Source organism: Argopecten irradians, chromosome 3 (assembly GCF_041381155.1).
Source record: "Argopecten irradians isolate NY chromosome 3, Ai_NY, whole genome shotgun sequence".
Lineage (NCBI taxonomy): Eukaryota > Metazoa > Mollusca > Bivalvia > Pectinida > Pectinidae > Argopecten > Argopecten irradians.
Window position 1 is genome coordinate 37,514,150 of NC_091136.1, and position 67,207 is coordinate 37,581,356.

Sequence of the window (67,207 nt, forward strand, 5' to 3'; positions counted from 1 at the left end):
TATTCACATGATTAAACGAAGAATTAACTTCGACGAGAAAACTATCATTATTTTCGTATCAAGAAAATTTTCCAATCACTCCGGTTTGTATTATACAGGGTTTCTCGTATAAGTGAACAAAGAGACAATTGATCTACAAGCACTTCCTTGTTGCATGTGTGAGATAACCAATATTTTGTTCATGCTACTTTTGGATGATCCATATGTGCTACCTACCACCCAGTATTGTGATAGTGTCACGTTGAGGTATGGAGTTGATGTTGTCAATGATACTACGACATTTCTAACTCAACCCTTTTTCCACTCTGTGACAAAAAAATACGTTTTACGTTAAACCTTTTTTAGAAGCGTAATTGGTTTTTCCTGTGGTATAACAGGCCTTTGATGTTGTAACGATAACACTGGTTACGTGTCACTGACTCATAAAGGAGTGGCAACATTCATCAATTGGTGTTGGAGAACCATATCAGATTGTCAGAAGGAGTAATGGAGGGTCATCTAATCTACACAAACATCTTTACGAAATATCTAAACCGTCGATTCCATGATCATAAATTACAAGTTAACTAATGTGGGCTTCTGTCTTTTTTGTTGTTGCCGATCATTTCTTTATTAGGCCGATAGGACGGTACAGATGTAACCTATTTACCTTTCATTAGAACACCCGGGGTTCGATTCCGCAAGTGGAAACGATAAAATACAGGTACTTTGGATCTTTCCGTCGCGCACTACTTTTGGACAGCAAGCGTTGTTCATTAAATTTTATAACCGATTTCGTAATTACCACGATAATATAAAAATAGTGTAGTCTACTTAACTTGTTTTTCTATCCCATATATTTATATTTGTATGCATTATGGTGTTGAACAACGAACAAATATTTTTGAACGAAAGTTTAGCTTTACTGGTGTCTTTCTTTTCTTTTTATTGGACAGAAATACCGACGCTTCTGGTGAGTCCCGGCCAGGGAAACACAGCCTGTATGCATACGCTTAGAATAATTACATGACATCACGACAACAATACCATGAGGTCAGGACATTACTGTATTGACGTCACGATCAAGACATTTCAATGCATCACTTCCACGTTATCATTTATTTATCAAATTTCAACAGTAAAGTAAAGGAACAATAGTAATTCTTTCCCTTGGAAGTGAAAAAGGGGTTGATTTAAATCCCCTTGGTTAGAGTCTTAACCTTTCAAACAAGCGAGAAAGCGATAAACAATTTTATTAATTTCTTGGTACATGAAATAATATAATATCACAATAGTATCGGAACATTTTTCATACTAGTAATGAAAGGCATGGGCTAAATTAAGATTGCAGGCATGTTTTAAATCATAGTCCTTTGAAATTACTTAGAACTGAATAAAAGAGACCAAAATGGTAACAAAAAGCAGAAAAAAATAGTTTAAGTATAACATCGCCTACATCATTGTTCAACCCACTGACAGATACAGATCGCAATATCATTTTCCTTAAAAAACAACATTAAGATACATTAAGTAAACCTGGTCGCAAGAGCAGAAACAAAATGAATGTGGCACCACCAACCATGTTGCATAAAAATCGATAGGTACGTACTGTACGGAATTGTATTTTTGTCTCTAAGAAAGGTGAAAACATTCCAAGGTAACAAAGAGAGTTGGCCTGTGATCTAACTCGGTCCATTATTGATACAGAAGTGCGATAACGTTATTTATGTTCTTTAACAAAAAGACACACACCTATTGACCACATGTTATCTTGTGGCCTTCACTGAGCCTATATACCCCGGGGATGTCTCCCCTCTCATGGCCCTGACACGCTCCACTGCGCCCAGTGTGTACGACCGCATTTGTTTTGGTCAGATTCATTTGGATAATGGAATATCTCTTATAAGTTTACATCTGTCATATTTCCTTAAAATATTAATAATTTGGAGAAAAAAAAATGTGGTTTTGAATGCTGGTGATCAATCATGGACAAATTCTAGAAAACGTAGTTTATGTGTAGCATTAAATATTGATAGTATAACCACTCCATGTTATGTTGATTAAGCTGGGTATTCCGTTTCGACTCATGCTTTAAAAGTCGACATGCAAATTAAGTATTGTTGTCTTGAATTGTGAAATGCTTATTGCTTTTTTCTATAATTGGTTAGGGACAGAAACTACAGAGAAGCATACCGATCCCATCAGCTGTCGTGTTATCTATTACCTTAACTCATTCACCCCTGAAATTTCGTAATGGACTGATCTAGTCTTTGATTTAGAAGAACCTTAATGTGTCCGCAGGGTCGAATGAATTAAACTATCGATGAAACCCAAGGCTGTTCGATTTTACGGTAAAATGTGTGTTAATTGCCGATTAGCAAACATAGATATCTTGTTAGCGTATGGAGCCCGATGCATTAGCCGTATGGATATTTTAAGATATTTAGCATACCAGGACAGGAAACCTTAAGGTCATTCCAAAATGGCCTTCACACTAAATGAAGCTTAATTAAAGTACATAATGCATTTTGGTTACAATTATGATTTTCCACCAACCAAACGTAATTGCATAACAAAATTAAATAAACAAATGTAATTGATGCATATGCACACTGAATCTTATATAAATATTCAATTATTGGTTAGAAAAGTCACTTTCGAAGTGACAAAATATAAAAAAAAAACCAACAGCAGCCGCTTGTTTGATGTTGTATTTTCAGTTTTTCATATTTTTTTTAACAATGCAATTTCTTTTTCTAATGAGAGCGATGTCAATGTTACAGTTACAAGGTTACAATGTTACTTAGGATTTCGGAAATTTGAAAGTGATGTTTGTATGCTTTTTGGTTTGTTACACGAGGCGCATATGATTAGTAGTGAATTAAAATGTGTTATTCCTGAAAGTTAAGATCAAACGCTTCAATGTAGTAAGCGTCTTTTGCTTCCTTTTCCTTCATTATAAAGTCCTTCTTAGAAAGTGCTAATACTGCAAGTATGTTTAGGTCCTGGTTTCTTAATTCAACTAAACTAGGACAAAGGTATAGTCATTTCATGTTGATTATTTCGATTAGCTTTGTTTATCATTTTATTTTCATCGATTTATTTTTAATGTGACCATTTTGTGAAAGCCATAGCGATATGTTTTGTATTGTCTTGCTTGGAAATGTTTTGCTTTAATTATGAATCTTTTATCGTCGTTTCCCCGTCTTGAGTTCTATTTTTGAGTACACGGAAACAAATGTGTGATTAAGTATATCGAGGAGTTCTGCTTTATCTGTAAAACAAAGTGTGTATTTCATAATATATTTTCCCTGTATATAAGAGCCTTATTTCATTACGTGACACTGTAGATGTCACCTTATATTGATTTCGCCACATTCACTCAATGATAACCGAGTGCAGTCGGCTTAGAATTGCTAAGGTGTGTTCAAAATAGAGACATCTGTCACGTATCGTTACGTTTAGTAATAAAGACTTTTTACCACATAGGGTGCGGAAATCGACTCCATATAATAATACGACAGCTTTTTTATCACTAGATCTCATTGACTTATTCATTTGTTACCGACAAATCCTCTGGGTCGTGTGCTGCTGCTGTCACTAGAACATTGTCAATGAAGCATGCGGATAGCCTACAGAGTATGATGTAAAGGTCCTGTAAGACTCTGGGCATTATCGGCCTATATATATGATGTGTTAGCAGGTACTTTATATATAATGGATAATCATATTAACTACCCCGGATAAGGTATCAGCAGTAGCGTTAGATCATGTACTTTTCAGATGCACTCTGGAGAATAAAAGAACAGCATACATTAAATAAAACTTGAGATTCGATTTATTGATAATTGAAATTAGTTTTGTGTACGGTTAAGAACAAGTAGTACATTACACGAACTATAATTGGCTTTTGTGGTTCTGTGTCTCTTAGTTAAAATACGTAATGGACTGTCATAACACCTGTTTGTGGTGAACCAAGGCAGATGTTGATTTACTCTTCTTTAACAATAATTAATGATGCGTAGCAAATAACAATACAAAGCGGGAAATATCATCCATGATACGATGTACTACTTTTCATTATATAAATGATACAGTAAACATAATTATTTGTTACAAACAACATACAAACACGTTGCATATTTAAGCACAATCGTCGTGAGAATCGCTTGAGGAATTTCAAATAGCAATAACTATTAAACAAAGCGTGTTTTATCAAATTTGATCATCACTTTTCATTATTGGTGCCTGAATAAATTCTCTCTATGGGGCAAGTTTACTGGTAGCAAAAGTCGCCTCTCGCTTTTACTTTATTTGGCTTATTAAAAAAACAAGTTTACCTCTAAATAATGATGATAATTTTGTGTGTGTTTTTCTTTTTCTTATTTGTATATTTTTGGCTGAAGTTGGTCAGAAAGTGTTGTTGTTGTGAGTAAATAATATCCACCACGCATGCTTCGTTTGTCGAGTTCATTGAACTTAGGGGAAAGTCGCTTACGTAAATGTATCTTTTGTTAAACCGTAACAGTTGGACCTCACAGCCGGTGGATATCTAAGGGGTTTAAGATCATTGAATAAATCGGATAATCTCACACATTCCTAATTATTTGTCTATTACAAAACAACCGACATTTCATTGGATATTTTCATTTTTTTCCCTGTTGATAAGTCATTTTTGTCCTCCCCTTTATTGCCAAGTCTAAAACATTGTTTACTTGATACAGTTTATTTTAAGAGGACTAAGCACTATACATGGTTTGGGTCCTTTTTGGCTCGAAAAATTAATCATTTTTAAAATAGGTATAAGGGAATATAGTTGCTATATTTAAAATAATGTACATCACTTTGATCAATTATTATGACTTTTTTATACTTTGTAACACTTGTTGTCATGGTAACTATCCAAAATTAAGCTAATTTGAAAATATCGTCATTTTGGTTTATTTTTTAAAAATTATCATAAATAATAGAACGCAATATTAAGCAAACTTTACTACCGATATGTAGTCATGCAAGATACATCTTCAGGAGAAATACATTATTTGTTAAATGATCAACTCTAACTGCGATGATACGATTAACTATCATACCATTTGTATCACAATATTTGAAATGTAACAATTATACGTGTCTCTTGTATAATCCTACCATGCTAGAAATAAATATCAAACCTTATAATTAGTTCATCATTAAAATATAATTTTTGTTTATTTTTAATTACGCCTTATCTTTTTAAGGAATTTTATAGTTTCCTAAGCAAAAATATCGACCTTGGGTCAACACTTGATAGACATAAGCGTTTTACTCTCAGCACAGTTGTATGGCTCAGTAACAGCACAGTCACAAGACAGCCAATGTATTCGTATGATGTTTATTACATTGTTTAGTACAAGGGTGTTAACGTTGTAGATAAAGCCATCTCGTTCTATATCTGTTACGTTATCATGTTTGTGGTTATATATACACAGTCTACTTTAGTAGAATTCCACGTAACGTCCAAGGTCGACATTCCATCATTATTCAGTAAAAGTAAGGTACGCCTGAACCTTTGATGAATAACACAGGTGCATAACACACACATACGAACCTTCATACCAAGTAGTACATCATGTATATGTAAAATTGATAAAATGCATATTTTGAAGCTAGCATTATCAATTAAACTACTGTAAACGTTCTATATCTATTCGATCACACTGTATTTGCACAGTTCAGAAAAAATCTTATTCTCATTAAAAAAATCTGTTTATATCATTTAACCTTGACCAGTAGTTCATTTACAATTCGAATGATTTAAGGTGTTCAAATGTATAATTACCTTTTGAAGTTAATTAGTTAATGCGACAAGAACGCATGTAAAAAAAAAAGATTTTTGGACGAGGACAAAATAAAAAAAAGAAAGAAAGAAAGCTAAAATCCACCAAATTCGTATAGAAATCTATTACCTATATAAACCGCAATGTAGTATACCAATAATACCAACTGCCATTAACAAATGGAAAAAAAAGAATTATTTTTGAGTGTATTTCAACAAATAACATTTCGGATGCACAATATTCCTGATTGGTGTATTGGCAATTGATGTTGTGTAGTCTTACCTTTTACTCTGTTACTGCATACGTTGACAGTACTAGGTTAGTAGGTAGATATTACTTATGTTGGGTAACCTTGGTTACGACTCTGATATACACCACATACTTTGCCAGTACTAGGTTAGTCGGTAGATATTATTCGTGAGTGCGCTAGGTGTTGTGTAACTGTGGTTACTACTGCAGACTTTGACAGTACTAGGTTAGTAGGTAGATATTACTTATGTTGGGTTACGACTCTGTTATACACCACATACTTTGCCAGTACTAGGTTAGTCGGTAGATATTATTCGTGAGTGCGCTAGGTGTTGTGTAACTGTGGTTACTACTGCAGACTTTGACAGTACTAGGTTAGTCGGTAGATATTATTCGTGAGTGCGCTAGGTGTTGTGTAACTGTGGTTACTACTGCAGACTTTGATAGTACTAGGTTAGTCGGTAGATATTTTATTCGTGAGTGCAGTAGCTGTTGTGTAACTGTGGTTACTACTGCAGACTTTGATAGTACTAGGTTAGTCGGTAGATATTATTCGTGAGTGCAGTAGGTGTTGTGTAACTGTGGTTACTACTGCAGACTTTGATAGTACTAGGTTAGTCGGTAGATATTATTCGTGAGTACGCTAGGTGTTGTGTAACTGTGGTTACTACTGCAGACTTTGCCAGTACTAGGTTAGTCGGTAGATGGTGTTGATGCTCTGTTGTGTAACCTAGCTATGATGTACTCTAGACATTAGCACATTCAGATAAACTGACTACCGTGTGTATCCTTACAATACAGTACAACTCTTGATAATAATAAAACACCTACACAACAGCACATCCATCTACACTCCAGAGCGCACCATGCAGGACTGTGCAGGACCGCACCACACAATACAGAGCCATCACTGTGTCACTACCATGTCACACGACACCACAAAGCATCACATTGAACACGCCAAAAGTATAATACTCTCTCTCCTCGAGTATCTACTAAATAGGGACTTGAAAATTCAATCAATACCAGAAATTCTAATATTGCTTTGCAAGTTGTACAGTTTGTCTCTAAGGATATTGCACCTATGAACATAAATCTGGTTTACATTCAATAATAACATTATTAATAGTACACATGTTTGTTTTTAATATTTTCAAACCACAAGTAAATTAGAGTTAATTTTGATAATATAAGTTTTTGACAAAGACTCTCTAAGAATCCGAAAGAGCGTACGATCAACTGCTATAAGGAGAAATTAAAAAAAAGGTAATAAACATAACCAATATAATGGTCGTGTATAATTTTGTGTGACCATTGAGGATTGTGGCAATTACACTGTGATGTAATCGGTATGGTTTACATGCTTAGAATCCCTTTTTATTGTTTTATATCAACTAATACTTGTTACTGAAATGATCAGATGATAAAGACAATAATATCGAAAAATAAAAAGGCATTCAGTTCGACAATCATTTCGACCAAAAACAATCGAGGGCTATTGTTATCGCAACCTTTTATTAAACTAATTGATCTAAGTGTTTATCAGTAGTGAACATCTGAGCACCATGCCTATAGCTATTGACTATACCCATAGTCTAAAATCTTAATACTAATTGTGCAAGATGTAATAAATCCCAAACTAGGTTTACCATACCATGAACACATTCAATCGTTTATCTTCTTATGTTAGGTAATCTAACCTTCTGTAAATCATTATGAAATTAGAAATCATTATCCTTATGATTTACACAACATATTTTACTCTATGCTCTTTGTCATGACAATGAGACATCTGGTGTATTGGCGCATTGTTGGTTTTTATCACGGTCAAAAAGTTCAAATAACTCAGGTATTTCCTATTGATTATGCAGCATATTTTTTTGTATTACAAAATTTGTTGGTGCGATATTTATTCCAGATAAGGCTAATGGAAAAGATGTTTTTTTAGTAGGAATAATAAGATCACGTATATTGAATGGATTAATATTTATGTCATATTATTGATGTTTAAGTGCCCCACCTGAATGCTTATAATACAATTATTACCTTCCCTAGAGGTATCGACAAATGATGCATGTCTGATTTACCTCCATTATCGTTTCATGATGTCACGCGCTAACTACAATCACGAAACGTTCACAAAATATTTCTATTATAATACATCATGCACGTGAATATTGTAATTTGTTTCTTTTCTTTTACGTCACGTGTGCATACATAATTGAAGAAAAACATGCCGCAATCATAAACATGACGTGAACACTAGAAACAATTACGTAATGTTATATTCTGCTTTGACAAAACAAAATATAATTGACTTTTTTACGTCAATATTTCCGCAAATGCTGTAATGCATATTTCATTTGCTTTCCTACTTTATTATAAATCACTAGTATATAAGTATTATGTTTGTTCAGGCGCCATGCATACCGAAGTTCTGTAGCATTGTAAATGAGCAGCAAACAAATCAATATATACACGACCATGCTAATATTAGATAATGCTGTCTTGTAATCATATGTAATAGAAAACGGTAAATGTATTCTATCAAAACCAAAATAGCACTTCCATCAATTAAAAATTAATTTTATTGGTTTTCATACTAAATCCGACTTTTTGATTGGCAGATTCTTTTTCCATACTACTATAAAGAAAAAATCCAAGAAAGGCGCAAAAATGCAGATTAACACAACTTGCAAACAAAATTTCTTTCATATCCCGATGAAGTTAAAAAAACATAACGATGTCAATGCTGAAATAAATTCAAATAAAATATCAATATTAAAATATATATATATATATATATCGGAAAACCAAGAGCAGTAACAAGAATAGCTTGTATATCAAAACCAAAAGTCAGAGAAATAAGGTTGATGTGTTTGGAAAATTTAAAAATACTGACGAACTAAGGATTGGAGGCAACAAAACCGAATGTTGTAATATATTATAAAGGCATATCCTAAGTAGATATATACAAAAACACCACGTGATCTGGGTATAGCCAACATTGGTTAAAGAGAACTACAGCGATCTAGAGGTGCGATTTCGTTTAACGCATTAACCAATGGTTAACAAGAAATATCTTTTAAAAGAAAAACATATAGGAAATTTTGTATATTAATACGTGTAAAAACAACAATAAAATAAGAATCGGGATCTAAGGGGACAGAACCTGATGAATTAACACGTATAGTTTTCAATATTGGAATGCAGTGTAGCTGAACCAAACTGTATTGTCAGTAGTCTTGAAAGGAAATATTATTTACTATGGACTCATTATGATACCGAATTGGCTTTTCGATTTTTACTTGTTTTGGGGAAATAGGTTCATTAGTAAATCATATGCCGTAGCCATTTGTTCTTTGAATAGGTTCATGATTATCGGTCACACTGAATATCTGTATCGACCTTATTTTATGATAAATATGTTGGATTTTGATAAGCATCATAGGACAATATGACGTCAAATTGCATAACTACAGCAAATTCAAAGTGTAAAATATACTTATGCGATTTTTTAACTGTTGTGAAAACACTTTTAGAAAAACATGTTAAAATCTCATATTCCTTTCAATAAAGTTAACAATAATTAATTACTTTAACGGTAAAGTCACTAAATGAATTAAAAATATAAACGGGAACAAATAAATAAAAATGATAATAAATCATATTATAATAACATGACGACATCATCAAATGTGGGTCAAAAGTAGTACATAAATGTAATCGGAATAGCAGAGAACAAAAAAAACTATAATCAAGCTTGTGAAAACGAAGAGTCAAATGAGACTGAAACTTCCTGTAACAGTTCTATTTAACGAACGTTTTTTTCGAACGACATCAAATTAACGTTAAGATTAATGTAATACAAATGTCTTTAATTCATTTTATTGTTTTAATTTGATATTATATCATATTTTGATTTATTATAATATCATCCACATTTCGAAATGTAATACACTAGTAACATTGTGAACGGTCACACAAGGTAATATACATTATACCTGGTTCAACTCCCACTACTAATTTCAAGTTTATTGTAACTAAATCATTTGCCAGCATCCCTTCTACACAAAGGTATTTGTATACTATCCTTATTGGTGTCATTATTGCGATCATGAACAAACATGTTATTAGAGAGGCTAGCTGACACGAAGATAATGCGCTGTATTATTTATTATTTTCCGTTATCGCTGTGATCTCACAATGTATTATCCATTATTTGTCCTCTCTGGAATTTCTCGTACGCAATCAACAGGGATGGACACGTAAGGTCGCCAAGGGGCAAAAGAATTGATCTCTCGTTGTAATGACTTTGTTCATACATCATTGCGTTTTCTAATGACGTATTTATGAAATATTCATCCCCTAGCATGACGCAAAATTGAAAGATCGTCTCTATGATGTATTTTCAATGATATATATAAGATTTTCCCATTAAATGTGTATTTCTGTAGGATTTCGACATCGATTTTGTTTTATTGGGGCTTTGACGCCATCATTACATTTGTTTCTATTAATAATAATGTCAGTTTCGCCCTAAGTATTCCCTTATTTTACTTTCTTGTAGTTTAAGTCTTAAAATCGGACAATAAATTCCTTTGTTGCCGCATTTCATCTTTATGAATATCATATTCCCTTCGATGTACTTTGATCTCGACCTGTCATTGTGATGTCTTCAGTAAAGCGGTGATCGCTTTCTCCCTCGGAACTCCTGATCCTATTCTTCTAGTCCTGTTTTCTCCCATTTTAAACTATGGTTTCTTTATTTGCAGACTTTCGTTGTTGCGAATGTGTCTTCAGTAAACCGGAGAAAGCTTTCTCTCCCGGATCTACTGGTCTTTTTCTCTTAGTTCTTTTATCGTCTGAGTTTGAACCTAGAAAGAAGAGAGACCGATCGTTGTTCAACCGACGACATCTTCTGTCAAATCATAATCCCGAATGAGAGGTCAAAACCTAAACAACATGGAATAGTAAGAAACGCCGAAAACGTCAGACCTCTGATTTCCAATGAAATCATAATATCCCTAAAACGGCATCAATCTTCATCAGTAGCAATTCCCGGGATCCCAGTATTGTTACTTACCATATTTGTTTCGTTAAAAAACGTATCATGCGATTATATCGCATATGAGGTAATCAATTTCCCCTGGTTGCACCATTACACAATGGGGAAAGTTGATGATCTTCTCCTAATATGTCTCTTTCCAATTCATTTTCATGACATATATGCTCAAATTCTTCGTGTCGCCTATCATGTGAAACATTGCCAAATATGATTTGATTTTTATGATAGTTGTTGTTTTTCTCTCTTAATGTATTTTATTATGCGCAAACAGCATTTGATTAATCTTTTTTTCAGTAATAATAATGTTATCAAACAGAAAAAGCTCACCGTTGAACACTGTGACATAAATATTTCGGAACCCCTTGAAAGGATATAAACGAGAACAGATGCTTATTTTACTTTATTATAGTTTAAGTCTGAAAATCAGGGTGTTGATTCCTTTGTTGCCGCATTTCACCTTTATACTCTATGTTTGACCTCACCCTGTCATTGTGATGTCTTCAGTAAAGCGGAGATCGCTTTCTCGCTCGGAACTCCTGATCCTATTCTCCTAGTCCTGTTTTCTCCTTATTTTAAACTATGGTTTCGCTATTTCCAGGCTTTGATTGTTGTAAATGTATCTTCAATACACCGGAGATATACGGCTAAGGAGCTAAGTAGACAGGTTTCACACAAGGGAACTATTTTCCGGATTAGACCTGGATTGTTGCTGAAATGGAATTAGGAAAAGAATATACAAAATATACAACAAACGTTGGTGAACTAAACGAGTGCTCTTCAGTAAGTTACTAAGCAGTGCCCTACAAAGGTGTAATGACTATAGTTTTATAGTGGTATTATTGTGACCCATGTTCGTTGTGACACATAATTTATGTAAGACATATGTTATAAAGAGTGATGGATATTGTGATCGGATGGTCATTTTTCCAACACACTGCTCATCACCTTTATGCTAGTGTACCTAAGCCGCCTTCATCCTCTTTTATTTAGATATATATATACACACACATCAATCTAACTCGACTATTACATCCGAACATACAAACATCATACATCAGCTCTCTAAACATGTCAACTCTTACGATGTCCATTACCACATACGGCCTTGACCCGCTACTCTGGCCATCTTAATGTCACGTCTTCAGCACAATATGTGTTTTATTGATTAGTTTAGCCTGGATGTGGTGTAACCGTCAGTTTACACTTCTCAGTGGCTATTACATGTATATATATATATAAACCGTGTACAAGGCGATGTGCGCCACCGCTTTCGAGGCTATTTTCTTGTTCTGTTGATGATGAGGCTTTTGTTGTGAAACATACAACGTGTTTGCCCCGACACGCATGGTATGCCATCGTATTTTTAATTAATTTCCCATTACCCCGAATAGGTATTACATGCAAAATAAACGTATTTCTTGCTGTTTGAATTTATGTTGTTTTTATATTAATATAAAGCGAGACTGTTTCTGTAAAAGGAGGGGTCATTTTGAGGTCATCTCCGGACTAGTAACCTTTTTACAGGGTTCATTAAAGAGTGGTCAGTTACAAGCTCAACTAGAGGTCAAGCTTAGACCTGTTAACTTAGGCTAATCATCACAGCTGCCTTACCATTCATTTTCGAGTTGACAGTAATTTCTTTCAAATATTATATTAATGTACCGCGAAGCCGTACAGCGTCATAGGTTAGGATTAGCGCAGCGTCCATGCTGAAAGAGCATGTACCAAGTGCTTCAATTTTAATTTGTATTATTCTTCATTTTATTTTATTTTTTTTATCTAAAAAAATATTCATCTGAATCATAAAATATAGATTCTACCAAAATATTTTAATGCTGATAGTGATAAAGTTTAAGTCAACATATTGCGTAAGAAGTCGACCTTGTTTCACAAACTAGCCGACTTTGAGATGCACCGAGATTACATTTTTAGTACAATACGTTTGAAAATCAAAACTGTTTTATGAGTAAAGCAATTATGTTGTGCTTCTTGCTCAAGCTGTTGGTATGCATACACCTTTTTAACTGATCTATGATAACATCACATATTTTACAAAATGTAAATGCTGTGTGATTATTTCTTTTAAATTGTCGTTTTGCTATCGTATGTGTACATGGACAGGAATTTGCCGACTTTGACCAAAAACTAAAGCTGAATTAAAAATTTTAGTTATTTATTTTAAAAACAAAAGGAAATGTCGTAAAAAAACCAGCAAAACAGTCTTATGAATGTATTTAGATAGAATGCATCTATTCATGAAATTCATGAAAATGCAGCATATTTATTTGTAAATGGTGTATTTATGTAAAAGTCCGTCATTATGTAATATTTCCCCCCATATCTAGGCCTAGTACACGTTAGGTGAGTCGGACGGTGTGACGAAAAGGTCAGGCATTTTTTACAGGTACGATCCGTATCGACACCAAACAGACCTGGCGGGCTTTAATTTTATCTTACAATTCCAACTACCGGTCAACTTAGATAAAAAGCAATATAAAATCGGCTGGGTTCTTTCTTCATCGCTGTTTTCATTTAACTCTGACCATTAGCGGGTCAATGAGCGGTCAAACGTTTATAGCTGACCGTAAATAAACTCTCCGCCAACTTAATATTTTTTAACACCGCCCCATAATGAAGTTTGCAAGAAATTTGAGTTTGACCTGTCATAGCAGAGTCGATGAAATAATGACATTGGTAGAAATGGTCGGAGCTGCCGAGCAGCGCGGCCTAACACGACGGCCTTAGTGTCTAAATAGGCAGGGCGACTGACCCTAGTGTGCCCTCTAGCCCGTGGCATACTGGTTTGCACACTCAATAGTAATCGTCTATTTTCAGTCCGCTGCAAATGCCAAATGCTTTGTTTCTGGTGTTATGCACACTACTCCCCCTCCCGAACAAGCAGCTGTTCCACTTATCAAACCGAGGAAGGACAAAATTGCCTGTGCAATTCGTTAAAAAGGTCTTTAGCCATTCTTAGGAAGGTATTTGATGGTGGGGTTTCATTACTGTGTAGGTATTACTGACCAACGTTATAGAGGGATAGTTTGACCATTTGTCTGTGGTAACTGGAGAATTGTGGACTTTTAACTACACATATAGTTTATATAGACTCAAAAACTGCCCATGCCAACTGATAACTGACCAAGAGGTAATAGAGCACGCACAACGAACGCGCGCACGTACATAAGCAATGCTGCTCTAGGCAGGGGATGTGATTGACAGTCGACCAAGGTATGTACTATGGGAAGCTCGTGGCATTGGTCACAATACGTAATGATAAACAACATGTGTCGGTGGCGATCGATAGTTCTCTGTGTACACTGTATCGTATGCTAATGTCCTGGTCATGCTGTTTCTCTCAGAACTAACACTATATGAGGATGTCTATGGCGAGATATTTCAACAAAAAATATACGAAGTATTTATTAGCAAAATTGATATGAAATTAATTACACAATTTCGTCATCGTTTTGAAGCATTAAAGCAGTGATTGCTTTGTCTCTCAGTTACCGAAATAGCGAACTTCAAAATTTCAGCTCCTTTTCAGATTTAAACAATATTTAAAAAAACACATTTCTTCATACCAAAACAAAGAAACAAGAAAGAAAATGGATATCTACATTCCTTTACCATTGCTTCTTAGTTAATGCATATCATCAATTGCCTAATCAGTTACAGTTACACTTCTAACTAATCATTGGTAGAATTTTTGCAACACTATTTTTCATATATATATATCTTATATTTTCAAATTCATATGTCTTAGTCAATTAGAATCCATGGCATTAAAATGAAGATTTTTACTCTAGGGGGGCTATTTTTAAAAAAAAGAATATTGTAAAATACTTTTTGACGTTTTTGTCCGATTGTTAATTAAATAGAATTAAATGATTTTGTCATATACGTGGAAATAATGATTATATAAAACACGTTCATCCTCGTGCATCCTTTGTCATGGTTTTTTCCCGATATATGTCTGTGTTAGACCCACTGATGTGAGGGTGTATTGAGATAACTATACAGAGGTCATCCATTTTATGTTCTTTCATTGTGTAATTTGCGTATTTCTGCTTATAGTGCCAGCAACATATTTTTCATATGCAATACTTTCAGTTACATTGATGTGTTTTTCAATCACGTGTTTTGCCTGAAACACCGAGTTTTCATTTAAAATGTAAAACAAAAATGCCAGTGGGATGTGTACATTGTTCAACAATAATTTACAAAAAAAAAATAAGTCTAAATATAATCATATTGAATTTTGTACAATTTTTAAGAACTTGAATACGTATTAGGCCTTTATTATTCATTACACAATGCTAACAATTACGATATCTGTCTGAAATGATATGTTTCACAATTTTAAATGTTTAAGCACATCCAATAGTTCCTCAATATATTTCAACATTAACATTAAGAAGACTATATTCAACTTTTGCCTTGTTAAAGATCACATGAATATGGTATTTGAACTATGACATATAAAATAAAACTCATTACAGATTTATTTCAAATCAAATAGCCTATTTTTATGTGAAAACAAAAACCGAAGTTAGCATCAACCCAATTAAGTAATCAATTAGATATTCATATTTTTGTCAGTTATTGGGATAATTAAATTCACTATTCAAAAAGAACAGTCATGTTTTGATAACCATTTCAGTGTAACATACGATATAGATTTGTATGTTTTATTTTATTTTCAAAATATTGTAAAAAGCAATTTCTACCACTTTACTAATTTATTTTCGTCATATAGTTGTTATATATCAGATAAACATTTCAGTCTAACAAAACGAAAGTAATACGTACAAATTCTTTTACTCTCATTCTCATGAAATAATGAAACAAATTTTACAGCAAATTTGAAACAATTAAGCAATTTCATAGAAAAAAGTCAATTATGACAAAGGCTAAATTGTATTTCGACAACTTAAAGTTAGGTGAGGATGTGATTTAGAAAGTGTTTCATACTAATATTGCAAAAATGACACACGTGAACAGAGGTATCTAACTGACTTTCAGAAATTTCAACCTTTTGAAAATTCAAATGAATTATTTGCTACACACTAGAAGGGTAATGCACATGATCATGTTTAAAAGAAAATAATATCAAAGATTGGTTTGGGGTATTTATTTTGTGGCAAATCAAATTGATCCTAATTTATCACAATTAAGACAAACTTTATACAATCCTCTTCACAACTCATTTCATCTTTTTATCATAAAATTGGTTTAACAAATAAATATTATTTTGCCTATAAATAATGTAACATTAAATGAAAAATATATGGAATTAACATACTTTTGGTAGTTAGATATTTTCCTAAGTTACTTCTATTCAAAAATATATTTTATGTGCTAGCTTTAAAATCTTCGACATTATGCGTCAGTTTTGCAAAATTCACAACGACAAATATCTGTTGACAAAATACCGGTGAGAGACTAGCAATATTCTGTGCGATTTCCTGCTGGCAATCTTATTACGCGGGAGGTGACTAGGCTGATGATTTATTTCCTGGTGAATCCTTACGTTGTTTACGGCATGGTGTTGTGTATATACACAACCTCTATTTTATATAATATATCCAAGGTCGTTCATGTATATACCTATAACGCCGTTTATATAGGACATAGGTACTTATGAACATTCCCGGTGTAAGGATCGATGATACAAAGTGTGTGGGAGGGCAGGCTCATTCGAATTTTACACGAAAACATTATGTAGTTTGTATAACTTTTTTCTCTTACAAAATTTGCAGGGAAAAGGGCATGTCCTAACATGCACATTTAGGAATGCTACTTTGTAACTATGGCCATTTTAATTGAAAAGAAGGTTCCGGAACAAATATATTGCCTTTATTCCCAGGAGAGGCATATTCGGTTTCACGAAATCGCCATATTGGTGACAAAATTGATATGGCTAGTTATTGCTGACACCGGGTCCTAGTAAAACAAATTAGCATTTCGCTGCAACTGCTGCAGTATCGGGTTGACTGGGTTGTAGTGTTGGGTGTAAGGGCTGAGTCAGTATTCTAATAAGAAATACCCTACTACTTTATCCCTTATAATTAGATGCGCACGATTGCCCCCATTTATACAACATTAAGGGTGGGGGACTTTAGTCAAATGACACGGACATCACTCGGCTCGCGACCTTCAATAGGTTCCAATAGGTAGTGATCATCCCCTGCTCAATCCCATGTGTCTGCGCGTGGCTATTGTCCGAAACTCATGATTAAACATTTATGTGCACCAGACAACAGAGTTCTATAATGAAGTCGATTATGTGTTGAACTGCAGCACACATGTATACTATGCAGAGAATGCACGTCATGTCACTGCTTTATTAATGCAAATTTTACACTGAGTGATGCCATTGACGTTTTTATAACGAAATGTTAGCTTAGCTGAAAGCATGCCACGCATTTGGCATGTTTTGCACATGCGCAGAAAAAGCGAACACAAGTTTTATGGCATAGCGCAAGATGATGAACAGTTAGGACATGTGTGGTGCTTCATTAAAATGTTTGTTGTGTTATTTTACGTTAAATGAAAAAAAACTATGGGTAATTGTTAACCTGATTAACATATCTTTCTGAATATCTCGGCCACAGCTCAGACGTCAGCACGTAAGCTGCTTAATAATGAGGGCAAAAATGTCAAACCAATGGCAAAGATCCCGCCATCAACCACATATTTGATAACTTCTAAAAATGAAACATCAAACTACAAAAATATGCATAGATAACTAGCCTGGCAAACAAAAAGGGAGTAACATGTAAATAATGCAAGACAAAACATACCATGATAATTCATCAAGCAATATAATCATATTAGAGCTTATCAGCCAATTAAAGCTGAAAACAAATGGCAAATTATGACAGTCACAACAACACAAAGAAAACAATTATCTGTACTACATATAATGGGAACAAAACCAATAAGCTTTAAACTTAACATAAATGAAAAGAATAATGATTAACGACTGAAGCCTTAAAAAAATAAACCACCAAAGCCAAGATAAATATTGACGAAAAACGAAAATCGAAATCGAATTTCTTTCCCATTTGTCAAATTGATTTCATATATGCATTTCTTCCCTCCATAATTGTGTTGCTTTCTACGATGTTTATCAATAATCAATAATGTATTTGCTTGCGTTGTCAAACCCACAAAAGACGAATGCAACTGCATCTATCAAATACTGTGATATTTAACTATCCCTCTCTTCCCCTGTACGAATTACCCACGAGCATTACATTCGCCAACATGCACGCGTAATGTGAAGATGCGTCATCTTAAAACCCCCATGGACTAGGAGGAACATGACATGCTTTAGAGAAAAATCAATAAAATGGTCAGACCCAGTGTTTGACCATTTGTCTTTTTGACCATTGAATGTTCTATTGACGTAAACATTCCCTTCTGCTATTGTTATGGATGCATGTGTATGTGACAGTGAAGAATTTGCATTGTTAGAAATTTACACTAAATTAAAGAATAGTTTTTGAGCTCAATGCAATTATGAATACATTTTGCTACAAAGATTCATTGTCAAAACCAACATTGCGCAAGCATTCATTTGTTTAACACAGGTTTACTGAAATCTTGTTAAGGATGTACTCCTCTGAGAAGTCAAAATTTTCTTGTATTAAACTTTTTTTTCTCATATAGATTTTTGGAAATAGGAGTTCATGTTATAAACGAAAATGGAAGAAAAAACATATGTCCGTGTGCTCGTTTTTGAGATATTGTCACTCAAAGATACCTAGTTGACAAAATATTGGATTTTATGGGAATTTTGCGGTTTTGACCATATACACATGAGATTAAAGTCATAATTTCCTATCGAAGTGTTTGATATGGATGGATGTTTGTAGAATTTATTTTCCAGTAGTCTTCTTTAAAAAACATACCAGTTTTGATTAATAAGACTAATATTTTTTCTCAGAATAACAACATATGCTACCCCTACCCCTTAATTTTGAGCTAAGAAATGCACCATTTTCAGCCATTTTTGCCAAATTTAACCCTTTATAGAAAAAGTTCGTCAAAATAAAGTGACAAAAGTGTATCATTTCACACATTAATGCTCAATATTTTAATTACCACGAACCCAGTAACGATTTACAGCAAAAATTAGTTCGATACAGCTAAAAATACTGGCGCAGTGATGATTTACGTAAAAACAATTTCAGTAAAAAATGGTAAAACTGTGGCGCTATTCAAAGCGAAAAAAGACACAATTTCAAAATGGCCGCCAAAGGGACCATTTCTTAAAGTCCCCGGAAATCTTATTAACTGCATTGCCTATGTTCCTTTGTAAAATTTGCGGTACTTGTCTACATGTATTCAGAGTTTCTTGATATTATAGAAGGAATGATGATGTATCCTGTTCGCAGTTCCTTTACACTTTTTTTTTCAAAGACAAAAAAAATAGGAAGATAATCATTGTTTATTATTGCAAATGCATATCGAATGCAAAACATTGTTTACTTCAATCCACACATTTAAATAAGGCAAAATCGTAAGGTCATTCATGAGCAGGAGGAAATACTTTCGTGATATGCGAATGCATAAATAGGACCATATGTACACCATAGATTGTTAAAGCCTAACATGAAAGCAGGAATTACATGTTCTTGACCGACAAAATGCCGATACCCACATGTGGATAGAAGCAGAGATAGGCATCACAAGATTGAGAAGACCTCTCGCGCTTTCTTCAGTACGTGATGGACTAGCTGGTCAGATCTCTTTCCGGACTACATCCGCGCGACCGGCCTTGAATTTAATATGGCCCCGAGTAGCCATGACGTCAGTCGGCTCTTTGCAAAAGCACCAAGCAATTAATGTTTGTAACCGGAGAGCGTTGGGCGAAAATAGATATTATTTTTATGATTCCTCTTTAGTATCGTGTACTCTGTAGAGGAAGTCCATATCACATGCATGTGGAGGTACATGTGTTGTAAAAGTAAAAATCGATGGAATTTATTACTACATCCGGTTTTGTTTTTTAAAAAGACGAATATCTCTAAAGCAGTGTTCAGAAACCCGAAACGTATTGCTCTTTAAATTTTTCTGAACATAAAAGATACATTACAGAGGAAACTGTCAAAATGCAATCATGACCAGAGACTAATCTAACATGTTACGTTCATATTATTTTCATATAAATGTTATTCAATATCATTTCAAACCGATAAAATATATTAATATATCAAGGCTAGCTCGGTCAATAGTTCAAAGAACGAATCATACATCGCTGCTACTTCCATGTTTTATAGTCACTTTTGTTTGTTTGTTTGTTTGAGTCCTATTAACAGCCATACGATGTAGTGAACAGCTATCAAGTTAATGTCATCAAACTAATAAGTACAGTGTGATATTCAGATTTTATTGAAAAATCATTCAGCTTTTGAAACATAGAACAAAACATGACCTTTCATACTTCTATCATTGTCACGTATTTCCTATTTCTGTTCTGCCCTTATAAGGTTTAGATAGCAATATTTTGTCATTATTGGCATTTATAGTTAACGTTTTTTGTTTATTGATAAATATTGTTTCTATTTATAAACATGAAACATTTTCTTAGTGACGTAAAGACAATCTCATGTAACACCATATCCAGTATTTTATTACTAACATGTTTGACTTGATGGGATGAAGTTGACAGTGATACCAAGCAATGGATATGTGATATTTGGCCAATCAAATGACAGATCACATTGTAAATTGCGTCACTGTCAAATGCCATTATATGATATTTTAGCCAATCAAATTTCATAGCACATTGTGAATCTAATTTTTATCTGCAAATCTAAACTACAGAAAACCCCTATATTGATAAAATTAACTGTTGTGTAATCATTGTTATTCATAATATATTTTGCGTTTTGGAAACAATATAAGATTCTTTTTGGCGCATATTATGCTTTAATCGTATCAATTAAGCAGATATGCGTGTACTTGTTTTAGCAAACATCAAAGGCGTATACTATTAAACGGGCAGTTTAGACATCTGTATGTAGTGGTGTGCTAATAAATGTCCGAACATATTTAGCTGAGTCATATAAAAGTCCTATACTGGCCCACGTGTACGCTGGCATTTAATGCTAAAACATCCGGCCATATTACACGTGCGTTAGCTGAACCAGCTAGTTTATATCTAGTCGGGCTGGCAGTACTCTGTACAGCATGTGAGCTAAAGTCTGTTCATTCACAGTTTTCAGTACTCAGAGAAATAAGCAAAATGTGTATAACACAAGATATTCAGCTAAGATTGAAGAAACTGTTACATCATCATTTTGGGACGTCGGCTTCATTAAGCTGTTACGTCACCATTTTGGCACACTATTTTCATAAAGTTGTTACGTCATCATTTTGTGACGTCGGCTTCATTAAGCTATTACGTCACTATTTTGGCACGCTATCTTCATAAAGTTGTTACGTCATCATTTTGTGACGCTTACCTCGTAAAGTTGTTAATAAAGTCAGTAAGCTTGAAAAAAAAGTTGCATAAAACGAAACGAAATGATCTTTTTTAAAATAAGTTTCAATAAATCAATATTGCTAAATTCTGAATTTTAAAATGGTATGTTTACCTAGATATATGTCACTAACTAAAAAGGTAAAAAAACAAAGACAAATTTAATGGTAAAAAATCGCAATTTCATCGAATTTTATTACGCTCATTGTAGAGAAAAATCGCATCGGGAGGTTTATGAAGGTATTGTCTGTGTTATATTCGTTGAAGCCATAACAAATAAAATAAAATAAAACAGAACATATATTCACACATTTTTTCGAGTTTGCTATCGGTATTTAAAGAGGACTTGTGATGGCCTGGTTAGTGGCAATGTTGTGATGTCATTTTGTAGTACACGCACACTTATCATTTCAAGTACAATACGACACGACATTGATGTTCAAGAGCTGAATTTGTTTTTAATTAATGTAATTATTTAGCCAGAAAACAAAATATGAAGTAACTTGTTTCTATCGCAAACATAATTTTAAACGTTATCTACATAAGATATTTCATAATCATGTCTTGCGAATAATTACAGTGTTGACATTAGCATATAAATGTTCAAATAAATATTTATAGTTAATAAAATATACAATGTAACTATAGTTTGACCTCTTGAAACATGTGTTGGTATTGATATTCCATCATTTTATATTCAGACGTTTAAAATTATGATGATATATAAGTGATATTTACAATTGAATGTGCTGATTTCAATCTACATATCGATATCAGCGTGTCAATGATGTACTCTACCAGTATTTCTATCACATATGACGGCAATGGTATCCTGTGTAATCTCGGTCATAACACCTGGTATACTATTTTAATCAGATCCGATTTTCAAACTGATATCATCAACTAAATGATGCAGGCTAAATTTCCAGATGTCTATTATAAGATATTCCCATTGTTTCATTTAAGTTACGTTTCTGAGCTTTTTTGCCTGGACGATTTCCAAGCCTTCCGTTTCCTGTTCTTTTTAAGGATTTGAGGATGTCATCATTTTGATTGCCGTGTATGTCTTATATCGAAATAGTTTCGTAATTATGGCATGAAACGGGACATGTTTCACAACTTGTAATTTATACACTTACCCATGGCGACAGTTTTTTTTCAGTTATTTACGAGAACGTTTCATCTTTGATAATGAAATTCCTCTCATGTCGTGTTGTCATCATTCCTTGTCTTTGCAATCCCAGTGGATTCACTTATATAATGAATAGAAATAAAAGACGGTTACCGTTGAGGGGCACTTTTTCAAAACATTCATCAAAATAATGATTGTTTTTCTATATTTCGCAAACAGTGAAAGATCATATGCTTATTGCTTATAGACACATTATTTAGCTAAATAAAATATTTTTGGTTCTACGGCTGCTACCGAAAGATTAAAAATCACCACTAGCCTTTCACTTTCTTAGCTTGTATGGTTCTATTTATCTGTCTGTTAAACTATCAATGAAGCCGTTTGTTCAACTGTTCACTGATATTTCATAAATATGTGGATATTAACATATACCATTTAGTTACAATCTAAAGTAGAGAAAAAAACCACACATTTTTAAAATTTATGCAAGAATTTAGTGTAACGTGTTGTGCGATTTTATGTCATAGAAGGAAGTTTATGAATAATTGCTGATAACTACTTATACGTCTTATGAATGCTTATTTTAAGATAATTGAAGTGATAACTTATGCAAACTTATGTTTCGTGGAATCGCCTAATATCTTCAGTGTAATTCGTTCTAATCATATCCGGGAAACCACTCCGTTTATTTGATTGATTCGTCATTGTTACTTCCGGTGTCAAGTGGTTATTTGAAATTAAAACTTTAATCCAACATCACAATGATTGATGTTCACATGTAGAATGTTTCTATCATTCGAGTATTGATTTGAACTTAAAGAGATTGAGCTAAAACGATTTGGATATTCTTTTAAAGACAGATTGTATGCTAATTTCAGAGAGAAAAAAGGGTCAAACGGAAATGTGAATTCGATGAGACCGTGTGCTTTAGTGGTGGATGGTCTTTCTTTTTTCTTGGATTTTTTTGGGAATCAATTTGGTATTGCCTACGCCATCAACTTTCACTTTCCATTGGTAGTAGGGTAAGATAAAACTTCCATCATGCATTTCTATGTGCATGTAAATCTGTTTGTGAAATAAGAACAATTTCATTTTGAAAGCAAACATCAATGGTGTCACGTTTTAATTTGAATACAAATCGGAAATGTTTCCATTCGGACACTTTGATTTACCAATATTTACTATAGGAGAAAGCTAACTTTTGCGTTTTATTGTTGGCATTTGCAATGTGATTTTATAGATTGTCATTCCATTAACAAGAAAAAGGATTTAAGTTCAAGATATAAGTGGACATTCAACCTTATGTGCTGTTATCTAAGCTAAAAGAGCGAACACACTTCAAAAACGATATTGTATTCCAAAACGATATTGTATTCCAAAAACGTTATATTGTATTCCAAAAACGTTATATTGTATTCCAAAAACGTTGGCGCAATCTTTGTTTGAAACAGGACTACTTTCATTGTAGCCATGGCAACGGTCAATGTTGAATTAGTTTAATGAATGACGTCTTATTAACCACTTATCTACACGTTTGCATCGCAGCACGTGCGCCCGAGGCTTTCCTAGCATACATTACCATAGCAACAGAGTATGTAACATATACAGACAAATAATTGACTATAAACTATTTATATTTGGCCTGGCAAATTACCAAGCAATAATTTATCGTCATTATCCTTGTGACGTGAAAGGCATGAAAGTTACACCGGGTTCCTATTACAAAATTCAGAAAACGTACTTAAATTATTCTTCATCAAACGGAACTCTCAATCAATTATAGTTGTATACAGATTAGAAATAGAGTACAAATATAAATAAAACGTAATTAGCCTAATCATAATTAGGCTTAATTTGTACATCAAAAGTATTGGATTGTCCATTGGTAAACTGAATATAAAAGATATTTACATATAAAAGCAGATTTTTGAATAGTCAGTATTGCGTAAGCTAGATTTGGACAGTTTAGATATCAACATCGTGCATATTCATTTGTTTAATCAGATGTGGATAGTGTAAGCTGTGTACATGATTTGACCTCTAGCAGTAACACTTGAGTTGGATAACCCATTGCGTTGATCATGGGAACGTATCCCGGAAATGTCCGAACTGGTCGGGGAAGGGGAGGGGGGAGTATATAACTGTAAACTTTAGCCTAATCAAACCTGAAACAAATATGAACTGGGCCGACGGGCATACAGCACTTGTACGAGATTACAGTGACCAAAACATTTGGTGACTTGTCAGCTTTACTTCGGTTATTTAGGGTTACTATTTATTCTCCACACAAAGAAAAGACATTGTTTATATTCATTCTTTTAATTATCATCAATTATGGCTTTTTAAGATTATATCATTATCATATTAGAAGAATAGAAATGTCATCAGAGAGATGTTGAGAAATTAAAGTTGAAGCTGACAATGTCCATAACAGTTGGTTTATTCGGTCTGGATGTGATAACATCATCGCCAGCAGCAGCCGAGAACACACCACATGCTTTGGCCATTTTCGCTTCTGGTATCGGTCTAACCCTGCTTGACCTGGCGCTGACCCTCTCTTGCCGTGCTGCACTGCTACAACTGTTCGCAAACTCTATTAATTTTACATTCTATCATCGTTAAAATTCCGCTCTTAAAAAAGAACAGCATATTTGGTAGCCATATCGGTGGTAATAATCTACCAACTTGTCTTTATTTATGAATGTGTTCTTTTACAATTACCAGTTTAAACAGACTAATGTAAATAAAATAAGGATGTTACTGTGTTTTTAATTGTTGATTGTATATGGCGCTTTCATTGATTACCAACAACAAAAACTGCCACCGGATGGGTCGCAAATTAATTACCCGGCGATAATAATTTTTATAGTTATATATTTATACTGACACATGTTCACAAAGCCATGCTTATTGATTCTATGTCTGTATTGGGGATTTTTTCTCTATTATTACGCAGGTGTTAAAATCTGACGTGAGACAAGCATGCCAACCCGATGCGGAAATTCACTTTAGTATTGTGTAAGGTAAAGTATACTTCATTAATATAAGTTAGGATAATGATTATATCTTATTTTGATAATATTTATTATTCTTTAGTTTTAGTTCTTCCACAGTGTGCTTTATATGCTTTGATTTCATCATTTTCATCTAAGTATTCGTTTTGATAGCGTTCGAAGCATATTCAATTAAATCTGAATTTTTACTGGGAAGATAGTTATATCGTCTTGAAGTTAATTCTGTCCTTTCCTATGTATCATTGTTTCCTTGTATGAATTCTAGAGAAAATGAATGAATTGTGAAGTGAATTGTATTAATGAAAATCAGATGAGAGATTATTAAAGAATACATATGGCATATGGCGTTACTGCTGTCACAACCTTGTGACAGGGCAAATTATAGATTGTGAAAACACTTTCTGTTAAAAAATGTTAAGTACAATGTATCTGAATATTTCCAATTGTTTAACCTATCTATATAAAACCTCAGATTCTTAGTAATGACCTGTCTTCTGGACACTCTATCATACTTGTAATGAAACGCTTCAATTTAGCTATTGCATCACTTTTATTAAGATAACAAGTCGTCTTACTTCCCTCTTATCAAGCACACGTCATTACTTTCCGGAAAACAGGATATTTCTATTCCCGCTATAATATGTTAGCCTAGGCCATTTAAAGCCTTCTTGATGTGTTTATTTGAGGATGTAATCCTACTACCGTCGGCGTAAGAGAGAAATAGTTGATGTTGTTTTCGTATCTTCAATTCTGTAATTTTCAAAATGTTACACAGCATGTATACGTCAAATATTTGTAATTCGTGTTTCAAATTGAAAATGATAGAAAAGAAATAGGAAAACGACATTCATACAATTAAACGTAATACGTACAGAAAAGTACTTTATGAATAGAAAAAAAAATAATTCCGTACACTATTACGACCATGGGGTTCTTTATTTGGCTCGATTATTTGATTGCTTGAAAATTTCGCAGTATCTTACATTAATTTTTCTTTGCGAAAGTAAATATTTATTTTGTGTGGTCAATGAGATACGTAAATATTATAATGTAATAGACCAGCCAGCAAAATGACACTATTACTATATTATGATATATGTAATTGTTACATTTTTTTGGAATTTATACGTCATCGTATGACTCATCATAGAATGCCCGGATCTTGGTTCTCATTGGTCAGGGTTTTAGTGGTACAACGCGCGTAATGCGCTAAATGTCATGGCGACATTTTCACTACTTGACAGATCAACTTGATCGATCTGATTTAGAATGTTAAATACATGCCACTGGACATCCGTGGACGCTTGTCCGGAATAAAACTACCCCAGACAATGAGGCTATAACTACATATTGACACAGGCAGGCTCATATCCTTTGTTAGAGTGTTCATTTTCTTGGCACATCTTTATTTAACATGTTGGTATGCTGTCGCATTTTTGACATAATGGTCATTTTGTCTCGCGAGGTTTTGAAGGTATGGCCAATCGGAGTATCACCCAACTGGACAAAATTGATTTTACTTAAAGAACATAAAAATATTATAATTATCATTGATTCGCAGTGTTTTGTTTGTCACCAACATATTTGGTCTTTGGCTTTCACGAGCTCCGAAGACATGCGTCAATGGTAAAAAAACCACGTCATCGATAATCATATTATCATCTTTTCGCACTGGTCATTCCAACTGTCAGATCTTCCGACAATCCGAGTATCGCTTGACAGGAGTGACCGGTACCAAATTTAATAATAGACTTCACATTATACATTAGAAAACGAGATAAAATTACCGTCATTGTTTCAGAGCCTATGGCCGATATCTCACCGATCAAACTCAGTAATCCTTTAATCAAATACAATGGTTTGTTTCTGTTTTTACAGATTGTTTAAATTTTACTTCGATTCTTTCTTTCATATCACCATAATTATAATCATCTATTAATTCTGAAAAAGACATTAATAGCTTCAAATATGTTCGGACCAGTATTCAATAATGTATTAAAATTGTGACTTTGTCATTTTAACCCCATGTATCACAGTTGACCTCATCCCGTACTCCCTATATGCCATCCCTCATTTTTGTTTCACAAACTTTTACTTTTATTGGAAAATACTGAAATCCCGAATGATAGTACGTTAGAACATATGTGCATGCCAATTCCGTCTTTGCTTATTACGGAGTAACCTCCCTTGCGAGTAGGTAGAAATTGTGACGTCATTATTTTGCGAGCTTAACTCACGCCGTTTTTTTCTGAACAGTATGGCGTTACACTCGTACACACATAATGTCACAATCAATACCTACCCGAAAGGGCAAACAACCGTGTAATATACAAAATACAGAATACTGACAAGACCATGCGGAAGTTAACTGTTAATACTTTCAATGATAAATCTCAAATCAAAATATTCCATTTTTAGCATCTGAAATCTACATACTGTGATTATTACAGTCAATGGGGAATGATTTGTATTTTTTCCTTTCAATGCCTGTTGACTATACTGAGTAGAACGCCTCTGTCCTTTGAAATGTTTGTTTTTTGACTCATTGACGACACCAATGCCACTGTGTGGATTTATTTCTAACGCGGCATTGGTATGTCTTAGTGGTGGCATAGCAGCAATCTGTATTAATTGGCCATCTTGTTATTATCATGTGTAAATAATAATTTGAACATGTCTTTAAGACATGAATAGTCCAACTGCTAATCAAACAACCTGACGTTGTAGGGACATTGCTTTTTACGTGAACTTGAATCTGGTGGGGTCAGTCAAGGAGTTCAGCATTCTATACATTACAGAAAGACCAAAAGGTTTCCTTTAACATGTGTATAGTGACTACGAAATAACTTCGTATAGAACGCGGTGTTGTGCACATACCTTTATTTTGCTGCAAATATGAACAAGTATTGCTGCCGAGAGTTTCTAAAGGCATGCCATTATTTTAGAGTCTGTCATTTAGATTTAAACATATTTAACAAGTTAGACTGGTCACCAGACTCTTTATTCTCCCCCAAGTTTGAAAAATTAGAATCAGAAATCCTGCAGAACCTAAACGTAACAAGAGAAATTTTATATACTAGAGACTGTAAACCAGTCTGATAACTAGACTATTCGACCACTTTAGAAATATTATCGTGTAAAATTATGATCATGGCTATTATTAGTATTTATCCAAGAACCACGTGCTATTGTCTGTAACTTAGTCTGAATAGGACTACACATATTCCATATTTTATATCACTGTAATTTTTTTTCCTTAATAAATGTTGGTTTGGATGTATGTAAATCGTCAGTAATATGTAACTTTATTTTATGGAAATGACATTTTAGCTTTATGATGGTATAATACAATACAGTATGCGACAGAAAGGTTGAGTGAGTATTATGAAGAAATGTTACTCTGAAGCAAATGTCAGGTCGAGGACTCGGTAACCGTCAGAGGGATTTGCATCTGATAATAATGTCTGAGTTCATCATGTATTAACATGTAAGGGATGGAAGATCAAACTGCAGGAATTAGAGGTGAGAGAGCAGAAAAGACGGAGGAATGAGAGGCTGTTGTGTAGGGACAGTAAGGAGCTTCATCAAGATGGAATATGCCAATTAGTATTCACCTAGAAAATGCCTTGAAGATAGAAATAGTGTCAGGATTTGTCCTACCGATATCAGTTTTCGGTATCCATCTAAACGGGTCCTTTATGACAAGCGCTTATATAACAAAGAAAGTATTTAGTTCTACAACAGATATGTAATATTTTATGGATGTAGGACATGGGAGTCACATAAGGCGGAAACAGTAATAAGACAGTGTCCTGTCCTTGCGGAAGGAAGTCATCCTTATATAACTAACCTAAACAAACATAGCTGCTTACACGAAGAACAGAACGAATAGTACAGCGAAGTACACATACAAAAGGAAAGACAGGGGTTTTTGATCTGGTTTGGTTAACTAAAATTAACGTCGTGCGTTAGCTATGTTGATGTGTTGTGTGAATGTCTAGATGTTTTGGGAGGCTGTGGTATATTCATGTTGTGTAACATTGAAATAGTGGAACTCGTGATCATTTTATAGTCATATATGAAAAAGTTTCTTCTGAGGAACAGATACGATATTAAAAAGTAAAGAGACTGATAAGAGGGAAAGGATGCCAAGACAGTTTATGTATATGTGTAGGAAAATATGGTTCCATACTACACAGAGTCCAAACAACTCCATTTGGACCAATTTTTAAAATGATGTCAAATTTTCGAAACAGAAGAAGAAATTGAAACAGATCTTCCAACACTATACCAGTGATACCGACACCTGATGAGAAGTGTAATACAGGACTGGGAAAAACAAATGACCAATCAAATTACTGTCACACCTAATTAAAAGGATGGCGGTGGCCTGATGGTTAAGGTATCCCGATACATTACTGATACTCTTTCACCTCTCTAAACACCCCTTGTAAGTTTGTAAAGACACAAAAAGGCAACACTCATCAATCAGTTCGTTCAAATTAGTATTGATCATGGACTACCTCGATATTGAGGCAAACGATATATAGATTTTTTTGTGCTCAGAGTAACTTCGACCAATCAACTTGTTCTTGCAGTACCATTCAAGGTTACAGGGGTACTCAATATTGTCCTATCTTCTTAAAAATGTGGGGTCTAATCAATTTTTCATCGACCATATAACGAATGGAAATAAAGGGAAATTTTAACAATTACCTTTGTTTATAATCGCTTTTTCTTTAAATCCATAAAACTCAATGAAACCTTTAAACAATGGTGAATTATTGACAATTTATAATTAAACGTAAACCATGTGCCCGTTAACAAGTCAACCTATCCTCTCTCTGTGAAGGAATATTCCGTTTGTACAATGTCTACGTAATGACATACACTCAGTGAGAGGCCGTCACGCTTACTCCATCCTTACCAGCTTCATTGGGATCAATCAAACCCCAACCACCTTTCCCCTACACATGCTTGTTCTTCAAAGTATGGTTACGGAATGGTCAATCCCACTTCAGTTGACGATCACGTCGGTTACATTATCCAGTGAAATGATAATCATCCCAAAGATTATGCAAATGCAAATTAGTTTATTTTCAGTCACAAGTTTCCTTTTTCATCTTATTTAACAATGAAATTAAGCAAAAACGCTTTAACCATCTCTCCGCCACTTCTGTAAAGGTACATTGCCTCCGACACCCAATCCCAAAGCATTTCTCTGAAAATTAATATTGAAAACAAATTTACTAATAATTATTCAAATACTACATTATATTAATCATATTCCATTCTAACCCCTCCAAAATGAGTGATATCCCCCAAAATAACACTCTTCCTTTCTCGGCACGACATTAAGACCACTCTCCTTCGTCAATACAAATAGTTTCATTTCAAAACATTTTGATTAAATCATTAGATTTTATAGGGATTGGGCAGCAGGCTATGCCTATATAAGCCCTCTCCCTGTGGATACACACATGTACATCTCAAAGTCATATATATAATATATGTAATTTTACAGACAATATTGAAATTAAATTATATATTTATGATACACTTGTAAGTAATACTATGATAACACTCCAATAATGAGTAGGTATAAAAAGCATGTTAAGTATATATAAAGCATGTTAAGTATATATATATACATGTATATATGCATACCTATGTTTTTGTTTATAGTTAAAATGTGGATAATGTATAGCCAGATAATGATAAGTTGAAATTTATAATGGATTCATATCAGTTCAATATAAATAGTATATAACGTCTCATTACCTATCCCTCACGGTACCCCTATTCACTTGGTACCCCTAATAACTTAGTACCCCGATTTACTAGGTACCCCCCATTCACTTGATACCCCATTCAATAGGTACTCACATTCACTTGGTACCCTCATTCAATAGGTATCCCCATTCACTTGGTATCCCCATTCACTAGGTACCCGCCTTCACTCAATAGGTACCCTCATTCACCAGATACCCCTATTAACTTGATACCCCCATTCACTCGGTATTCTCATTCACCAGATACCCCCATTCACTCGGTATTCTCATTCACCAGATACCCCCATTCACTCGGTATTCTCATTCACCAGATACCCCTATTAACTTGATATCCGCATTCACCAGATACCCCCATTCACTCGGTATTCTCATTCACCAGATACCCCCATTCACTCGGTATTCTCATTCACCAGATACCCCCATTCACTCGGTATTCTCATTCACCAGATACCCCCATTCACTCGGTATTCTCATTCACCAGATACCCCCATTCACTCGGTATTCTCATTCACCAGATACCCCCATTCACTCGGTATTCTCATTCACCAGATACCCCCATTCACTCGGTATTCTCATTCACCAGATACCCCCATTCACTCGGTATTCTCATTCACTAGGTATCCCCATTCACTAGGTACCCCCATTCACTTGGTACCCCCATTCACTTGGTACCACCATTCACATCGTACCCTCATTCACTAGGTACCCCCATTCACTTGGTACCCCCATTCACTTGGTACCACCATTCACATCGTACCCCATTCACTTGGTACCCCCATTCACTAGGTACCACCATTCACTTCGTACCCCATTCACTAGGTACCCTCATTTACATGGTATCCCATTCACTAGGTACCCTCATTTACTTGGTACCTATAATATCCCATTGATCATTATCCACACGTATTTTTATTATTTCATGCCACATTAAATGAAACTATACTCAAGCAGAAATATTATCAATTATTTTTTCATAAATTTCTCGGAGAGTGAACGAAAAATCAATATGTTGAGCATTTTGGAAAATAGTGACAAAGCAATTACTACAATGGTGACCCATCCGCAACCCAGTTTATCAAGTATCCTAGGACGGCAACCTGAACTTATTCTGCTCAAACAAGAATGGGTACTAAAGAAAAGGAAAGGTGGCTGGTGTCTCCTGTTTAAGTTATGTAAACCAAGAATGGTGTTTAACACCTGAGGCAGTTACAACCGTCAAGCCGACAGCCTCCCGTCGTGTAGGGTATTGTAAAGGCCCCATGTTTAATTCAGATGTTAGCTTTTATAAGGTGAACACACGACATCATGGCTACCTGAAGCCTGGCTCGCGTGTGAGTTGGATAATAGGGAAGTATTTAAATTAGAATCCTTCTTCTGTCATTCATACTGGCGTGTGAGTTAGATAATAGAATTATTTAAATGAGTTCCATCCCTGTCATTGAGATAAACCATTATCTATTTGCCATACCGTTTTACCATTAAGTGCTGATTTCACGGTGATGGTAATACAGCAATACTTACCTGGGGAATCGGAAACTTGATGTGACAATGTTAAGGTTTTACAAATGAAAGAATCAACAACTATGATCTGTCGTGTATTTGTGAACGGGAATATGAAATGGATGGTTTCCTCTAAAATATAAAGAAAATACCATGTAATATTCGATAGTTTCCAAGAAATTTTAGCATTTAATAAAAATATACGTGAAGAAATTAAGCACGGGACAATGCGACTTCAGGGTGAAAATGACGACGGTATTTGTAGAACAGATACACATGATACTAATTGTTATCCTTTCTGAAAATGCGGGAAAGATCAATCATGCGTGAAATATGGATAATTTAACATGTCTAATATATTTGAGTTACGGTTATTGTTCTGATTATTAATATATCATTACTTCTGTCACGCCATGACCAAACGGATTAATGGTATACCTACCGAACTCGCTACCAATTTGATTCGTACATAAAAATGGGGGAACCAGCTAATTGTTATTCATTTGGTCAACCGTTTGATAAGTTTAGTTTTTATATATGTCCAGTTAAAGTACAATCCCCATTAAATAGTATAGTCCATTAGATCGCTTTATGTTATGGTCGTGTACAGAAATTCAAAATTTATGATTTTGATGATCGTTAAAATGTTTTGGTGCTTGCAATAAATAGTCAGGGTTGGGTTTTTTTTGTTTTTTTTCTTTTTTTTTTCTTTTTTTTTTTTTTTTTTTTACAAATACAATTTTATCAATGGCAAAACTCCATAATTTTAGTTGTGTGTTGCAAAAAAAGTTGAACTATTGCTATTGGTACAATTTCATCAAACTTACTTTATTCCCTGTATTATCCTTTTTCTTATTAGTTAATGTCTCTGCCTTTCGGTGTTAGTCTGTTTGATGGACATTGGAGAACATGATTGTCAAAAGAAGTTATTATAAATATAGTAATAAAACGATATCACATGATACAGTAAAGTGATGACAAGAGGTTGAAATAAATGTAAACACATATAGATTTGTAAGAGATACCTAGAATACTAGTGAACATTATACATCTATGTTGAGGATGCAGGGATGTTACTACATAGAAATGTAAAAATACCTTTGGCGTGAGTAATACGTGATTAAAAAAAAAATCTGTAGCATAACTAAAACCAAAACATATCAAATATTCAAAATCCTAATGGTTTGCTTCAATTCAAAACCTGATTTCAAAATCTAGACCCTTAAGCTAGTATCATTGGAAGACGACTACTAAATGTAGCAAATATTTTATACGTATTATTGAAATATGCTGAAACCATTGATAATTCAGAGTTGACTATGTACGGTGATAAGTGTAGTTATTTACTGATATTGTTTCCCTTTGTTTTTGTTTCCTTCACACAAACATAGTACTATCACTTATCTAATTTACCCAGAATATCATTATAGATACAAGATAATACATGAAAATGTTATGATATTGCATCTGCAGGCACAAAAAGAAACTAAACAATTACATTTGAATATATTTAAATGACAAATATTATGTTTTATGAATAAGGATATCAATGTCTCTGTAAATTATGGAAAACGTAATACATTGAATGAAAGTCGTCATCTGGTTTTTTTCTATAGGAACTATAGGTATATAATGGGTGTTTTTCAATAAAAAAAAACGGCGATAGATATTATCTATAATGATTAACAATATGTGACATCAGTCTTGCTGGTTTGATGACAACCGGTAGGTACCAACCCTTTTGTATGCATGATGGCACACCGGATCGATTAGCAAGCCTCTGTTTTTCAAAAATCCATTGATGCATGACACATTAAATTCATTAGCATGTACACATGTATAATGGAATAAAAGAAAGAAAGATATTACCTGTGCTGTAAATTAGCTTATCTTTCATTATATAAAAGGATGTGGTTAAAAACGTAAAACACTCCAACTGCTTTTTTTATCCAACTCGTTTTCGTGTTGCTAAATAATTAATAATGTTCGTAAATTGGGGGCTAAATTATTTAGGATGTTGATACCTTCGTGACTGGGTCGCCTGTTGAGAGTTGGGTACGTTAGGTAGGTTCACACCTCTGATCGGTTACTGTTTCATTCATTAACATCCTGATCAACACACAGGAATTACTTACAAGATACTTAATCTTGGCTCATCAATCAAACTGATTTGATATGTTGTAATAGCAAACTGACAAGGACATCAATTATATTGCGTTGAAGGTAAGGATTATTCCTAAATTATTCACATATTAATCTGTATAGCATTGCCTTAATGTCTTAGTCATTATGCATTATAACTATATTATGGAATGGAGAGAAACAGAAAATTCTATTCTGAGAAAACTTCAATCATATCTTAGACAAGGATGCTTGGAATGCATATTTCATATATTCATTAGTAATAAAAAAACAGCTTTATAGATGTTATTTGTTTAATTTTCTATGGTTGACTGATTTCAAAATTGTTTTAGCTTCCAAAAAACACATGTACTCATTACACATATCTGTTTCTAATGTAGTATGTAGAAAAGCATTAAATGTAATGTTATAAGGTATTCTGTTTGAACAACCTTTAAAGAGAAACATTTTCCATCAATTAACTCTATCCACATAAAGTTAAAATGTAGATGTAACTTTTTTGTAACTTCAGATTTATTATTCTATGCTAAGCCATATTATCAATGTCTAAAGTTTTAAGGGAATTTGTTCAAAATATAAAGTTGAACCAGATAAAGATAAAAATAGATTTGCTTTCGCTATGTCGGCACCAATAACATATATCAGATTAGTTTGGAAAGAACATATTGAAACTGCAACATTTCAAATGAATATTAAAAATTCACAGATAATGCTTTGAAAGATTTATAAGAAAATTAAATTAATTATGATAAATGAAAAACTCAATTTAAAAAATGAAAAAAAAAATAATTACAAAATGTACTAGAAAAATATTTCTGACTTTTGGCAAACCTAAATTCAAGATGATTTAGGATATTGTAATGAATAGTGCATTAAACACAAAGCAATATATGAAAAACCGCAAACACCAGCTATGATGTTGTTAAAAAACGAGTAATGTCCTTCTCAGTGAGTCACCATGGTAAACAAATCACACTCCTAGCAGAGGCCAACTAGGTACAGTATTGGAATGGAATTCCAAGTATAATTTTTATTCCGTAGAGCAAGCATTGTCATTTTGAATTTTGATCTCATGTTAAAAAGGCTTAATCCTTGCAACAACTTGTTTGCTTACCCATTCGAACATAATCAATTCGGCCGTTCTTTGGAAGGGTACAATATAAATTTTCCAAAATTTTAACTCAAAACAAAGAATAAATGTCGACGCACATTTATTTTTCCATTTATTTAATTTTATTATCTCTCGAATCAATCACATTGAAAAAGCTTTGATCTATAGGAAATCACGCAAGGCTGGATCACTTTAAGGTTTATTATTAAAGAAAAATCGATTATGTTATTGTGTTATGTTTTAGTCAATCAATGACGTAAAGTCGATACAAGCTGCCATGCTATAAGGTCGTAGGAGTGTAACATTGTATTCAGTTTGGTTTAAATGTAACGTTTAATCGTTTGCTTAAATTTTGAATCCGTGAATAGGGTGATATTAGTTTTTCTTGTGGGCCGTTGATATTGAATGACATCTGTGTATACGTATATGACCTTCGTCCATTAAACATACATTGACTGTTTACAAAGAATTCCCATTGATAAACAACTATCAGTTCCATACTGCCGAACTCCAACCTTATCGAAGTTTGGGGTGGCCGGACATTTAGCTTCGCACACATACACATGTACAATACGAGTCAATCCTAAATATTTACATATGTAGATATATAATTGAGAGGCCACACCTCCAGCGTGGTAGTACACAGTGTATATGTTGTGTGACCTATTGACTAACCCTTAGCCTCATGGTCTCTCGCTATCTACACCTCCGCCATGCCCCTGGATTTTCTGGTTCTATCGGACACCATGATTTGGCGTATCTAGTGGGTTTGGACCACCAGGTACAATGGATGTAAACCATCGGTAAGTACCCGGACCCTCCTAAGATGATAACCACTCCATTCGTGAACTGATAACTGTCCAATATAAAACCGACTGTACACAGTGTGTGACCTGACCCACGGTGAACTTTTCCGCTCAGATGACCACGTATATTCAAACCCGACCTTTTGACAGCTTTAAGTTGTTTAACATATGAAAATGGTGTGTTGGTATGGTAATTTTGTGCGCATTTTTAATGGATGACACAGCGCGGGTCATTTCTATACATGGTCAAGCTATGAAGTTTGAATGTGTTGTAGCTAGGCCTCGTCATTCTTAGTGAATGGAATAGTCCTCACACACGTACTCTATACCACACGCTCATCGCGCTTGTGCAAGCCCGGACCCGGCTTTGTAACACTGTGTAGCTCATGCCTACTGATTTATCCAAGTTACATTCTCCGATATTATTCAACATAATTACAACCGCATACTGTTGCGCAGGTTTTTTCGTTATTAGAACGAGGCTGTAGCCTTGTGCCCTCCCCTTCGCCCTGTGGCCTTACGCAACCTGGTCTGAACTGACCAATAGGGGCGGTGTTTGTGCACTTTTAAGGCATGAATGGAGAAAATGGACATGCCCCACGAACCGGTTGTGACAGTCTGATTGGTTAGTTAATTTGAGATTACGTGAAATGCCAAATGATGTGGATAAAGTTAGCTAGCGTCACCTAAGGTCACGGACAAGCTCACACTGCCATTTGGGTATGTTGGGCAACCAAAAATATTATTACATGTTGGGCAGGAAAACAACTGCAGTTGAAGGACAACAGGACAGCTATGTGTATTCCCACAAGGAACAACTGGCTGTTGATTTTGGTCTTTTATTTGAAGCCGGTATGTATTTTAATGACTCATGAACATATTTGTTGAGTATGTGGTGGGGAAGGGACCGAATCTGAAAGGCTTTACTGTGTGTTGTGAGTGGGGTACATACATAATATACACGGGAGCGATTGCCGTGGCCTCGTGTCATATGGTGTATATATAGAATTATCAACAAGTGTATTGTGTGCTGTACTGAATTCTTATGTTATAGTGGCATGTTTTCGATTTTGGCACATCGCTGTGCTAGTACAAGGTATGTCATGTATTGTTGTTCATCCTACTGAACTTAGTTAATAGATAACAATTACCTAATTATTACGCAGAAATCTAAACAGGGCTTGTTCAAAATTGTCAAAATGTTATTTTTTTACTATGTTGTAGGTCAAATGTATAAGAAGGAAACAACTGTGAAATATAAGGGTCCTACTTCATAGCAAAGAGTGAACCGCATGAGATGGCTGAAAATGGTACAACGCATAGTCAAACGGAGATACTACACACCAATAATCACAGCCGCCATAATGACGTCCTGGAACACGGGGAGGCCATGCGCAATGGCCATATGCAAATCGCTATAAAACAGGAGTCTAAGTACAGTAGTTATTCCTCTGAGGATTCGGAAGATTCACCTTTAGATTTTTCGTGTAAAAAAAGAAACTTCGTGGAGCATGACACATCTGGAAGAGAATCTGTTCCATCTTCATCGTCTAATGCAGATTCCTCAAGTTTCGCTGATGAAAGAAAATCTTCCGATCCTGAGGATGGGATTTTATTCAATGGGATGTTACCCAATCGGGATTTATCAGACAGACAGATTGAACCTGGGGAAATTAAGCATCCTACAGAACGATGTTCGCCTGGAACCACCACAGGATTGGCAGGTATGATGTCTAAAATTCATGGAGGCTTCATGTCTCCCACACAACTTCTTGGAGGTGTGTTTCCCAATAGCATGGTTGACCCTAGAGTGTCACAACATAATGGTTCGAGGCCGTTTAAGGCCTATCCAAAAGACCCACTTACAATGTCAATGGGTGCATATGGCCTTCCCCATGGATTCTCTCCTTTTCAAGGAATGGATGCAAATATGTTACAAGCTCTGAATATTTCAGGGGAAGAGTTCATGGAAATGTACAAGAAACAGTTACAATCATTGAGAGAAAATAATCATAATGGAAGTAGGGGGATAAGCCATTTTGAGTCGACCATGAAGTCGTCCACTCATGCCTCACCCCCATCATCATCAGTCATCAATACAAACAATAATAAAATTTCGAATGGCAGCATAAACAACAGTCCCAGTATAGGCAGTTCACCACCGTTGTTTTCAGTACCCAGTTCGAGTGAGGTAACTGCCTCAGGGAGAAAACGACCAAAAACTTTACCAGAGGAACAGAAGGACGAAGCGTACTGGGAAAGAAGAAGAAAGAACAACGATGCAGCAAAGAGGTCGCGAGACGCTCGGAGAGCTAAGGAGGATCAGATTGCAATACGAGCAGCCTTGCTAGAGCAAGAAAATCTTAAACTCCGTGTAGAGGTTGCTGCTCTAAAAACAGAAACTGCAAAGCTCAGGTGCATGTTATATAATAGCTGAAATTCCTAGATCAAAACTCAACCCTTCTGTGTAGCTAGATAGACAAGACATCGATCTACCTCATACAATCTTACTCAGGTAACGTATGTACATAAAAAAAACTCAGGTATGTTAATATATATATATATATATTGAAATTTCTATTTACAAAATTAACTCTTCTAAATTTTGAAAACAAAACAATCGTTAATAATTTATATAATATTGTTCCGTTATGTTATTGGCCACCACGCACGTAATCGTTATTAATCATTGGCAGCTCGCAGTTCATCATTGTTATTCCAGAAGGGTGAATACCCAAGCTTCTTCAATTGGTCTCTATAAACTTCACGTTCACAATGGCCTTGTTCACGTGCACTTGTCCCACGGGTTCATATAATTCATATAATGACAATTTTATTTACCAATTTATAATAATAGTTCAGGAATATTCTCATGTTCTGCTTGTTAAAGCAACACTGATATATTTATATATAAGAAAAACACTGATGTATGATGACATTGTGTACATAGTTTTGGTTTAGATTTTTAATGTAATGTAGATTTGTAAATTGACCTTTTCAGTCTTTCACTATTGATATCAAATACGAACTTCATGACATAGCAAGAACCCCTGCTAAGCTCGTAATATTTTCAATGATGCATGTCGTTGACTTCACCATGATTTGATAAAGTGTAATTCAAGGGATGTTTTTTCCTAGTCATATTGTTATACCTTTTACGTTTCATGGGGGTATTTCTAAGTGACCGACTCCGTAAGTAATAAATATAAAGTACAAAGCAAAGGGTACTTGTTGTCCAATGGTGAAGGACTGAAGAAGTAAACACTTAAATAATCTCAGGGAGTTTTAACTACATCACATCAATTGCATGTTCTTCATGTCACATATCCACATTACTCATGATAAATTTTTATATGATTTTTAAAAAAAAAATTTTAGATGAGATTGATTGTTCAGAGGAAGAGAGGGAGAAATAAAAAAGAGTAAAAAAGAAATAGAAAGAGAAAATTAAATGATGAAGGAGGAAAGAGGAAAATAGAGGAGAGTAAAAAGTAAACGAGACGAGAGAGGGAGAAAGAAATGCGAAAGAGAATGAAAATGGGAGAATAGAAAGAGAATGCAAAGGACAAATATTAAGAACAAATCTGACGAGTATATTTAACAATGCATACACAGTGCTTATGTGGAATAAGAGGTTAGTATTAATATGTTTGTAAGTAAATGAACAAATGCTATTTTGATTAATATTATATGCATGCACAGTGCTACGTATTGAATCAGATGTGAAAGTCGATTGTATACCATTGACTACATTCTACCTCGATTTGTAATAAATTATAGTATTTTTTGTTGGAGCTGACGGGTACTTGAACTGTGGTATTAATGTGTATATGTGTATATAACTCTATATAATTGAAACAAAATATACCTCTTAACTATTGCAAATGATCGAACAATGCCGAATTGTTGTAACTTGACCTTTCACCTATAACCTCTCTTTGAATGAAGTTTGACATGTGTCCACGTGATAAATATTATATCAACTACCTCTTTTTGATACATGTTATAACTCGATGTTTCTATTTATATATTTGTCTTGTCAATATGTGTATACATATAATCCTATTTTTAGATAACAACGCAAAGAATGGCTTCAAGCAGTCCCTATGAAATGTTATGAAAAATGACTTTTTCCATCGAACACAAAAATTAAGTTAAATAGTATCATTGCATCATGGTTAAAGGTTTGCTTTTGAAATTGGAACGAAATCTATTTCAAGCATTCTAAACATGAAAATGCGGATTTCTTCTTAAATTCTAAACATAGAATTTTCTCTTGTTGAAAGGATAAAGCTCCATTGATATTAATTTTACACTAGTCAACTAGGATACAGATTACAAACAAGGTTAGAAAGAATCATTTTAAAATATTTTGATATATTCCATATGTTGATTTATGCTTCTCATCTAATGCAAATTCATTTAGATCACCTTTCTTTAATAAGATATACATTCATGAACAGTGCTGTAAAGTGACTGAAATATATGTATCCAAGTTATTTTGTCAATAGTTGATATCTCGTTTTAGTGAAAAATTCTTCATTAAAAATGTTGCAAGTACAATCTATATATGAACAAATCAAAGTCCAACATACATTTCATATGTTTGTCTATAATTGTCGATATGTATATGTTTGTATTTAGTTTGTTTATTATCTATGTCTGCAAGTAAGCACTTTTGATGTCACTATCTATTTGGATGTCTACATCCATAGTCCGGAATTTAGTCCTTAACTTTCTACCTCGTCCAGTTTATTATTATTCACTCTTCAAACGTATTATTTACACAGTGGTTTGGAACACGGGTTCGATACTACGGGTTTGTTGATGTATAGCCATATCGAATCGATATTTCCAATGATGACCTTATTTGTATCACACAAATGTCAGGTATTTTTAAAAAAAAGTTTAAATAAACATTTTTTTCTGTATAAATATTGTTTTGTGTCATATATGACCGAATTCCCTATGACTGGCTTCCGTGCAAAAGTTCAACGGGGTGTGCTGGGCAGGAAAGTTCGTGAACCAAGATGGTGGATTGTTAAATATATTTGAGTGAGGTCACTTATGTTTGGCGGTCATAGGTTACCGCTTTGCACTGCGATTCGACATCGTGGCTAGCCGGGGTAGCTTCACTGCAACTAGTAATTTTAATGGCCAGTCTTTGTAGGGAAGGTCACGCGGTTATATCAGCTGGTTGTCCGAGCCCTGACCCGTCCGTAGAACACACACTATCAAACAACACTAACGTATCATGCAACATGGCTCGCCTGACTTGTACATCCATCTATCACAGCTGTAGCTTTGGTTGGAGAGAGAACAACTTTACTTTTGCTGCATTGTTTAGGTGTGTTACATATCGTGCATGCTGGATATTGGCAAGCTTCCAGCGGAAAATCGATACCAGCGGTCAGTTCATCCACAGAAAGATGTGAGTCCTTAGCATTTTCTCGCTGACCAGCACGCAATTTCAGCCATCTTAACATTTTTGTAACATAGTTAAGATGTAAGCTATTGATTGCTGTGTTGTCGTAAGGATTAACAAAACAGTCCAGCAAAACTCCAATGATGGAATTAGTTGTAAGAAATATTTAGAAATGTAGATTCAGACATAGTCAAAAATATTTAAAACGATATTGTTTGCTTGCACACAAAAATAGATAGGAACAATGGACATGTTGTTTACAACCCACATTAACATACTATCTGAAATATAAAGACGTTAGTTTTATATTAAACTCTTAAAAACATTTCTATAGATTTAGATGTAGTTTGAATGTAATGTTATTGTTTGGTAAAAATTGCATTGCACGTCAACTAACAATGGAACTTGATATATTTCACTCACTGCGTAAAAATGAATATTTTGCGGGGATTTCTCTTGTATAATTAAGCGAAAATTAAAACAGGAAAGGGAATCTTATCACAACTCACATGGTTCCTGCCCGGATTTCCGATACATTTTGTTATTTACATAACAATGTATCATCGTCATAAGATACATCTAAAAAAAGAGAAAATTTTCAAAGCAAAATTTCCAGATATATCAGGTTGAAATCTTTATCAAAACATTTAAATTTTCAAAATAAGTATTTTTAAGACTGAAATGTTTCTTCTGATCTTTAGTCACAGTTGATGCATTTATTTCTAAAAAAAATGTCTCTATTTTTATTTTATTCGAATTGTTTTGAACATCTCAAATTCTCATTTGTGAATGTTAACATGATATAGATGATTAATTGTAGGTCCAAATTATTACTTTAGAATAAAATTTTGAATAGGAAAAAAAAATATAACAAAACAATTTCACACTTACAACATATGTGTTAATTGAAAGATAACATTTCATAATATATGTATGGAAAATTTCTTCTCAAACTGGCTTTCTTCCTGTGACTAAACTATTTTACTATTTACACTAAAATGTGAATTTTTGTTTTGGACAATATTGGGGGAAAATTTATGTAATTAATTTAGCAATCATGTTATTTTCCTTCTGTGTCTATGTTATTTCTTGTTAAAACATCATATGTATTTACTATTTAATATTTGCTATGGTGTTTGAAATACCTTTTCCAAATATTCTCATAATATTATTTTATATAATATTATTATTATTTATTCAGAAATCTATTAACTTTTTATGATTTTCGTAATCAGTGGTATGTTGTATTTTTGGCGTTATTATTCTTAAAATCTTGTCATTAAATCAAATGGGTATTAATACTATATAGATAATAACAAATGAATTATTTGTATTCAATACGAACCTTTTAATTCAATATGGACGATATCAAGTTAGAAAAGGGAGAGAAATATGGAAGTAAACAAAGACATGAGATTAATACGATACGGCAAAAGTAACACATTAGCAATCAGTAACAGATACTTTATATATAGTATAAAAATAGAAAATAGTTATTGAATTAAATGCTAAAATAAAAAAAGAAACAAATAAACATATCAATAGAATAATACAAGTATTTATTTATCCTTTGAAACAGTACTAAGGTGATAATTTTACGTACATTTGTTTTGATAACTATTATCAAAGTCTACAGAAAATAACATTGTGACATAAAGCTTATTTAGTATGCAATAAGCATATATTTATAAGAAAAATAATTTTATATTTAAAAGTAACGACATGTTCATAATAGCAAATAAAAAATAAAACTTAAACACACAATTATGCATTATGTCACCTTATAAACTTGTGATCAAAATGTATCGTCCTATCTACGTAACATTAATTACCATATTACAATAACAATAACAATAATTCCCTACGTTACAGACATAGAACTCCCCCATCAAACAGTTGTCTCATCATCAAATATAAAAATAACATGTCTAGAAACCTGAAGAATGGCATATTAGTAATAAAAAATGTATTTAGAAATTATGATGTCATTGTTATTGTATTTACCTTTATTGCACCCAAATTTTATATCAAATTTTTAAATAGGAAAATCATTAAATTACAGCTGCGTAATGTTAGCAAAATATGTATTAGATATGACAAGGTTTTGTTAGGAACATATATCTAATATAGCTATAGATCGTTGCGACACTCAATCACAATCCCATAATATTCCAAAACTGTATTTTTCCATGTTTATTTCTGTACAGCTTTCACAAAAATATTATAATATCTATGGTATTTATGATGTAATTGTTATAGAAAATGTATTTTATGCATTACTTTATCTAAGATGAAAATATTATTAATATCAAGTGATGATTGATGAATACTGATCATATTATCTAAATACAGAAACATACCTATCTTTATTCAAAATGTAATGACTGACCTTAACATCAAAAGAGTCAAAAATACTTTATGATTTTGTAACAAATGATGTAAAATGTTTAACTGGTTAATATAAATTACATATTATCACCTTAATATGTTGATTATGTCAGTTGCAATACCCCTAATCCTTAAAAAAGCTACCGGTACTTCAATGTAGATACTTAAAAGAATGTCACAGTGGTAGTTGGTGTTTTTTTAAACAAATATATGATGAAATAAATATTTTTACATTACATCATACTTAACTTTTATAAACTTTACAATTTCTCAAACTCATATATTTTTTCCTTTTAATCTGATATTTACTTTATTATTTTACTAAATATTGCATAACACTCATTGGTAAAAATCATAATAAAGTCATGATTTTTAGAAAACAATATAGCATATGATAATAGTATATGTCTATGTTAGGAAATACTTGCTGAGATAAATTATGCAAAAGTGATAATTTATCAAACCTCTCTATGATTCTGACAATATCTGTTGTCGGTTGATAATTTAGCTATCGCTATCGCGGTTTAATTTTGTATATCACCTTTGCTATATGCCTTGTTTACTTCAAGATTTCTCGTTCGAAAATGAGTGTTGCCGTAAGGGACAACAACCGCCATAAATCTGTATAAGAATGTGTACTAAAGGCTAAATAAATACTCGATAGGGCCTCAACACGAAGCTGACCACAGACGCAATCATTAAATGAAGCTAAAACGCAAGAAAGCTGATGACCAGTACACCAAACCCGTTATCCCGGCCATGTGGTGGCCAAAGCAAACAAGGTCACATGGATAGTTGTCCAGTGAGGTATATGTGCCCTCAGGTCAAGACGGTCAGATATGCGTCCGGATGAAATGGAGGTCACCAGGTTTCGGCCACTGGTCAAGTGGTCAGTATGTATTTGATGTTGGTAAGGCTGTATGACAGCTAGAGCACTGAACATCATGTAATACACATCCAACATGCCTGTAGGCATACACTGGAAATATCACATAAAGAATGTTACTATCTAGATACTGATATTGCTTAAGATAATTTACCTGTAGTCTGCTACCAAATGGTATATATGATTTCATTGAAAATGGAAGAGAAACAGAATTGTATATATATAACCCTATTCTCATAGATAATTACAAAGCTGCAACAATATATATTTATAAAAGGCGAAGAAAAGTTCATATAAAACGATTGTTTTCATATTTAAAGCAGATCATTATAAACAAAATCGATGATGATAACTTAATTCGAAATTTTAATATATCAAATACAAAAATGATGAAAATAAATTGACAATGATTAAAAAGCGTTTAAAAATTCAAACCCAAATTTTGCACCACAGTTTTCCTGCTGATTTCGCCCATTGCTGAGTAATTTGAATCTTCAGTAAATACCAATGAAGTCAACCAAGTATCAAATAACACATTATAATCAACTGTCGCCGTAAAGCACGTGTCGTGTGCGTACATGTTCATTTGGACGTTTCGATTTTTCCATAGTAACTTTAAATATTTATGGAGCCTTTTTAAGTGAAAAACGTTGGCATGGGTAACATTACATACACAAAGCTCGTGTATGAAAGTTTGAAATTCCTTGAACGACGTGTTGAAATTGCACTTGAAATATTACATTGGTAGTATTTGGTAGTCAAAATAGTACTGTAGTACTTGAAATGCAGCTGACACGATATGCAGTCACAAAAGGTTACTTATATTAATCCAGTTTGAAAACCACTAATTTAGTAGCTCAATGAAATATTTAAAAAGTACCATTCTGAATGCAAAAGCCTATATATTTCAAGTGTCGTTTCAACATGTACCAACATTTAAATAAACACTATGTAAAACAAAGATGGTGATTTTTTTTTATTGAAGCATATGAATTGGATATCAAGGTACATTTTAAAATAGCAATACGTAATTGTGTTATAATTCAAACAATTTCACTGACAATGTCAACGGCATTAGACATCAAACAATGGTGTTACGCATGAATGACAATGAACCAATTAAAAAAGTTATCATATTTTGATATAGGATCAAGATGAGAAACAAACCTTTTTTCAGGAAGATCAATGAAACATTTGACTCAACAAGTAAAATAAAGAATGAAAAGTAAACGCTGGCACTGGAAATCAGTAAAATATACAACAAAAATCTAATGGAACACATAATTACTTTTACATGGTATCTATGTATGCCATCATGGAACAACAAACATAGGCGCCTTTATGAAGACAAGGAAACGAAAAGAAAGAACGACTTCAGTGATATGCTAGTTTAAATACTGAAAACAATACTGGGTGTGAAAATCAGACGGTATGTATATTTATCATTATAATTTGACAAACAGATCATTAGATTTAGTTAGATATTTTACAAACAGTCATTTCACCTCCAGACCTAGTTGAAGAGTATCATAATTATTTAACGCATAGACTAAGTAAATTTATTTCTTATTAAAAATGCAATTTTTCCAAAAGGATATTTTGCTTTGTTCTTGGAATTAACCTTTTTAATATACATTTGCGGGTTTTACGATAATATTACGCTACCATTGTTTTATCAATAATCCTTCAATAATAACAAATAAATGTTTTTCCTCTTATTTGCATTTGAAAGATAATAAAACACTTAAATGGTAGCAAATTCAAATACAGGTTGTTAGTAAAATTTGGGTTTCGTTGCGATAGAAACCAAATAAATCCTGATCTTAAAAATAACAGGTGGTTTTTGGTCATTTGTATTGTTACTAATCATCATCATAGTCTAATCGCATAAATATAGGCGCAACCAAATCAACGTTATTACTGCTTTGAACGATTTATTGAGAGTTCCATTAGCAACGGAAAATTCATTGATTTGAACGTTAGCAGTTGGGTTTTTTCCCTTTTCTTGTTTTTTTTAAATAAAGCACAAATTTTATTGAAAAAAAATTAAAAGGAAAAAATTATACAAAATATAAATTCAGATTTGTGTTGTTATTTTCCTTTCAGTAATTATACGATCAGACATTTGCAATGATACCATTTTTTCCAGTTTGTGGACACACAACCGTTATACAACGGTGACATAGTCGAACAATGTACCAAGCAATTCATACCATTTAATAAGGCATTTGTAAAAGACGTTGAATACAAGCGTTAAAATGTAATTCATGGTGCTGAAATGTACCAACTCATTCGAATCTAATCAGTGTGTTTGATGTTGTTTAAATACAAAAATGTACAAATCGTTATATGATTGATTAGAATCGTTTATATTACAGTTTCCTAAGTATTCTTACGCTTACGTGCCGTTTAGAAAACATTCAATAATTTGAACTTAGAAGTAGTACAGGTATCTGACCACAATTGAATGGTGACTTTATAATCTTCCTTTATGTTATTTTGCCAAGTACCAGAACACAGCAAAGACTGTTTCTGTTCTGCCTAAAAACACACCACAATGGATCAATAATGTCGAACCTAGACTGGCCACCAGACCATATAAGTTGTTAATAAAACTTTCTCCGCAGATTTCTTATACCAGATTATCTCCCCATAGTTTGAAACTTAGGCTAAATAAACATGTAAGGACCAAAAATAACCAAGCCAATCTTTAGTGAAGTTTTTAATATTCTAGAGACTGGTGGCCAGTCTATGTCGAACCAAGAATCATGGATGTCCATCGAAGAAACCATCACTCAAACCACATAGTTATATCATGCGACCCAGTAATGGTGGCGAAGGCAGTTGATGAATTGTATCCTTATTGTTAAGCATACCAACATACCAGTCAGGATGCCAATGGTTGTTGTGATGACGAAAACAAAACTACTGATGAAGGTGATAATCAGCAATACAGTTGATAAAGACCACCTCATGTAAGTATTACAATAGAACATGTTTCATACGAGGAGATTGTCGTTACGGGAAGGAAATGAACCTCATTAATGATCTGTTCATGCAACTCATAAGCGTTAGATGATATATATTGATCTGTCTCGCATCGTACAAAGCCAGTATTTCTAAGAAGGAAAAAACATGCTGAAAGTTTAGAAATGGAATTCAGTAAAAACCTATTGATTAACAGTTTTCCTTCATTGTTACTCTAGTGTAGATTCGGATGACAATAATAGCAATCATTGGAATACCGTATCTAAGAGGCCTGATGAGGAAACATTGTGTAGGAGGAAGGTTCCAGCATAACATAATGGACTCTCTTTTAATGTGGAACGAACAAAATATACACAGCCAAGTAAGAAAGCAGCGATGCTTGCTTTTGAAATGCGATTTTCGTAAACAACAAGCAACTAATGTAGATTTCAGATCTGAGTCAGAAAGCATATGGCCATGTGGCAAGATGAGGGCCTGGTGGTATAACTTTGATTAACAAAAACAATCATCGATAGGTAACACCATGACGCGTCATAGACGTGTAATCTAAAATGGATTCTTTAGTAATCTTGCTCTCTATATTCTTCTTGATTCTGCATTTTTGAGGGTTTTTGTGTCCTACGTAAGTAGATGCATGTAACTTGACTAATGCTATAATGGTCCATCCTTAAATGTAACTCTCAAATACCATAACGTACGTGGCTTATATTAAGGAAATTATTTCATGATAATGATTGCTAGTGAAATAACACCAAAATAGAATGAAATATGAAGCAAATTATACTTTCTTTTTATTTGTTTTTCAATAAAACAAAATAAAAAAGAGAGGGAAAAGTGATAAGAGAGTACAACTTTCATAATTATTTTTTCGAATATGTTATATGTTCATATCATAATATATAATGTTGTACTGATATATGTTCAAGGAAGCGCTAACCCAATAGTACTCTAGAAAAAGGTTTTTAATCGGGACGATCCCAGTAATTCATAGAAAAACATTAAAATATATTATATTAAAAAATCATATACATTAGCAATAGCATTCCAGACTGTTATGGGGATGAAAAGGGATTTCTTGATGTATCTACCGTTAATGGGTATCAAAATTAGGAATTTTTCTAGTGAATTCAAGTGTGTAACCAAAGTGGGCTCCAGTTGTTACACGCCCCACATTTCCACTACACAGATCCAGAGTGGCATTGAAGTGGTGCGAACACCCTACATAAGCCTGATAATACAGTATAGTGCCCCTGGTGACGTGGTTGTAGGCCTGTTTTTATACAAACTCCACCAATGATGTAAGATAATACTTAAATACAATATGGCCGAGGCCAAGCCTTTCAGGCCCACAACGTTTCCGGCAGGGTTGAGCGAGGACACACCTACAATAAAACGGTGAATGACCTTTCTGCTTTTTTTTCAAAAATAAATCTCTGAGGGCTAGTTGGCGATTTTGATATGAGATTTAACATGTTTGCTTCGACAGAGTCATTATTTAACCTGGTCTCGCGCAAACAGCGTAACCGACAATTACGGTACGACAGTCACACAACCATGGGTCATCGTAGTAGCCAATATGTGTCCATGGTGACGGGGCACATCCGGTCCAGTCTCTTCTGTCCCCAGTTTTGTCCTGTCATTTACACATTTAAGATGACAGGCATACACAGCCATTTCCATTTAACACCATTACGCCGGAGTTAAATTTCAGCTTTGGGTGTGAATACGAAACGATTCATCATTATTACGACAATCTTCTTTTTCTACACGTGTTGTAATAAAAAAATCTCGTAAAAATGTAATTATGCTTCTATTATTCATGATGATATGGTTAGGGTGTCGGTGTGCTTTATTCACGCCCGGATATGACGTGTGGACAATCTCGGCCAGTTGTCCTTTCGCTTTGGTATTCTTTCTATTGACCACGCATTCCTATGACGAAATTAATTTCCTATTCTTAGTCTTTCATTGCAGGACTCTAATCCTAAGTATAGCCTTTCTGCTATTTAATTAATAGGACATTTTAATCAATATTTCTATCAAATTTCTTTTATTCTTTTGTTTCTCAGATTTCTTTTCCTTTTTCCCCTTTTCCTTTTCTCTTTCTCTCTCTCACCATTAAGACCCAATCAGATTCATCTTCATCTTATCTAAATCAGTACATTCAGAATTCAATCACTTAAACGAGCCTCGTTTAAGACAAACGTTAACGTATGTATTTACAATTGTAAATATGCATCGATTTAGATGAGATAATGATTCTTGTTCAAACTGTGCCAATTTTATATGTATCAAAGAAATTAAGATATTTATATAAATGTGTAGGCCGATTTGACCAACTTAAAATCCATTGTGAGATAACTAATTGAACAAGTTATCTAAATCAGTATATGAGAAAAGTTTAAGATAAAAAGTAAAACTATAAAAATTAACGTAAATGTTTTACTCATTACTCATTTTCGAGTCTAGTAACATAATGGCGTCAACATAACCCACGTTATAACCATTTTAGTATATTGTTTGTCTTTACCTTTTGTTGTGACAGTCAGAACAATAAATATTAGAACTTTCAATCTTCATGTGGTATTTATTGTACTACTACGTTCCATTTTGGAATAATACTGACTTGCTTGATAAATCTTGATGAAGACCATAATAACTATTAAGATACAACAATACGGAGAATACGTAAAATTCGGCTCTTACGTTATATGTTATTCACGGGGTTCTAGAAAGCATTGTGAAGTCTTAGTTATTAATGTTCATATTAAATCACTAGATTATGTTTACATGTAGTCACCAATTCGACATTTACAAACAGTATTTTTGTTCTTATATAATTATATCAATAACCTCTATGACATTATTTATGGAATATTAGAGTCAGTAAACTGTCAACTGTGGTAATGTTGATTATCTAAAAAGACCAATGTATGGTACCAGAACCAATAACAGGCAAAACTAACGATTCAGCTATAATAAGCAAAACTTACCACCAGTCTCAGAGGTCAATAGGTGCACGTGACATACTTATATAAACATGTATGATGCCTGAAATCGTACTGATGTAAGGTCTTTCCGTGGAGTTACCCTTAATCACGAGATGAAAGGCAAAATCTTCATGGCATTTCTCCTCTGTTAAACCACACACAGTTTCAGACAGTTATGTTCTATTTCGAGAATTGTTTTGGTGGTTATCACTGATGAGAGCTAAAGGACGAAACAGATGTACAATACTATGGTGGTGTATGGTGAATATTTCTTGTATGGAACTGTTGTGTTGTATGATGGAGTTCAACGGTATGATCAGTTTATTGTATGACGCTGTTCTGCTCTATTGGAGTGTTCTATGGTATGATCAGTTTTATTGTATGACGCTGTTCTACTCTAATTGGGATGTTCTATGGTATGATCAGTTTTATTGTATGACGCTGTTCTGCTCTATTGGACTGTTCCATGGTATGATCAGGTTTTTTTATTTGACACTGTTCTGTTCTATTGCACTGTTCCATGGTATGATCAATTTTATTGTATGACGCTGTTCTGCTCTAATTGGAGTGTTCTATGGTAGGATCAATTTTATTGTTTTATTGTATGACGTGTTGACGCTGTTCTCTCTATTGGAGTGTTCTATGGTATGATCAGTTAATTGTATGACGCTGTTCTGCTCTAATTGGAGTGTTCTATGGTATGATCAGTTAATTGTATGACGCTGTTCTGCTCTATTGGAGTGTTCTATGGTATGATCAGTTTTATTGTATGACGCTGTTCTGCTCTAATTGGAGTGTTCTATGGTATGATCAGTTTTATTGTATGACGCTGTTCTGCTCTATTGGAGTGTTCTATGGTATGATCAGTTTAATTGTATGACGCTGTTCTGCTCTAATTGGAGTGTTCTATGGTATGATCAGTTAATTGTATGACGCTGTTCTGCTCTAATTGGAGTGTTCTATGGTATGATCAGTTAATTGTATGACGCTGTTCTGCTCTAATTGGAGTGTTCTATGGTATGATCAGTTTATTGTATGACGCTGTTCTGCTCTATTGGAGTGTTCTATGGTATGATCAGTTAATTGTATGACGCTGTTCTGCTCTAATTGGAGTGTTCTATGGTATGATCAGTTAATTGTATGACGCTGTTCTGCTCTAATTGGAGTGTTCTATGGTATGATCAGTTAATTGTATGACGCTGTTCTGCTCTATTGGAGTGTTCTATGGTATGATCAGTTAATTGTATGACGCTGTTCTGCTCTATTGGAGTGTTCTATGGTATGATCAGTTAATTGTATGACGCTGTTCTGCTCTAATTGGAGTGTTCTATGGTATGATCAGTTAATTGTATGACGCTGTTCTGCTCTAATTGGAGTGTTCTATGGTATGATCAGTTAATTGTATGACGCTGTTCTGCTCTATTGGAGTGTTCTATGGTATGATCAGTTAATTGTAATGACGCTGTTCTGCTCTATTGGAGTGTTCTATGGTATGATCAGTTAATTGTATGACGCTGTTCTGCTCTATTGGAGTGTTCTATGGTATGATCAGTTAATTGTATGACGCTGTTCTGCTCTAATTGGAGTGTTCTATGGTATGATTAGTTTTATTGTATGACGCTGTTCTGCTCTATTGGAGTGTTCTATGGTATGATCAGTTAATTGTATGACGCTGTTCTGCTCTATTGGAGTGTTCTATGGTATGATCAGTTAATTGTATGACGCTGTTCTGCTCTATTGGAGTGTTCTATGGTATGATCAGTTAATTGTATGACGCTGTTCTGCTCTATTGGAGTGTTCTATGGTATGATGTCAGTTAATTGTATGACGCTGTTCTGCTCTATTGGAGTGTTCTATGGTATGATCAGTTAATTGTATGACGCTGTTCTGCTCTATTGGAGTGTTCTATGGTATGTATCAGTTAATTGTATGACGCTGTTCTGCTCTAATTGGAGTGTTCTATGGTATGATCAGTTAATTGTATGACGCTGTTCTGCTCTATTGGAGTGTTCTATGGTATGATCAGTTAATTGTATGACGCTGTTCTGCTCTAATTGGCTGTTCTATGGTATGATCAGTTAATTGTATGACGCTGTTCTGCTCTATTGGAGTGTTCTATGGTATGATCAGTTAATTGTATGACGCTGTTCTGCTCTATTGGAGTGTTCTATGGTATGATCAGTTTTATTGTATGACGCTGTTCTGCTCTAATTGGAGTGTTCTATGGTATGATCAGTTTATTGTATGACGCTGTTCTGCTCTAATTGGAGTGTTCTATGGTATGATCAGTTAATTGTATGACGCTGTTCTGCTCTATTGGAGTGTTCTATGGTATGATCAGTTAATTGTATGACGCTGTTCTGCTCTATTGGCTGTTCTATGGTATGATCAGTTAATTGTATGACGCTGTTCTGCTCTATTGGTGTTCTATGGTATGATCAGTTAATTGTATGACGCTGTTCTGCTCTATTGGAGTGTTCTATGGTATGATCAGTTAATTGTATGACGCTGTTCTCTCTATTGGAGTGTTCTATGGTATGATCAGTTAATTGTATGACGCTGTTCTGCTCTATGTTTATGGTACTGTGATTTCTCTATGTGTTTATGTATGATCAGTTAATTGTATGACGCTGTTCTGCTCTATTTGAGTGTTCTATGGTATGATCAGTTAATTGTATGACGCTGTTCTGCTCTATTGTGTTCTATGTATATCAGTTAATTGTATGACGCTGTTCTGCTTATTGAGTGTTATGTATGTATCAGTTAATTGTATGACGCTGTTCTGCTCTATTGGTGTTCTATGGTATGATCAGTTAATTGTATGACGCTGTTCTGCTCTATTGGCTGTTCTATGGTATGATCAGTTTATTGTATGACGCTGTTCTGCTCTATTGGAGTGTTCTATGGTATGATCAGTTAATTGTATGACGCTGTTCTGCTCTATTGGAGTGTTCTATGGTATAATCAGTTAATTGTATGACGCTGTTCTGCTCTATTGGAGTGTTCTATGGTATGATCAGTTAATTGTATGACGCTGTTCTGCTCTATTGGAGTGTTCTATGGTATGATCAGTTTATTGTATGACGCTGTTCTGCTCTATTGGAGTGTTCTATGGTATGATCAGTTTAATTGTATGACGCTGTTCTGCTCTATTGGAGTGTTCTATGGTATATCAGTTATTGTATGACGCTGTTCTGCTCTCATGTTTAATGATGTATTGTATGACGCTGTTCTGCTCTATTGGAGTGTTCTATGGTATGATCAGTTAATTGTATGACGCTGTTCTGCTCTATTGGAGTGTTCTATGGTATGATCAGTTTATTGTATGACGCTGTTCTGCTCTATTGGACTGTTCTATGGTATGATCAGGTTTTATTGTATGACGCTGTTCTGCTCTATTGGAGTGTTCTATGGTATGATCAGTTAATTGTATGACGCTGTTCTACTCTATTGGAGTGTTCTATGGTATGATCAGTTAATTGTATGACGCTGTTCTGCTCTATTGGACTGTTCCATGGTATGATCAGGTTTTCTTGTTTGACGCTGTTCTGCTCTATTGGAGTGTTCTATGGTATAATCAGTTAATTGTATGACGCTGTTCTGCTCTATTGGAGTGTTCTATGGTATGATCAGTTAATTGTATGACGCTGTTCTGCTCTAATTGGCTGTTCTATGGTATAATCGGTTAATTGTATGACGCTGGTCTGCTCTAATTGGCTGTTCTATGGTATAATCAGTTAATTGTATGACGCTGTTCTGCTCTAATTGGAGTGTTCTATGGTATAATCAGTTAATTGTATGACGCTGTTCTGCTCTAATTGGAGTGTTCTATGGTATGATCAGTTAATTGTATGACGCTGTTCTGCTCTAATTGGAGTGTTCTATGGTATGATCAGTTAATTGTATGACGCTGTTCTGCTTTATAGGGGTGTTCTATGGTATGATCAATTTTATTGTATGTAGCTGTTCTGCTCTACTTGACTGTTCCATGGTATGATCAGGTTTTCTTGTTTGACGCTGTTCTACTCTATTTGAGTGTTCTATGGTATGATCAGTTTAATGTATGACATAGTTCTGCTATATCGGGATGTTCTATGGTATGGTCTGTTTTATTTATGACGCTGTTCTGCTCTATTCGGCCGTTCAATGTATTGGTCTAATCTATGGTATGATCATTTTTATTGTATGTCATTGTTCTGCTTAATCGGGATGTTCCATGGTATGGCACAATATGACCAGTTACATAGATATAACATTACTTAACAAAGTTCCTGTCTATGACACAGCTCCATGACATTGTGCAGTTCAATGGTATGATACAAATACATTACAATTTGTCATTTATAGTACAATCCCATTGAATGCTTTGCAGCTCTGTTGCCCGATATTCCTTCGCTGTGTGGCAAATTTCTATGATGGCTCAATGGCATTGTATGATGTAGTTCTGTTCTATGATGTATTTCAGTTGTAAGGAGCAGTGCAGATTGAATTTCGCAATATTTTTTTTTTCTTTCTTTTTTTATCGTTTCCTTTTTATGCATAAGTATTTCTGCTTTGAATATTAAAAATATAGCAGTAAAATATAGCAGTTTTGGATGGATAAAGTTTAAACTTCATAATAATATAATTAAATATATTAAAGATGTTATATTAAGTTGTTGAATGCCATGTAATTATTTCTCATGGATGATATTTTCGGCTGTTTGGGGATAAGTGACGTTTACCTGAAATCGAAGATTAATCAGATGTTCTTTGAAAATTATATAACGGAATTTTTTGTCTTTCATTTGTTTCTGTTCTTTTCTGATCTTAAAATGATTGTTTCCTGACTATAATTAGAATTAAGATGTCACTTATACACAAAAACACACACAATTATTTGTATTCTGACAAATGATAAGATATTTTTGTAATAGTTAAATCAAATATTTTCTCTTTTTCATATACACTATCAGTCATTCACCCATAACATCAAACACCTTACCCGTGACGGCTCGCGCCGATTAATAGGCGATTAACCATTTTTATTTGCATATACTCCATAGTACCTGACCCCACGAAGCTCACTGAAATTGGATCGAGCGTATTTGTGTTTGTCCTTGAGGAGATCAGAAAGCGGTTATTACGTAGGATAATGACCGTGGGAGCACCAGCTGACATCACGACAAGAAATAGTACAAGATGGATAATGAATGAGCTGTCAAAGTAAAAAAAAAACACATTTTAAATTAGATATCGATTACTACTGAGAGAACGTATTGGAAATGTCGGACACGATTTATATTCATAAATACCATTGCAATGTATTCGATTATATTATCGGATATAAGAAACCTTATCACGGAATCAATTTAACAGTTACTTACATTGAATGTGACGTTAAGGGGTCATGAGAGAACTCAGGTATTTCACATTGAATAAGTTTGGTATATTAATCGAAAAAATAGCAGTAACGATTACTTTTATTGGCGGCTTTCAAAACTATAAATAACAAATTGTTCAATTAACATTTTTTGTGAATCGTGAACTACATACTTCTTGTATGTATTATTTTTTTGGAAAAAGTACACAGGTGTATATGTTGATTTTTTTGTTGACAAATGAAACTTATCGTGAATTTTGATATGTACTATATGTGTTCTATGTAATCATGAAATAGACATCTGATAGAACTCCCTTCATATAATGATCGACTGTTATGTTAAGGTGTTTTCAATATAATACAATTTAGATAAAAAATGTAATCGGTCACGCTGTATTTATTCACATACACGTCATAAATCAATGTTGAATAACATGTCTTTGTAAAGATTAAAAGGAACATCGTAAAACTATCTCTAACCAAAAACAAACCTTACTATTTGAACAAGGACTACGTCATCGACGGTAGAAAGAATCCTATAAAATCATAATACAGGAAAAAATCAAAACAGAGAGCCGCGTGAATGTTATGACAATATGATAGCTTTCCATTGCTTAAATTCAAAACACACATCAACCCATCATATATATCTTTTTCAAAAAAGCTTAAAAAACAACAACGACAAAACAAAAAAACAAATAACAAAAAAAAATGTCACGGTTTTACACACTTTAATGAATGTCTTAAGCACTTGGTTGCATAGTTTTTAAGTTGCAACGGGATGCCTATCAACGGAAACAAATACTGTCAGTAACCCTCGGAAGAACGCGATCACTCTATGATGCAGTTTAGTACTTGGGGAAATACTAAATATTTAGGAAATAATTTGTCAAAGTGGCAATGCTATAAATTCTATATCTATTGTATCATTAATCATTTGGACTAATGTTTAAAAGCAGAAATATAAAAACACAAAATATTCAAGAAACCGCGGTCTATTGACATGTACCATGAGATAATATCACGGAAGTGAGTTTGTCTTCTAGTTTTTACTCCATCGATAACACCGAGGTCATTTCCTGTTTAAGTCACTTTCTCAAACTTAGGCGTACTAGGAATTACATATCATCGAACACATGACCATATAAGAAAGCATCGACTTCCGAATGAGATCAGGAAGTCGCCAGTTTTTCTTCACATTGATTCCGACCACATGTAAGCCCCTTTTGTTATTTTCTCCTTCTATGTCAATATATTAGACAGTTTAATGGAAATCATTGATCAGGCATGTTATTAAATATTAAAATGATTGAGACTTGTAACCATCAATGGAATTAAGACAGAATTCCATTTATAAACTACAGTTATCATGCTGATACAGTTGTCATCTTGTTTATTATCTATTTTGTGATATATCGTTCTGTCTACTTTCCTATCTTACTGTCTGGCTGCTCGAAATATTACCTCATTGGCACGCATGGTCTTAACAAGGAAACCAAAAGATTGGATGTCGGGCAAATTGAAGATGTCTATCCACGAAAAGAAATTCCCACGAATATTTCACGGTATACGGTATGCTGATGTTCAGCATATGAGGTGAATCGTTCCTGTTGCGTTGTGGCAGTTTGCTATTGAATATAGAGACAGGACGTTAATACAAGTCTCCAACTCCTTTAAACGAAAGAACTTTGTGTTAGTGAACTTCTTTGAGTTAGAAGTTAATTTTATTTTTAACTGTGAAGTGTATTGTGATTTTAGGAAAAACTTTGATATGTCATAGGGTAAATATTTCACGCGAAAATTGCCTTCAGATATTTTTTTCAACTTGTCTTTTTAATGAAATGTGTTTTACCAGTTAGTCTTGCTAAACATATCCCTATTAGAGTAAGCACAAGTGATATAACAGTATAACTGATAATGTTGTTATTCATAAATATGTTGTCCATAAATTATAGTTTGTTTGTGTCTCGTATACCAGTAACTTGCTAGAAATTTTTACCATTGGAGAAAAAATGAACATTTAATATATGTGAAAAATGTGTGCCTCATTAATAAAATTAATGGTATCGTTCGAAGTTGATCATGCGTAACAAAGAATATGTTACAATGAATAACATCTGGTGCGACATACTTAATGCACATTTTGAAATGATATCGGTCATTAGAATTATTAGCTAATATGTAGCTTATACCAAATTCATAACATCAATGACTCAAATCACAAGTAGTTCGCTTCAATGAAGAGTTGAATACGCAGGTAAAATTAGTAATATATATCAAATGTCATAATTTAAAATGAAAACAAAATCGTATAAACATAAGAGTTTAATTGAGGGATTGTGTAGCTTACACAATCGTCACAGTACAAAGTTGATGCCTTTAAGAGAAGGATCCATCTTTATTATCGTAATGCTTATTACTTTGGTGCCATATTATTTTCTAAATTCATAAGCGTATTGAAAATATACAGTAAGGGGAAAATATCTTTTAAATATATATGTCTATGACCTTCCTATTCAGAAAAGGATATATTTCTCTGTATTATATGAAGCCAGATACAATATATGTATACATAAGATTTTAATGTAATTGATAAATTGTATAACGTTACTCTGATTTGTTCTATGGCGGATGACGTGATCAAATATAAGACGGTTGCTCTTTCCAAACACTCTTCAAAATGTTACAAATATCCCTTTTACATGTCCCTTTAATGATAGCTGATTTACGAGGAGGGATAATAAGATTTATTAGTGAGCCTCATTGATCAGTGCAGCAGTCCTGAGATCACTATATAGAAAGCCAGTATTACATTTTACGCAGCCGATCAGCTTTATCTAAGATTTGCCGTTACTACATATTTTACACTTTATTGACCGAATTTTACGAGTCGTATCCTAACTATGAATAAGCAAAGATGAAAGGAATGGAACTGTGTTTTGTTGGCTCATACACAACGTAGGAAATAATGGATAGTGATTACTAGGATCAATAGCACCCTTCACCGACTCCATTCAAAGGTAGGACAAGGCCACGTGACCCCGCCTACCTTCCTACGACCAGTTTGACGTGTCAATGTCATTGATTTTATTGATTAGTGATACATCCATCTTTCTTATTGCAGCTTTTATTAAATATTAACATCTAAAGTGTTATATTTACTATATAAACAAACAAAATAACATATATCATGAAGCACATTTTCATGTCTTATGAGATTTTATATCCATAGTGTAAAGCTCACAGTGCTTTCTGATAGTGTAAGGTGTACATAGGTAGGTACTTGTGTACATGTAATATTGTATAACCTACGCCACACCATGTAGTTATCCCGATCAAACGAAAGGTGAAGGTAACTTATGGCGACATTTATTACTTTGACAACGAGAACCTGAACAGCTTAACCCGTCTCCTTGAACCATCACAAAATATTACTAATGTGTCATTCGAGTAAACAAGACCTTTATGATTGCATGAATTATCTATTTTTGAAAGGAAATCAACAATTGGTATAAGGTATAACAGAGCAGTAGATGTTCAAATGATATTTCTGCAAAGCTATAATTACTGCAGTCAAACTGACAATGCGTTTGGTGCCCGACATATTGTCGTTAACGGTATGATGGGTTTATATTTTGTGTTTGTCCTGCAGATCACGTGTTAATTGATGATTAATAACCAGTTATTCATTGATTAGCGTCTCATTAACATATTCATCAGTTCCCCAGGTTATCGCTCCTAATTGTGGTATAATGTAATAGTGGTTACATGCCTTCCACAGTTACTGGGTGTTATGTATTGCTGTGGGTTGCTGTGTAATGTATGGTGTAGACAGCTGTGTACTATACAAAGTCGGTGCTAGAATCAGTCTCCATATCGTCAGTAATCCGGTATACCATCATCTCGGTACTATATCCATTATAAACAGAACAAACATAAATCATGTATCAACATGATTAGAATAAAGCATAGGTCAGAAACTATTTTTTTAAACGAAGTGTTGCTAAATATCTCTCAGAGTTTAAGAACAAATCACCAACACTATTATTTTGAAAATTTTCCGGTATTTTAAAGATCACAAAACAGGAAAAAATTACTTGCTTTCCATACATGAAAAGAAAAGGGCCCATGAGGTGACGTAGGATGCATTTTTAACACTAAAGATAACCTGGATAAGACATCTATTGCATCATTTTTTGGAATTACTATTCATTCGGATTGATTTTTATCTTTCAATTTTTGTCAACATCAAACTAAAAATAATAACTAGAACACTACCGCTCTCACCAAAATTGTCTTTATTATTTTATTTATGAAAGTGTGGAAGATAGAGGCTCTTTATTGCAGTGAATTATACATGAAATGAACACAAAATTAAGACACTCAATGACATAACTACAACAATTTTAATAAATATACATACCAATTTCATCGTAGTTAGGTAAAATGAAATAACAAAATGTAATATACATAACAATTTTATTAGAGTCAAGTACAAATGTGACAATTAAATCAATATACTCAACAGTTTCATTATAGTCAAGTTACAGTGAAATCAACATGATTAACAGTTTCATTATAGTTAGGTATAGTAAAATCAATAGAATTCACAGTTTCATTATAGTCAAGTTACAATGAAATACATATACTCAACAATTTCATTACAGTCAAATACAAATGTAACATTTAAATCAATATACTCAACAGTTTCATTATAGTCAAGTTGCAATGGGAATCAATATACTCTACAGTTTCATTATAGTCAAGTTGCAATGGGAATCAATATACTCAGCAGTTTCATTATAGTCAAGTTGCTATGGGAATCAATATACTCAACCGTTTCATTATAGTCAAGTTACTATGGGAATCAATATACTCAACAGTTTCATTATAGTCAAGTTACAATTAAGTCAATATACGCAATAGTGTCAATATAGTTATGTTACAATGACATTTATATACTCAATAGTTTCATTAAAGTCAATAGTTACAGTATCCAATATTGTACCAAAACTCTAATTTATGTAAACAATGTAGGCAATTGTAACACAATGCAAACAAAATCCTGAGGAGATCATTACTTTGTTTTTTAACCTGAAAAATATTAACCGGGACGAAATTCTGGGTCATTAATATTCGTGGTGAATAAAACCATGCATCGACTGGAATCAAATATCTATGATAGTTATTTATTTTTGTAAGAGTCAAAGTTATCTTCAAAGTATGGAATCAGTAGTAAGTCGATTGTAAAAAACAATACATAAGTAATTATGCAATAACTTTCAAGTATATTAACATAAATTTGTTTTAGTTTTTCATCTTTACATAGTACATACGCATAATCATTACTAAGGTTGGATCATTTATCGTTTCCACATGTTTTATATTTTCAGACGGCTGGTCAATTTGCATTTATATATGGAAACACATATGACAACTTTATCCAAAAAACGACGTGAAAAATATAATTATAATATAGTATATTGATACGGTAACAAATTATTTACAGTTTGAGTCATTAATATCATTGAGAACTTTGAACTTCAGGCAATATTAATATATTCTTACGTTTACCTTATACAGCCTCAAAACTCCATAATGTCGAATTTCAGAGTCCATCTAATATGTAGAGTGGTTAAGACAATCAGAAAAAATCATAATAAGATATAAGTTACAAGGTAAAAACCACTTGTTGTATTAAAGTGAAGGAAAAACGTCTATATATTTTTTCTTATTATTCCTAATATGCACAGATTTTAATAAATTTTAAATAAACTTTTCACCTTGCATTATAATTCAGTTTTCGATATTTTGCGAGGAATACTGGAAATTACACTCTGCAATATTCAGTATATAACTTCAGGCCCCGATTTCTCGAAACAAACTTAAGTCAAAATTTGACTTCATTCAATTTTATCAACATAGTTACATAAGGAGAAAAACTTAAGTTTTGACTGAAGTCTGTACTTTTGTTTCGAGAAATCGGAGCCCGATATTTTGTTTACTGGACAGTGATAAATGGAAAAAAAACTTTTCCCCATCATTCCTTGAAAAGCAATGTAGAAACTAGATCTAAAGGATCCATGTTTTGACTATTGGCTACTGTTATATTTATCATCCAGCATTGATAGCATCAATAGAAGCAAGGAAACATAAGCAAGACATTTCATGAAGATTTGACTAAATGGCGATGACTTGAAATGTGACTAGAAATAGTCTCCAAACCCGTTTTTAGTATAATGTGACCAGGTAAGGTAAGTTGTTTGGTGTCTTTGACGGCATATTTACTTCATTAAGGTAGCACTATAACACTTCATTTTCCCGCAACATACAGACATTCACATACAGCGCGTAGCATATGTGGGAGATTTTCCTCTTAAAAAGTGACATTAGCTTGTTAACCAAATCAGTCAACCAACCAAACGAATATGTTTTAATGTCAAGTCACACCATAAACACCAAACTTCACAAAGCATTGGCTAAAAATTGACACATAAACTGTATCATTTGGGAAAAAACTAGCAATTGATTGGACTCGACCTTGTGCTGGTACAATTGCTAGGTGAGAAGGGAGGTATTTTTGTTAGATGAGGAGTTCATCTCAAATAAAGAGAGACAACTCTTTAACAGATTCTTGGATCTTACGACATTTATATCTGCAATCTTTTACATTCATGTAAACGGCGGGAACTATTTTCATTTTCTCGTTATCTTATATGTAAAAATAGCAAATAACGTATGGATCCCCTCGTTGGTCATCTTCAATTTCCAGTTGTTACGATCATCTACAATCTCTGGAAATCGAGAATGTTCAGTAATGTTTGTTTATATTTACATTTTGTCTTAAAATGAGATACATGTAACTACCTGATAATGTGACAATTTAACACAATCTTTGACCACTCCATTGTTTTGGAAATGCCAACCCTAATTCGACCGCTAACATTTTCTTAATTACAAAACGTATTTCACACAGCTTTGTTTAGAATATATTTATCAATGAATATGATTTTTGATCACACTTTCTTGTTAAAATTATTATTGAATGTAATGTTTTTCAACTGAAACTATTGCCCTTTACATGCTTAAGCAGAACAGAGCAGATCAGAAGGTTTTTTGTTAAATTCCATCAAAGAAATAATAGCAGGTCGTTAGGTAAAATGGGGATAATATACATTTTGTATGCGTGACTTTGCAGTGTAAAAATCATTATTAGTGTCATCCTCTTGACCCTTTTTGTTTCGGTAGTCTCAGGTTGTCAAGTGGCCCCGGATCACTCGCTTAATTTCCAGTCAAACACCAAACAACCCATAACTCCCAATTTCACGAATATTCCTCGACTTGACAAGAAAACTCTTTTTAACTCTCCATTGAAAAGCATTACCAAGGAGGAACATTTTCAAGTTAATTTATTTCCTCACTGTAATATGTTGTAAAATGTTGGATTTTTTTTTTTTGTAAATAAGTGAATGTTCGCTAACTTGGTTCTGCTCCCTACTGCTTATCAGGGCGAAACTGTTTGGTCAAGCGAGAATGTTCAAGTGATGTCTTAATGGAGAAACCTGTTGGAAAGCTACGAATTCGCGGTTATGGATTTGTCAGCTGTTTTGATTGCGGATATCTGGTAAAGAATGAAGTCAACGCATGGTAAGTATTTTTGTGGATTGTTGCAAGATAAACAAACCTATGGTGAAATAAACCTATTATTTCTGGTTGTAACAGTAACTAAAAATCATCTTTTTTCTATTCTATGAACCAAAATTTTTCTCGGGTTTTCTCATAATTTTCATTTTGGATTTTTTTGGAATAATTTTAGTCACCCACAGTTATTCATTATTGGCTATTCGTTGTGGTTATAGAAAGCTAAAACGAAATAACTTGTAATCACCATATTGAAACTTATTTTGTCTATAACACGAAGTAAAATTATGCTACAGGATCCCCTAACTGTACCACTCTCGCCAGTTGTTTACACTTCAGCTTTTGATTTTGGGGTATTACATTACACTATACTCAACCATTATCAAATAAATATAAAATACATTTGATTGCCCGTCAACATTAAGAGCCAAAATAATGTAAGGAAAAATTTAAAATATGTGTTGATAACAATGTGCGAGACTAATAAAATACCATTTCCTTGAATAAAACGATGTTATTGAAATATATACAGATAAGAAGAAGACTTTATATCATTAATCTGCTGTTTCCATCATATTCTATAAAAGAATTAAGAAAAAGGCTCCAGAGGGAGTCGAACCCTCGACCTCCAGTTTACTAGACTGGCGCTCTAACCAACTGAGCTATGGAGCCGATGGGATAAATACAACATGTTCATTATTATATTTACACTGCAATTAAATTCTAATAATATTCGCGGGTTGTCTTATATTTCCCGCCGTCGTCCTGCTTGTTAGTAGATTCATTATTACATTACACAGGGAATCTTGCATTTGTTTGGTGTACTACCGGTTGTAAACTCATCTTAGACCTATAGATATAGATCTTCTTATGTTATTGTGTTTTATTTTTTTTATTTTTTTTATTTTTTTTTTTATCGGAAATGTAGCCGCAGCTGCCGTTTAACTGTGGGGCTCTACCTGGGATGAGAGTATGAAAATGAATCTAATAAAATGCATTTCATTTGAGCACAAATTCATAAAAAAAAACGTTCATAACAATCACGTTTACATTTAAGTGAATGCATGGCTATAACTTAGCAATTTTCATTCCCTGTTTCATATGAGATTGTGTAATATATGTATAACGAACTATGTTTATAACGAAGTGGTTCTATTGGTCCCCAGAGGTTCGATATAACCGTGTTATACTTTATGCGGTAAGGAATGTACACTTATTCCTATTCAACAACCAACTGTATATACCTTTTTATACATTTACATGTATATAGATTTCTTATTCTTAGTTGGTTAGAGCGCCAGTCTAGTAAACTGAAGGTGGAGGGTTCAACATCCTCTTGAGCCTAGTTTTTTTTCTTTTCTTTTTCTTTAGTGTAATGAATTTTTAATTTCCGAAGAACCCAAATTTGTTTCCTTACATTTATAGAGATACATTTTGGGCTATATATACTGGGTCTACTTACAGTTACCATTGAGGTAAACACGTAAATTTCATGAAATTCAATAGAATCAACATTAGCAATGTAAAAACTATATCAAGCTTGAAAACGGTAGCGCTTCTGTCGTGATGGGATTAGATCGAACAAGCCAAACTTAAGGACAATTGAGGACAATTGTGATATTTTGTAAGTCTTGGTCAGCAGTTGCTTCAAGTTCAACAGTTGATAAAGAGTGAAGTATACAGGCGATAAAGACTGTCATCTCATGTATATTTATGTACACAGAACAGAACCCTGCGACACACCAGCTTTACTATTTTTTATTTTAAACAAAAAGTTGTTGGTATTGATTATGGACGTACCATAAAAAATGTTGGTAATGATTATGGACGTACCATAAAAAATAAGACCAGCATGACAAAGACGATCTAGTGTTTTTGATTTGTCACAAAAAACAAGGCGTGTGTGTTTACGATATAAAATAAATCCAAACAGCTGATGCCTCACAAAACGACCTGGTTAAAAACCGGACTGACATTAATTTATGCATTTGGTATAATAAAAGGAAACGTTACGTACGTATCCCCCCCCCAAAAAAAAAAAAATGAATGCGATAATTTCAAGTGTTATAATTATGTGACATGCGAGCTCAAACCATAATCACCAATGTTACGTTCAATGGAGACAATAAAGTATGCGCGTCTCTATATGTCTCACCATCGCAACCAGGAGATGGCATTAATTTTAAAACATACAAGATTATGAAACAACAAATAGACAAGATAGTAACAAAGTACATATCACAGCATGCAGTTACGAAAATTGGCATATATACTAGATACATAATACGGGCCATATCAAGAAATCGAAATTAAATGTGATGCGGCACAAAATGTTCCATGACACATGAATAACAAGCAAAACAATAGAAAAATAGTAGAAAATATCAAATTTCAAATTTATGCTTTGTCATATTTAATAAGTT

General features: G+C 33.7%; 1 protein-coding gene and 1 non-coding gene across 6 annotated transcripts; one reads left to right on the plus strand and one right to left on the minus strand.

The window, feature by feature from the left end:
- Positions 1-23,516: 23,516 nt before the first annotated feature.
- LOC138318465 (uncharacterized) lies at positions 23,517-42,039 on the plus strand. Of its 5 annotated transcripts, XM_069260831.1 has the most exons (3): positions 23,517-23,761; positions 25,696-25,762; positions 38,329-42,039. In XM_069260831.1, exon 3 carries the CDS (start codon positions 38,402-38,404, stop codon positions 39,539-39,541), a length of 1,140 nt encoding a protein of 379 aa, XP_069116932.1. In that variant the 5' UTR covers positions 23,517-23,761; positions 25,696-25,762; positions 38,329-38,401; the 3' UTR covers positions 39,542-42,039. The 5 variants fall into 5 exon arrangements, with proteins under 5 accessions (XP_069116932.1, XP_069116934.1, XP_069116931.1 ...); XM_069260833.1 differs by lacking the exons at positions 23,517-23,761; positions 25,696-25,762 and adding an exon at positions 35,160-35,268; XM_069260830.1 differs by lacking the exons at positions 23,517-23,761; positions 25,696-25,762 and adding an exon at positions 36,899-37,101.
- A 23,343-nt stretch (positions 42,040-65,382) lies between these two features.
- On the minus strand, positions 65,383-65,456 carry Trnat-agu (transfer RNA threonine (anticodon AGU)). The gene has a single exon. It is a non-coding gene; the product is annotated as a tRNA-Thr (tRNA).
- Between the last annotated feature and the right edge of the window lie 1,751 nt (positions 65,457-67,207).

What these genes read in the sequence shown, in the direction of transcription:
- LOC138318465 (XM_069260831.1), top strand. Translation starts at nt 38,402, where the DNA reads ATGGCTGAAAATGGTACAACGCATAGTCAAACGGAGATACTACACACC.